General features: G+C 41.2%; 8 protein-coding genes across 8 annotated transcripts; all 8 read right to left on the bottom strand.

The window, feature by feature from the left end:
- Window positions 1-2226: 2226 nt before the first annotated feature.
- LOC135267603 (uncharacterized) lies at window positions 2227-3620 on the bottom strand. The gene is made up of 2 exons (XM_064359648.1): window positions 2567-3620; window positions 2227-2355 (listed from the first exon to the last, which is right to left on the bottom strand). Exons 1-2 carry the CDS (start codon window positions 3618-3620, stop codon window positions 2273-2275), a joined length of 1137 nt encoding a protein of 378 aa, XP_064215718.1. The 3' UTR covers window positions 2227-2272.
- Window positions 3621-6244: 2624 nt separating this feature from the next.
- On the bottom strand, window positions 6245-6805 carry LOC135267606 (histone H4). Its single transcript, XM_064359651.1, has one exon. The coding sequence runs from the start codon at window positions 6724-6726 to the stop codon at window positions 6415-6417; it is 312 nt and encodes a 103-aa protein (XP_064215721.1). The 5' UTR covers window positions 6727-6805; the 3' UTR covers window positions 6245-6414.
- A 14142-nt stretch (window positions 6806-20947) lies between these two features.
- Window positions 20948-21487, bottom strand: LOC135267604 (histone H2B). The gene has a single exon (XM_064359649.1). It carries the CDS (start codon window positions 21377-21379, stop codon window positions 21008-21010), a length of 372 nt encoding a protein of 123 aa, XP_064215719.1. The 5' UTR covers window positions 21380-21487; the 3' UTR covers window positions 20948-21007.
- A 10401-nt stretch (window positions 21488-31888) lies between these two features.
- On the bottom strand, window positions 31889-32449 carry LOC135267605 (histone H4). The gene has a single exon (XM_064359650.1). It carries the CDS (start codon window positions 32368-32370, stop codon window positions 32059-32061), a length of 312 nt encoding a protein of 103 aa, XP_064215720.1. The 5' UTR covers window positions 32371-32449; the 3' UTR covers window positions 31889-32058.
- An 8819-nt stretch (window positions 32450-41268) lies between these two features.
- Window positions 41269-41701, bottom strand: LOC135267615 (histone H2B). The gene has a single exon (XM_064359662.1). It carries the CDS (start codon window positions 41698-41700, stop codon window positions 41329-41331), a length of 372 nt encoding a protein of 123 aa, XP_064215732.1. The 5' UTR covers window position 41701; the 3' UTR covers window positions 41269-41328.
- Window positions 41702-47394: 5693 nt separating this feature from the next.
- LOC135267613 (histone H4-like) lies at window positions 47395-47957 on the bottom strand. Its single transcript, XM_064359659.1, has one exon. The coding sequence runs from the start codon at window positions 47874-47876 to the stop codon at window positions 47565-47567; it is 312 nt and encodes a 103-aa protein (XP_064215729.1). The 5' UTR covers window positions 47877-47957; the 3' UTR covers window positions 47395-47564.
- An 8787-nt stretch (window positions 47958-56744) lies between these two features.
- On the bottom strand, window positions 56745-61832 carry LOC135267614 (histone H2B). The gene is made up of 3 exons (XM_064359660.1): window positions 61657-61832; window position 57783; window positions 56745-57057 (listed from the first exon to the last, which is right to left on the bottom strand). The coding sequence occupies exons 1-3, from the start codon at window positions 61789-61791 to the stop codon at window positions 56822-56824; spliced, it is 372 nt and encodes a 123-aa protein (XP_064215730.1). The 5' UTR covers window positions 61792-61832; the 3' UTR covers window positions 56745-56821.
- A 1179-nt stretch (window positions 61833-63011) lies between these two features.
- Window positions 63012-63574, bottom strand: LOC135267612 (histone H4-like). The gene has a single exon (XM_064359658.1). It carries the CDS (start codon window positions 63491-63493, stop codon window positions 63182-63184), a length of 312 nt encoding a protein of 103 aa, XP_064215728.1. The 5' UTR covers window positions 63494-63574; the 3' UTR covers window positions 63012-63181.
- Window positions 63575-70374: the final 6800 nt, after the last annotated feature.

The following is a 70374-nucleotide window of genomic DNA, read 5'->3' on the forward strand; positions in this document are numbered from 1 at the left end:
TTGGTGACGGCTTTGGTACCTTCAGAGACTGCGTGCTTTGCCAATTCACCAGGCAACAAGAGACGAACCGCTGTTTGAATTTCCCGGCTCGTAATCGTCGAACGCTTGTTGTAATGCGCAAGACGAGAAGCTTCAGCGGCGATCCGTTCAAAGATATCATTAACGAAACTGTTCATGATGCTCATCGCCTTGCTCGAAATACCGGTATCGGGGTGTACTTGCTTCAATACCTTATAAATATAGATTGCATAGCTTTCCTTCCTCCTGCGCTTCTTTTTCTTGTCGCTCTTCGAAATATTCTTTTGAGCTTTTCCAGCCTTTTTCGCTGCTTTACCGCTTGTCTTTGGTGGCATATTTTTTAATATTTCTAATCTTAATAAAGAAAAAAAAAACACGACACAAACGAACTGTAATACGCACAACGAACACAAAATATACCTGTCAACTTGAAAGTTCAAGCTAAAATCATGGTGCACTAATTCAATTCAATTCAAATACGTTTATTCAAAATAAATTACATTTCAAAAGGGATTTTGATAAAATATATACAAGATATTTATAACTTAATCTACGAGTCCGGACTGTTTTAGGCTTTTGGCCTCTTCAGTCAAGGAAATGGATGAATGTTGTGTGGGAGTGTGTGTGTCGTCGGGTGGTGAGTGAAAGAGTGAGAAGTTTGGGGCTCGTAGGAAGCTGTGGATGTGGATGTCGTCGTGGGTGTCTTGTCGGTGTCGTCAGTGGCGTCTCATTGTGAGGGGCGTCTCTTCAACGAGAAGTTGAAGATTGTCGGGCAGGTCGGGGTACAGCGCTGAGAGAAGCGCCGTGGGTGGATGGGGCAGTTTTCTTCTGGGGATCCGGGGGACTCGGTTGCGAAGAGTGTTGTCGCGTGTGAGAAACTTATGTGAAGTGTTGAGTGTGTTTTGGGCAATTGTGTTGTTGTTGTTGAGTGTGCGTTTGATGTAGTTTTGTTGGAGTTTGTGAAGACGGTCTGTGATGGGGGTGGTGTTTGTGTCCTGGTGGAGGGAATTGCTGGCGTGGAAGCGGTCGAGGCGGTGAATTCGGCGAAGGATTTGTCGTTCGCATGTGGCAATGCGATGTGTCTTGGTGTGTGGGAGAGATGCGTAGATGGGGGCTCGGTACTCGATGACGGGTCGGATGAATGTGTTGTAGGTGTGGAGAAGAGTGCGGGAATGGCACCCTTGGAAGTTTCCCATGAGATGGCGGAGGAGGTTGGATCGGTTGCGGACTTTCTTGAGCGTGTTCTGGAGGTCGGTGTCGAGTGAGCATGTGTGTGTGTAGGTGATTCCTAGGTACCTTGTGGATGGCACAAGGTCGATGGGTGTGTTGTCGAGTGTGATGGTGATGTCGCGTGGGTCGAATTTCTTGTTTCGTGTGAGGTTGGGGTGTTTGAAGAGGATGGCGGTGGATTTTGTGGGGTTGATCTTCACTCTCCACTTGCGAGTCCATGTGGAGATCTGGTTGAGGAGGGGCTGCAGGGTCCTGGAGGCTGAGGCGGCGGTGGTCCGGGATGTCCAGAGGGCGGTGTCGTCGGCGAAGAAGCGGGTTTTGGTCTGGTGAAGATCTGAAACAGGAAAATCAGAACTGTAAAAAATGTAAAGAATGGGCGACAGAACGGAGCCTTGAGGGACCCCGGAGAGAAGGGGGACGGGATAAGAAAAGGAATTTTGGACTTTGACTTTGCAGGAGCGGTTTGAGAGAAAAGAGTCGATTAATTTGATGAAGTTGAGGTTGATGTTGTGGGAAAGAAATTTTTGGATGAGACCATCGTGCCAAACACGGTCAAATGCACGTTCGACGTCCAAGAAGACGGCTAGTGTGCACTGGCCGAGATTGGCACTCCGGGTTGAGTCGGTGAAGAGTTCGAAAGTGGGGTCGGAAGTGGAGCGATGGGGGCGAAAACCGAATTGTTCAGGGGGCAGTAGGTTGTTTTCTTCGAGAGTGTGTCGGAGACGAGAGGCAAGAATTGTTTCGAAGATTTTTCCCAGAATGTTGAGGAGAGAGATGGGACGATAAGAAAGTGGGTTGTTGGGGTCTTTGTTGGGCTTGGGAATCATGATGGTGGTGGCTTCTTTCCATGGGGTTGGAAAGTGACCGGAATTGAAGCAAGAATTGTAAATTGTGGTGATGGATGTGATGGCTGTGTCAGGGAGATGTTTGAGAAGAATGGGTTTGATCTGGTCTGGTCCTGGGGCTTTCGAGTTCCTCAGCCGGATAATGAGGGCTTTGATCTCGTCGTTGGTGGTTGGAGCGGTCAAGTCCGGGTTGTCGGGTGGAAAGTCTGGGTCGGGGTCTGGGTCGAGGTCAGCGTCGTAGTCAAGTCGGGGGAGGTTTTGCCTGAAACGGAGAGTGTTGTTAGTGACTGTGTTAAAAAAGTGTTGGTTGAAATGTGGGTCATTGGGGACTTGGTGGATGTTTTGGAGGGTAGCAGCAAAACAATTTGCTTTGTCTTGTGGGGTGTTAAAAATGGTGTTGTTGACTGACAAATGGTGGATGGGGTGAGATTTTCGGCCTGTGAGTGAATTGAATTTGTCCCAAAACTTTTTACCGTCTCGGTAATCGAGGGAGCTACAACTGTTTGACCAGTGGGCAAGACGAAATTGGTTGATGTCACGTCTTATTTGTGCATTGAGACGGTTAAAGACAGTTTTGAGGACTGGAGATCTGGTTTGCACGAATTCGCGATAAATTCGGCGTTTGACTCGGATGAGGGCAAGGATTTGAGGGGGCAATGGTTTGCGATTTGTTGGAATGTGTTTGATGGGTACAAAAAGTGTTTGAGCTTGTTTGATGAGTTGTGTTAGTTGTGTTACTTGTGTGTCAATGGTGTTGGGGTCAAGTGTGTCGTCAATGTGTGGGAGGTTGTTTGTGATGTAATTTTGAAAGTCGGTCCAGTTTGTGTTGTTGAAATCGAAAATGGGGATGTGCGTGGGTCGCGGTTGGGGGCCTTGAAGTGTGAAGTTTGAGACAAGAGGGAGATGATCGGAGGTGACTGTGGTGCCAATGAAAGAGTCTGTGTTTGTGATGTGTGTGAGATTATCGGTCACAATGATGTGGTCTACGATCGATGTGCCAACGTGATTGATGAGTGTGGGAAATTGATTTCGAAGACGACAAAGAGGAAGAGTGTTGAGAGAGCGTGTGAGGTGTCTGCCGTTTGTGTTTGAAATTGTGTCACCAAAATCGGTGTGTCGAGCGTTGAAGTCTCCGAGAATGACTGCGTGTCTGAATGTGGAAGTGTAATCGAGGAGTTGGGTACTGACGGTTTCGAGAGGAGGATTGTAATAACAAATAAACAGAATGTTTAAATTGTTAATGTGAATGGTGGCTGCAACGGCTTGAAGGTGGTCAAGATGGGGGGGTAAGATGTGTTGAGATGAAGCGAGTGAAGTTGAGACAAGAAGTGTGACGCCGTGTTTGGCTCGGGTTGTGGGGCTGGGTTTGTTGTAGGAGTGGAAGCCTGTGATGTTTACGGGTCGTTTGGATTGTGTCTCTGTGATTGCTGCGATGTGAATTTGGTCGATGTGTAGAAAATGTCTCAAGGAGGCAAATTTACGAGAAATCCCTCCCGTATTGACTGTGGCGAAATTCAGAGAAGCCATTTTTGAAACGGGGGCCAGAAGGATTCACCGAAATGGTGGATTTATCCAAAAGTGAAGTGAATTTTGTTTGATGAGTGTGAGATTTTTAGATCGCGTCGGAGACAAGCGCGAGCGGAATGTTCGAGAACAGATTGGATTTTCTGTTTCTCGAACGGAAAAAGGTCAAAAAGGGTTTTTGTGATGAAGCGTAGGAATTGACGGGCAGAAACGAAGGGTTCGCGCTCGTCGGAGTCGTCGTCAGAATTTTCGGGATCGAATTCCTTGTCAACGATTTTGATGGGAACGACGGGGGTTTCTGGGGTCATTTGGGAGGGTTTGATAAATTGGGGGCAATCTCGGGACCAGGCGGGGTGATTCCCCTGGCATTTGGGGCATTTGGGGTTTGAAACTGCGGAAGGGCACGGTTTTGACCGATGATTGTCGGGGCAAGTGGGGCAGATGGGCTTGTTGGGGCATTGGGAAAAAGAATGGCCAAATGTGAAGCACTTGGCGCACTGGAGAGGGGCTGGTTTTGGGGGGTGCGACGGCTCGCAGGGGTGAACGTGGCCGAAAAGTGAAAGGCCATTTGACAGGAGTGTGTCGATCGCCGTTTTGTCCGGTGTCACGATACGCATGAGAGGAGTTGGTTTGTTGGTTTTGGCGGAAATGATGCGCCAAACTTTTTGAATGTGGAAATTATTCAGGGCTGAAATGACGTCTTGGGGTTCGATGTCAGAGCTGACGTCTCTGACAACGATGGAAAAAGTGATAGGTTTGGGTTCGATTTGGGGTAGGAGGCGTGTGGGGTTTAAGAGTTTGAACTGGATTTTCGAGCCAGGGAAGCCAGCTTGAAGCGTTGAAATTTGGTTAGGGGTAAGTTGCCTGGAAAGAACAAGAAGAGCGGATTTGTTGTAATTGACTTTTAGAGAGTCAATTTGGTGGAGGCCGAGTGAGATGAGGTGAGAGTAAAAGCTTTTTTGAGTGGCGAGTGGGGCAGGGATGTTTTGGATTGAGTAGCGAAATGAGAGTTTTTTTGAAGTGGTAGTTGAAGACGATTTTTCCGAAGTGGTAGACGAAAAGGATGCTGATGTTTCGGAGTTTGATGGTGAGGGTGTGCGTGAACGTTGTTGGGTGTGTTTTGTGGATTTTAATGTAGTGGCGTGAGTTTGTGGGGGTGGCAAAATTTTTTTGTCCATAAGGGACGGAATGGGTTTGTTTTGGGGAAGCGTTTTTGGAGAGTTTGCAGAAGACGGAAGTGAAGTGGGTAGGTTGAGGGGTTTTTTTGGTGAGTGTTTCACCGGGCCCTTGGAGCGGAGCCGACGCTCGTTCTCCATTGTGGAAACTTTTGCAATTTATCACTTTGGATTTCACTGTCACTTCACTTAGCAAACAATCGAGTGGCTGAGCGATCAGAGTCAGCGCAGAGACTCGATGTGTTCACCTCGAGAACGCGAAAGGAACTGATGATGCACTACTTGTTAAAAATGTTTTATATACGAATTTACTCCGAATCAAGACCCCACCTTTTAGTATAATCATCCAGTCAGAAATACGACTTCTCTATAAGTAACCGTATAAATACGAAGCCAGAAACGCAACTTTAGTCATTCGCAGTCGCAGTAGTAGCATACAAGTTATACGCGCAGCATATTCTTATAGTTTATTTTGACTTTTCCATAAACTACGAAAACCACCATCATATCAACATGTCTGGACGTGGAAAAGGAGGAAAGGTAAAAGGAAAAGCCAAGTCTCGTTCGAGCAGGGCCGGTCTTCAGTTTCCTGTTGGAAGAATACATCGTTTACTTCGTAAAGGTAATTACGCCGAACGAGTCGGTGCCGGTGCTCCAGTTTATTTGGCGGCTGTGATGGAATATCTTGCCGCTGAAGTTCTTGAATTGGCTGGAAATGCTGCTCGTGACAACAAAAAAACTCGTATTATTCCACGTCATCTTCAATTGGCCATCAGAAATGACGAAGAATTAAACAAGCTCCTTTCCGGTGTGACAATCGCTCAAGGTGGTGTTTTACCCAACATCCAGGCGGTCCTTTTGCCGAAAAAAACCGAAAAGAAACCATAAACAGCTAACTGTTGTCTCTCTAGTTGCTGTGAGAAGCAGCAAGCTACAAAAAAATAATAATATCGGCCCTTCTCAGGGCCATCATTTTTTTAACAAATAAAAAAAAGAATCACAAACTTTTTTTAAAGAGTAAATAAACATACCTACTTAAAGTTACATAAAACTTGGCAAAAATTTATTGCACGATTTAAAAAAAAAAGAGCACTCAAGATGTTTTATTTTCTTAATAGTTTAAAAGCAGGTAAATTTTTATTGCCTCTCCTAGACGGCGAGCTACACGCCGCGCCGGTGGGGGGCTAGCTAATCCATGTATATCGGTTAGGCTTTGATGTTTTCTTTCTTTAGTGGTAATTATTATTTATCTCTGAAAAGTCAAAATTCATCCCTTTAAGGAAAAGCATACGATTGATTAAACAACAAAGTCATAAAAACCACACAACTTTATTTGTTACATTTCCTAGAAATATAAAAACAGTTTGGAAATCAAACATTTATTATACTGGTGGTTTAACTGAGAGCCTTGTGATACGTACTTTTTTCATTTGTTTAGAAATATTTTTGTGGTTCTGAAAAGAACCGTTTTTTTTCGTCGAAAATTAAAATGCGATGAATAGTAGAGAGTAGATTGATGTAACTAACGATGAGGAAGAAACATAAAAACCAAACAATGCTGGTATACCGGTATTGTCGTCGCCTCGTAGTCTCATAGATAAAACATAGGTTATAAAAAAAACTTAACCGCCAAAACCGTAAAGTGTACGCCCTTGACGCTTCAAAGCGTAAACGACATCCATGGCGGTGACGGTTTTACGTTTTGCGTGTTCGGTGTAGGTGACGGCATCACGAATGACGTTTTCGAGGAATACCTTCAGGACACCTCTGGTTTCTTCGTAAATGAGACCGGAGATACGTTTCACTCCTCCACGACGTGCCAATCTTCTGATCGCGGGCTTCGTGATGCCCTGGATGTTATCACGTAAAACTTTACGATGACGTTTTGCTCCACCTTTTCCCAATCCCTTTCCACCTTTGCCACGACCGGTCATTTTGAATGATTATTGATTCAAATTAAGCTTTGTTTCACAAAAGAAAACGACACAGATTTGACTGCTTCGTCGAAAACAACTACCTGCTCGCCAGATTAGTCAACTCATTTTATAGTTTAGTTTCGCTCCGCCTCTTAAGTTACTTTTTTGACCAATCAGATAACGCATAGTGTCACCCTAGTTAATAAAATACGGCGAAAAATTTTGTTGCAGGGTCATATGAACCGTCGCCGTTGTTAGTGACGTACGTAGGTGTTTATGTGTGTGTATGTGTAGTTGAGGGATAAAGAAGTAGTCAAAAAAATGGCCCGTACCAAACAAACTGCTCGTAAATCGACCGGTGGAAAAGCTCCACGAAAACAGCTTGCCACTAAGGCAGCAAGAAAAAGCGCACCCGCCACTGGAGGAGTGAAAAAACCTCATCGCTACAGGCCCGGTACAGTGGCACTGCGTGAAATTCGTCGTTATCAGAAAAGCACCGAACTGTTGATTCGTAAATTGCCCTTCCAACGCTTGGTCAGGGAAATAGCCCAGGATTTCAAGACCGATCTTCGTTTCCAAAGTTCTGCCGTTATGGCACTCCAAGAAGCGAGTGAAGCGTATCTTGTCGGACTTTTTGAAGATACAAATTTATGTGCCATCCATGCAAAACGCGTCACCATCATGCCTAAAGACATCCAACTGGCAAGACGTATTCGAGGAGAACGAGCTTAAAATGAAAAAATAAACAAAAAAAAAAACGGTTCTTTTCAGAACCACAAAATTGTTTACAAATGAAAATGTTTCGCAATATTGACAGTAATTAAAGTAATAGTACGCGGATCATAATGAATTTTAAACTCTGTCAAACAATAAAAACAATGATGCTTTTATTTATGATTGTTCGCTCTGGTTAAGGGTAGGTAAACAAATCGTTTTAATTGATCGGTACTTCAAGAACGGCGGCGGCATCAAAAGAATTTAATTTATTTAAGTAGGTACCATAAAAATGAGTAAAGTTAAATATCGAATAAAGTCATAAAAGTGGTTAGGTAGGTGAGGAGGGATAATGCGTTTTTAGCGCCGACACCCTACAGACATTATCGTTTGTTTGTTTGTATAAATTAATAATTATATTTCGATTTAGGTATATGCAGATAGGTGTGAAAACTTTTTTTTATTTGTATAGAAATTAATTTGTGGCCCTGAAAAGGGCCATTTATGTATGCCCTCGACGGCCTTAAACAGTCGATAATCCAGGACGTCACCACCATCATCATCATCATCATTATCATCATCATCGGTTCGTAGTCGACGACGACGAAGACGACGACAAATGAGATTATTGCCATAGCTCACTTCTTTCTTTTAGGAGAAGCAGGAGATTTCTTCGCTTTAGCAGATATAGCCTTGGCGCTTTTTGGTTTCGGTGCCTTAGGTTTCTTCGTTGGACCGGCCTTATTTGATTTCTTTGCTTTCGAAGGTGATTTCGGCTTTGATGAAGCTGTTGCCGCAACAGCTCTACCTGTAGAGGAAGCAGCGGTTGTTTTCTTCTCAGCGCCGACAGAAGCGGCCTTTTTTGCTTTCGCGACGGCTACGCTCTTCTTTTCGGCTGCGACTTTTTTCGCTTTTGGCGAAGATGGTTTCTTACCGGTTTTTGGTGCCGAAACGGCGGAACGTTTTCCAGTGTTTTTTTTAACTTTTGAAACTGCTGAGGATTTTTTCTTTCTTTCGCCAGTAGCAGCGGCTGCCGCGGCGGCAGCAGCTCTAGCAGCAGAAGCAGCAGCAGCAGCTCTGGCCTTTGCACCACCACCGGAGGCGGACGAGGAAGCAAGTTTAAACGATCCAGAAGCTCCCTTACCTTTCGTCTGAACCAAAGAACCAGAAGCGACGGCGCCTTTTAGATACTTCTTGATAAATGGTGCAACTTTCTCGGCATCTACCTTGTAATTGGCGGCGACGAATTTTTTTATAGCTTGAAGAGAAGAACCACCACGTTCCTTTAAACCCTTAATAGCGTTATTGACCATCTCGGAAGTGGGAGGATGAGAAGGTTTGGCTCTAGGATTTTTTGCTTTCTTCTCCTTTTTAGCATGATGATGAACTTGAGGTGAAGTCGTCGAAGCAGCAGCATTAGCCGATGCGGATTGATTTTCTACGTCTGCCATTTTTTTCTCGTATTCTCGTATTATTATTATGACAGCAGAATAGATATATACTTGATAGGTAGTATATAGTAGGTAAATATAAACCTAAACGAACCAACCAACACAATTCGAATACACGAGCGCTCAAACTAAAGATATTTTCGCGCCACGACTAAGTTTTTATTGCCTAGAAAATAAACCCGACCGCGGACTAAACAAACACCACGCTCGCCAACATTAAAATTATCGGGGCCTCACACTAGACAGACAACTCTTTGATCATCCCCCGAAGAGATCAGTCGTGCCGCGTATTGTGTCTCTTCGAGTGAGGTTAGCGTGAAAATGGCCGGCCGCAGTTCGCGGCAAAGGCCGTTACAGTCAACGAAAGCATTGACCACTGTCACGGGGGTGGTTAATGCCAGGAAGCGACCCGTGAGTCTACAGAAAAAGACGTCGTCTTCGACATCACAACCTCAGCCAGCTCCAGGCGCTAAAACGGTTTTCAAGGGCAGGAAAACCGTTGTTGCCAGGGAACTGGATATCAACAGGCCACCTCCATCAAAGGACAAGAAGGCCCCAAAACCCTCCAAAACGGAGGGCGATCACCATACAGCGGACTCGGTGAGTGAGCATTCCGCTAGCCTAACCGACTCTGACCTTATGCGAAAGGTCATTGAATATATTGAAGGAAATTCCCGCGCGAAAAAAGTCGTTGGCTCTTCCCGCGCTCCAACCGTCTTAACCGCCGTAACCGACTCCGTAACGGAGTCGAGTATTTCTGGCGGTAGTCAAAGACCTAAGCCCCATCGGTCGGGGGTAAAGGTCATCAAAGCCCAGGTCCATAAATCGGCGTCTCAGTCGTCACTGACCAAGGCAAATCAGCCATCGGTAGCTCATCCACGCTATCAAATACACCATCTCCCCAGAGATTTTCAAACCTTGAAAAAACTCCACTGCACCCTCCGCTCGGTCGCGGTCAAACTCATCACCCTAAACATTTTCAAGAAGGATGAGAGCGCTATTTTCACGAGCGTACATCCCCTGACCCCGGACCATCAGAAAATGATCTTGGATGCTCTGGGTTCCCCAGGCGCCAAAATCACTCCTATCAATAAGCCCGCAAAGCCCCAGCCCCCGAAGCGGAAAAATCATCTACCGTCGTTCTCCTGCGTCCTGCGTCACGTCGACGAGGACATAAATGACACCGACATTCTGGAAGCCTGCTCCGAGCAGGGATACCATGTCACAAAGGTGTGGCGAATAATTTCTCGCAAAACAGGTAAATCGACCGACCTGTATCGCCTCCTTACTAGGGAACAGGAAACCCTAGATAAACTTCTGAAGAAAGGCCTCATCCTTTTCTCTAAACTCCACAGATGCGAACCCTCACAAGTTCCACCTGTAACCCAGGCCGTGTGCGCCAGGTGTCAAACAGTCGGACACAGTCAGGATAAATGCCCGTCCTCATCTATCAAGTGTCCCAAGTGTGGTGAAACACACAAACTCCATGAGTGCACGAGCGAACTCACCCGTTGCGTGAACTGCGAAGGAGAGCACTTAACGTTCTCCAAAAAATGCCCTGCTAGAAAAGCCCCTCTAGCAACAAATTCTCAAGCGACTTACGTCCAGATTGTGAAGAATTCGAGACCCGAAACGGCTGAGCCGGTCACGGTCGATCAGTTTATCCGAGCACTGTCCTTTGTGGTATTAAATCTTTTCCCGGACAAGCGAGACCAAGGAAGTATGCTTGTCAGTCGTGCATCACGAATCTTTTTGAAAAGAGAAGTTAAATACAATTTTTCTGGGGACATGCTTCATGTCTCAATTGACAAGTTGAGTACCCACAAAAATGGCGGTTAATTCCATCAAAATCGCCACGGCCAACTCCGGGGGGGTCACCCGGAAGAAGGCCGCAATAGAAAATTTCCTTTTCCGGGATAATATTGAAATTCTGGGTATCACCGAAGTTAAGGCCAAATCCTTTCCAAAATTCAGAGGCTTCAATGCCATCCACAGGAGATACCCAGCTCAACAGGGTCAACGCGAAACTCGAGGAGTAGCCATTCTAATCAAAAAAGGTTTTGCCTTCAGCGAACACCAACTCCCCAACAACTTACAACACTTGGATTGCATCGCGGTCGACACTTACATTGACTCCAACATCATTACATTCTTTACCTACTACAATTCCCCAAGACAGTGTCTAAGCAACGAATTAATGCAGTACGCCGCATCTCTCCCCAAAGCCATCATCCTAGGCGATTTTAATGCTAGACATACTGATTTTGGCGACACTTTAACCAATCGAAACGGCCACATTCTCATCGATGCAATCAGTAATTTGCCCCTGTACAGAATTCCCAACTCTTCCCCGACCCACATCAATCATTGGGAAGGATACTCTATCGTAGATCACATCCTCGTCACAGATTCCTTGTCCAACCGTGCTAGCGACTCTGCTAACATCGGAACAACAATTACGTCAGACCACCTTCCACTAGTATTTGATCTATCTGTATCCAAGCCAAGAACCCCAACTCCAGAGTACATCATCATTCGAGATTCCAAAAACACAGATTGGGAAAAGTTCCGTATCATCCTGGAAAAGGAAATTGTACCTCTTGACCCAACCACCACCCCCGAGGAGATCGAGCGCCAGGTCTTCTACATATCAGAACTAATACAAGACGCATATCTTCAATGCACTCCCGAAAAACAAATTCCATTGCACAAAACCCCGCTCCCCCCTGAAATTGTCGACAAAATTCGGCTGAAACGACAAGTTTACAGAGAATACATTAACACCCGCGATCCGGACATTAAGACACAATGGAACCGACTTAATGCCACAATTCGACGCGACATTAATCGTCATCGAGAGAAACTTTGGAGAGAAACATGTTCAGGACTCAACTACCGCGACGGGAAACGCTTTTGGAACAAATTAAAAATCTTAACGGGACAAAAATCAAACCCACGACACTTTTTGAAAGTTAACAATCAATTCATCACAACTGACACGGACAAAGCAAACGCTTACGCAAAACACTTAGAGAAAATTTTCCAAATTCCTGAAGATCCGTTGTTCAATGACTCTCATAAAAAACGGGTCGAGACATTCCACTCGCAGTTCATTCACCGCACCCAAGCACGCACCTGCTACATAACACAAGCCGACCGCCACAAGGACACACAAACAGATGACGTCAGCACCGTACTCGAACCCATTCAATTAGAGGAAATCGCGACAAAAATACACTTACTAAAAAACAACAAAGCACCCGGAAATGATAACATTAAAAACATTACACTCAAACACCTTCCACACTCTGTCTTGCAGGCAATTGTTCAAATTTTCAACAATTGTCTTTCTACGTCTTACTTTCCTTGTCTCTGGAAATCTGGAATCGCAATTATGATCCAAAAACCCGGAAAACCCCCAGACGACCCAAACTCTTATAGGCCAGTCACACTTCTGAGTGGAATTGGAAAACTTTTTGAGAGAATAATCACCGAAAGACTTCGTAATTTCTGCGAAGGCAACTCGCTCTTCCCCCCCACGCAGTTTGGATTCCGTGCACAAAGGTCAACGTGCGACCCACTTACGGCGCTGCAAACAGATGTTGCGCGGCACTTGAACCTAGGTCAGTGTGTCTTGGGAGTCTTTCTCGACATCGAAAAAGCTTTCGATAAAGTTTGGCACGCTGGATTGATTTACAAATTAAAACAATTACACTTTAGCGACCAATTAACACAACTAATACACTCGTTTTTATCGCACAGAACACTAAAAGTTCGAGAAGGAAATGAACTATCTAACCCAATCAGTATAAACGCCGGGGTTCCCCAAGGTTCTGTTCTGTCCCCTCTTCTCTACCTAATCTACTGTCATGATATACCAATCAAATCTCAAATTGCTACAAAAACCATTCTCTTTGCTGATGACACGGCCCTGTGGACAGGACAGAAAACATCTTTCAAGGCCACTCAAGTCCTTCAAGAGTGCCTGGATGAATTCCAAAAGTGGGCTTCCAAATGGAGGATAAAACCTAACCCAACCAAGTCTTCGGCCATTCTCTTCCGAAACGGACACCAATGCCAGTCGTGGAAATTTCAAACCCGGAACATCCACCTTTCTCTTTGGAATATCCAAATTCCCCTAAGCAACGAGGTCCGATATCTAGGTATCTCATTCCATAAATATGGAAACTTTTCTTCTGACTTGAATGCTACCCTTCGAACGGTGAGGCAAAGAGCGGGAATTATTTCTAGGTTACGGGGAGGGTTGCAAGGCTGTTCTTCCGAAACCTTGCACCACACATATAAAACATTCATACGGCCGGTCATCGAATTCCGTGCTGTACTCTATGTGTCCCTCAACTCTCCTGAAATCGAAAGACTCATCTCTTGCGAAAGGAAGATCTTGCGTAAAATCTTCGACTTATATTTCAAATTCCCGTCCGAACGACTGTATGAACACATTGGCGCACACTCGATCAATGAGCGTTTAAAAAAGCTCCAGTCGTCTTACGTACTTCGTACGCTCCGGTCCCAAAATGAAATAGCAAAGCAAACGCTCCGTACATCTTGGACTGACCCCCACAATAAAAACCTCTCCACTTCTCAAACCTTTCCAAGCAAACCCAAAATGAAAAAAGTCCACCTTCCGAGCGCTTTGCTAGAAATAACAGCCCGTGAAAACGAGCTGTCGGCCAGTCTGGAAAACATCATCGAAGAAACACCACTTTCCATTAGAGTCAAATAATCCAAACATCTCTAATCTCTAATCCCCTTTTCAAACCAGACTGACCATTTAACTCAAACGGAGCCGGGAAACTATCGACTTACGACTTTACACTGCTCTTAACAAACAATGACATAACACCATACACAAAACAGATACTGCTTTCCTGTTGACTGTTCTAGGAAAAGGCCGTGAAGAGGCCCAACGCGGAATCCCTCTATGAAGGATTCGCGGCCTCTTCACCTCCCCAACTCCACAAACAAATTACACCATCACGCTGGAACAGAGGAGCCGGAAGTAACAACTGAACGGGGGCCCAAAGTCAACAAAGACCAGCAAGATAAGAACATAGAACCTAAAACCCACGCAAACACGTCGCTCTACTCTCATCTTTAAACAATCTATGTACAACTACGAATCTTCTTTACTTTCCGGTCCCGGTGGAGGTTTTTCTGCAGTTTCCCTCTACCCTACGCGAATGCGGGGACTTTGTCCGAAGTCGGCTGCAGACGCAAAAACTTTCTCTTTGCACAATTTCCTACAACTTCAAGTTCACTCTATTTGGCAATCAAGCAATTCCAACTTTATCTCAAGCTCAACTAGATTTTCGCTCTTCACACTCACCCCCCCTCACCCAGACTCAACAGATGACAACAACACTTAGATCAAGGCTGAAGAGGCATGACGCCTAGAACGGCCTTGGGGAACTGCAACGTCGCAACATGAAGCCGAACACCTGGCCTAACTGTGTGGACATTGTATTGTATTATATCACAGCATAATTGCACTTGTATGTTTCCCAATAAACGTTTTTCACTTCACTTCACTTCACTTCTCACACTAGACTTTGGCGTGATGACATCGTTCCTTTTTGACGATCGTCAATGTTTTCGAGCCGACGACAAAACCAATTTTGAAAAAAAGATTTTTCCTATATATTCTGAAATTTATATCAACGAAACGACTATTCTCAGGACCTAGTGACGTCCTTACAGACGCTCGCCGTACCGACGACTTATTCGCGGTTAAAGAGAACATCAAACTGCGACGTCGTCGACAGATACTTACTGGGTAAACGTGAAAAGTTGGTCTTTGGTCTGTCGAAAGTCTAATCTATCCTCTACCGAATGCCAATAAGAATTTTTTTAAATACTTTTGTTTTTGTGCGGAAAAATTCTTTCAAAACAGTCGATGCACGAAACGAAACCAACTACGAAACCGGAACTTTTTGGAAGATGACGGGCCCCAGGAGTCATTAGGGTACATTGAATGCAAACATTAAAAAAAAAATAGTTGTTTATGTTTTCTAAAAGTTTTTTCTATACTTTGGTCTTGATAAAAACAACGAAATCTCAAAAAACATTCGAAGATGCAAACGTTTGATGTAAACTGTTGTATGATAGAAAATGTCACAATAAAAACGTTTATTTTATTAATATTTGTTGTTTTAGTATACTTATAACTTTACCGATGTTTCATTATTGTACAATACTCTATTTTATAAATAAAATGCATTTCTAAATAGAAACAAATTTGATTCGTTTCGTTGCAATGCGTTGTCATCTATACGTTCTAACTATTAGCAACATTCACTGAAAACTATTTTTAAACTTATCAATTTTGTATTTCAATTTCAATTTCAATAGTTAGTTCTATCCACCTACGTAATACAAATTCTGTCACTTTACACAAACACAAAAATGTGTTATAGTGAAGAATATGTAGGTAGTTAGTTACCAACCTATACACGTTAAAATATACTTTGGTTTTATTTGTTTGCATCTTACTGTTTTGTTTTTCTTTACCTAAAGTAAAAACCAAAATTCAACTTGGAACCAAAATTATTATAGAAAAGAACAACAACAACAACAACAACAACAACAACAACAACAACAACAACAACAACAACAGATGACAATGTAGTTTACTTCTTTCGTTTATATGAGATGCTTTTTTTCAAGTGACACTTCACAAATTGTAAATTCTACTAAAACAGATATACCTAATGTCTGTTTGTCTCTTTCTCTCTCTCTCTTGCACTCAGTAATAAATTGGTACTTTTTAATAAATTAATAATACCTAGATAATAGGAAACTCTTTCCTTCGATGTCGACAATGGCGCGCGCGTATAAAATAAAAATAATTATAACTTGGAAGATAATTTAAAAATTATCACTAAAATATTTTTATTTATTTGCCTACGCAATTAGATAGAAATTTGGTAGAAATCTATTTTTACTAATTTGGATGATTTTTGATATATGAACCGAATATTTGATTGCATGTTTCAACAATAACTAAGATTAAATTCTCGAAACGTTTTACGTGGCGTATCATAATCTATTTTGCATTTAGATTAAAAAAAAGTATGTAATGTTTTGGTTAAGCACAAACGTGTTTCTAACTGTTTTTTTTTGTGATTTGAAGTAAAAAAAGTCATATACAAAATGAAAATTTTAAATATGATAGAAAGACAGATTGATAGATTAAGTAGTTTAAGTTTACTAGATATAGATAGTTTAAGTTTAATCTGGTTTTTTTTAATTCTTAAGCACACAACGTCAAAGAAGTTAATTAAAATGTTGCCAAATGTTTATAAATATTAGATCATTTGTCTGCTGATCTACTTAATTCATAAACCGAGTAAGTATTGTAGACTTTATTGAATCAATAAAAAATTTACAACTTTTGATGAAACAAATATGTTTTTTATAAAAAATATTTATAGTGTTAATTTGAAGATATTTAAAAAAATAATATTTGTTACAAATTTTTATTTTATTAACAAAAATTGAAATAGTCATTACAGAACGCCACCGAGTTACTTTAAAATTGAAGAGGATAATTAATAAATAAGTTTATTAAAAAATCGAGAAATATTTGTTTGAATAAGATAGATTTATACAAATTCATTATTGTTTTAAAAATTAGTAAACATGGTTTTCTTTATCTGTAGATATTATAGCTAATAAAGATGCGTAAATTTTCTAGATCAGGCAACTAACATTTTAAGCATTGTCATAAAATTGTCATTTTTTGACTATTTTTCATTTGGAAGTATATTAAGTATTTAATATAAATACTTTTTTTTTGTTTTAATCAGTTATTATTAATTCTATTACATTTATTTTTTTGTTTTGTTTTTACTTTCCAATATTAAAGCTTCTGTACTAATAATATTAGCTTTGTTTGCGTAGGATATTTAGGACTAATCCTAAATTAGTCCAAGACTCATTTAAAGCGCATGTGCGGTTCTGAACCAGCTATGGATTATCGTTTACCACAAACAATAATATACCGTTGTCAAGTATGCAGTAAATGTTTAAAAATCGGAAAACCGCAAAAAATTATCACACATTTATAAAAGAGAAACATTGGTACAAAAAAGTGTAAAATGTAAAAAACTACTCATTTTCACATTCACAAAAGTTATTTTACAAATAATTTCGATTTAGTAATATATTAAATAAATCTCAATAATAAAATAGACAGTAAAGCACCAAAACACGAGAGTAACAAAGACAAAACCGCTTTCGTCAACTGCGCAAGTCTAGAACTAAAAATCTTTGATCGAATGAACATGAAGATCGTTTGGACTGGTTCTGAACTGATCCGGTATCTAGGTTATATTCTCGACCGTGAACGACGGCCTGTAACTAAAAGTTCAGGTTTTTTTCTCATATGTACTGTGCATGCAATTAATGCCAGAACAAGCTCATCGATCGCTATCGTGAACAAAGCTTTTGATTCCCTATCTGTATACCTATGACTAAACGTAATTATCATAGTAAGATATTATTTTATTTATCTGTTTAAGGTTTGAGTATAATTGTACAAGTACAAGTATAGAGTTAAGAAGATAAAGTCAGGTTAGGTCAGGTCAGATCAGGTCGGGTCGGGTCGGGTCAAGTCGGGTCGGGTCGGGTCGGGTCGGGTCGGGTCGGGTCGGGTCGGGTCGGGTCGGGTCGAGTCGAGTCGAGTCGAGTCGGGTCGGGTCGGGTATTAGAGAGGGGTATTGAAAATGAAGAAATATAAGCAAAAACTTATAAGTGTGCAGAGGAAACTCCTTCGGCCCACATCTTGACTACGCACTCGCGAAGGGTAAGATAGCCACGGGAATGCTGAGATCTCTCGTATGTCGGCGGAGCGCGTTGTCAATTGACAACAAGCTCTTGTTGTACAAATCAGTGATCCGACCTACCATGACTTATGCTTCTGTGGCTTGGGCGTTCGCGCCCTGTAAGACTCGGATGCATAAGTTACAAACTTTCCAAAACAAATTTCTCCGTCAAGCATTCAACGCCCCGTGGTTTGTTCGCAACAACCAATTGCACCGAGAGGCGAAGATGCCGACGATGGAGGAATTCTTCCGTGAGACCGCCGAGCGAGCCTTTTCGAAGGCGGAAGCCCACCCGAACCCCCTGGTGCGAGAGGCCGTTGACTACGACGAAAACGGTCCGTCCAGATGCAAGAGGCCAAGGATGGCTCTCTTGTGATCGAAAAATGCCTTCTCACTCAGATCTTCCGAATCTGGTAAGCATCAAATGTCATTGCCACATTTATCTGTCGCAGCTCTTTTCAGATTCCATCAAATGGATCACTTCGGGGGAATCCCCGGAGCGCCCTCTTCTTTTCTTCTGGCGCCATGCAAACCGGCATGGCTACCCAGCGTGCGTTCAGGTATGAAGGACCAATGGTTCCGATCCCTAAGGTGACGCGAGGGGTTTTAGTGGGTATTGTCGGCTTGCACATTTACCGACCGAGTCCCACATAACCAGACCTAGTCTGGTATGCGTAAAAGCATTTCCCCTCAGATAATAGCAGAGGTCGCTTCTGGCTTCTATCGCCTTTCAAATTAAAGACAGTAGGAAGGTACTTGATAGAACAGGCAACAAGCATAAAGTGATAGAGCAATCTATCACGGCATGGCAAGCCAGATGGGACAACAGTTCCAAAAGAAAATGGACGCATCGCATCGTCTTATCTCGAACATAAGTCGGTAGATGGAAAGGAGAAAACCTGTGAGACAGGTAAATTACTACCTAATACAGTTTTTAATAGGACATAAGGCTTTTCTGTCATATCTACACCGTATGCATCGAGCAGATGATGACCGCTGTGTATACTGCAACGAGGAAGATACAGCCGAACATGTGTTTTTCGAAAACATGTGTTTTATCAACGCGATGCCATTCGATAGAAGTGGGAATTACAAATAAGTAATAAACTTATACATGATAATCTAGTTGAAAAAATGCTCGAGAACAATGAGCATTGGAGAACAGTACAGAAATTTACAGAGGAGATTTATAAAACTAAGAAAATGGGGGAAGAAGGAAGAAATCAATGTTCGAAAAGCTCTGATTCTTCGTAAACGAAAAGACGTAGAAAAATGCCCGCTGAGGGACCTAGATCATCTGCCGTAGGAGGCGGCCAGAAGATGTCTTGGGAACCAGCGTGCACGATCTAAGAACGGAGGCGCTAATTCCTGGAGAAAAAGAATAAGCTTTCACTCCTGACGGTATGGTCAGGTCAGGTCAGGTCAAGTGGCTGAGATGGGTGGCTTAGATTCTATACATTAGATATACCTTTTTCATTGCCTAGTATGGTTGAAAGTGTATTTTGGACATTTAAAAAAACCATACAAATCTTAAGAATGCATCAAGTTCAAGAAAATCTAAGAATGCTTCTCCTGTAGAAATGTCATAAAAAGATATTGGAAGATTAGAAATAATAGTTGTCTGAGATAGTTCAAGCATTAATAATTTTAAAATAGCAAACACATTATATCTTTGATCAAGTTTTGGGTATGGGAAAAAATTGACAAAAACACATTTTCTGAGCACAGAAGCTCGCCGGAAAAACGAAAACTGAACAATGTAAGGAGCTGTTTTAGCGCAATTCTTTAGATTTTATACGACAATTTAAAAAAAGTAAATTTTAGTCTATTTTCCAATTTAAGAAAAAAATACACTGGAAAAAATATAACGAAAATTTTCAAGATATCACAGCTCTAAAAAACTTGGTTTAAAAAGTTACCAGAATTGACCCACATGGATGGGATTCCAAACCCCGATTAACCAAGTGTATGTAATAAAAAGGTAGTTATAGTAAAAAGTAATCAAAAAATTGTTTTGCTAAATTATTGTTTTCTATGTGAGGCCATAAATTAATCATTCCACTCTTGTATATAGTTTTATAAATCGAATTTATAACAAACATTTAGGGTAGATATCTACTATAAAAGATTTGTTTATTATAATAAATTGTTAGTTAATTTCTTTGAGGAAAGTACTATTGATCTATTTATTTTTTATAATTATTAATAATAACTATTAGTGTACCTATTAATAGCGCAAAGTTGTACCTTTGTCGATTGAAGCATTTTCTCAAAATCGACAATATAAATTTGCGCTCGCAACACACATACACAAAACTTTTTCTGAATCTCCAAGTATTAACAATATACCATAATATTCAGAACAAAACCATGTAACAATTTATTAAAATTGGCAATTATTTATTTTCTGTTTACTCGTTGTTACTAGTAACTATAGCTAGTTACAAAAATCACTGGACATTTGATTTCAAAAAAAAAAAAATAATAATAATAATAAAAAATAAACAAAATGGGAGAACAAGCGTTTTTTTCAGTTATGTCGCTTTAAAGCGACAAAGTGACAGTTTTGGAGAAACGTCAACCTTACGTTGCTAATATAGACATTATAATATGTAATAATTATAAATGACAGCACAACAACTTATACTTATTTTAAGAAATCCGCGTCTTAATTATGCACCCAAATATAATACTAAATATTAAACTAAAAAGGATGTACAAACGAGAGAATGTTATAAATATTTTTTAAATTTCTAATTTAAGAGTTCGTCGCTGCTCCTTTCAGATTCCATCAAATGGATAACTTCGGGGGAAAACCCGGAGCGCCGTCTTCTTTTTTTTCTAAGGCAACACGGCATGGCATGGCTGCCCAGGGTGCGTTCAGGAATGAAGAACCAATGGTTCCGATTCCTCAGGTGAAATTGAATTCGTATCAGAATATGTAGTATTGTTTGTAATGTAATAACTAAAAAAAATGAAATTAAGACATATAGAAGAAACACTAAAGAGAGTTAAGAATTTGATTAATCCGAGATGTTACTTTCCTGCTATTTCTTGATTTCTTTTGCGTCGCACTTTTACCGATGTAATTTGTTTTTGCTGTTTCATTTTAAATTTAATTTAAAAAGAGCTTCGATTGATAAAAAAAAATCTAGATTTGAGTGGTCGGTCATTAGATTTATTTTTTACTTAATGAAACAAATTTTATTTACTTTTAAATGTTAATTGTGGTTCTGAAAAGAACCGATTTCATTTTTTTCTTCTTTTTAAACGATGAAAGAAAAAACTTCTCTATTTTGAACTTGTGTATTTGGTGACGGCTTTGGTACCTTCAGAGACTGCGTGCTTTGCCAATTCACCAGGCAACAAGAGACGAACCGCTGTTTGAATTTCCCGGCTCGTAATCGTCGAACGCTTGTTGTAATGCGCAAGACGAGAAGCTTCAGCGGCGATCCGTTCAAAGATATCATTAACGAAACTGTTCATGATGCTCATCGCCTTGCTCGAAATACCGGTATCGGGGTGTACTTGCTTCAATACCTTATAAATATAGATTGCATAGCTTTCCTTCCTCCTGCGCTTCTTTTTCTTGTCGCTCTTCGAAATATTCTTTTGAGCTTTTCCAGCCTTTTTCGCTGCTTTACCGCTTGTCTTTGGTGGCATATTTTTTAATATTTCTAATCTTAATAAAGAAAAAAAAAACACGACACAAACGAACTGTAATACGCACAACGAACACAAAATATACCTGTCAACTTGAAAGTTCAAGCTAAAATCATGGTGCACTAATTCAATTCAATTCAAAATACGTTTATTCAAAATAATTACATTTCAAAAGGGATTTTGATAAATATATACAAGATATTTACAACTTAATCTACGAGTCCGGACTGTTTTAGGCTTTTGGCCTCTTCAGTCAAGGAAATGGATGAATGTTGTGTGGGAGTGTGTGTGTCGTCGGGTGGTGAGTGAAAGAGTGAGAAGTTTGGGGCTCGTAGGAAGCTGTGGATGTGGATGTCGTCGTGGGTGTCTTGTCGGTGTCGTCAGTGGCGTCTCATTGTGAGGGGCGTCTCTTCAACGAGAAGTTGAAGATTGTCGGGCAGGTCGGGGTACAGCGCTGAGAGAAGCGCCGTGGGTGGATGGGGCAGTTTTCTTCTGGGGATCCGGGGGACTCGGTTGCGAAGAGTGTTGTCGCGTGTGAGAAACTTATGTGAAGTGTTGAGTGTGTTTTGGGCAATTGTGTTGTTGTTGTTGAGTGTGCGTTTGATGTAGTTTTGTTGGAGTTTGTGAAGACGGTCTGTGATGGGGGTGGTGTTTGTGTCCTGGTGGAGGGAATTGCTGGCGTGGAAGCGGTCGAGGCGGTGAATTCGGCGAAGGATTTGTCGTTCGCATGTGGCAATGCGATGTGTCTTGGTGTGTGGGAGAGATGCGTAGATGGGGGCTCGGTACTCGATGACGGGTCGGATGAATGTGTTGTAGGTGTGGAGAAGAGTGCGGGAATGGCACCCTTGGAAGTTTCCCATGAGATGGCGGAGGAGGTTGGATCGGTTGCGGACTTTCTTGAGCGTGTTCTGGAGGTCGGTGTCGAGTGAGCATGTGTGTGTGTAGGTGATTCCTAGGTACCTTGTGGATGGCACAAGGTCGATGGGTGTGTTGTCGAGTGTGATGGTGATGTCGCGTGGGTCGAATTTCTTGTTTCGTGTGAGGTTGGGGTGTTTGAAGAGGATGGCGGTGGATTTTGTGGGGTTGATCTTCACTCTCCACTTGCGAGTCCATGTGGAGATCTGGTTGAGGAGGGGCTGCAGGGTCCTGGAGGCTGAGGCGGCGGTGGTCCGGGATGTCCAGAGGGCGGTGTCGTCGGCGAAGAAGCGGGTTTTGGTCTGGTGAAGATCTGAAACAGGAAAATCAGAACTGTAAAAAATGTAAAGAATGGGCGACAGAACGGAGCCTTGAGGGACCCCGGAGAGAAGGGGGACGGGATAAGAAAAGGAATTTTGGACTTTGACTTTGCAGGAGCGGTTTGAGAGAAAAGAGTCGATTAATTTGATGAAGTTGAGGTTGATGTTGTGGGAAAGAAATTTTTGGATGAGACCATCGTGCCAAACACGGTCAAATGCACGTTCGACGTCCAAGAAGACGGCTAGTGTGCACTGGCCGAGATTGGCACTCCGGGTTGAGTCGGTGAAGAGTTCGAAAGTGGGGTCGGAAGTGGAGCGATGGGGGCGAAAACCGAATTGTTCAGGGGGCAGTAGGTTGTTTTCTTCGAGAGTGTGTCGGAGACGAGAGGCAAGAATTGTTTCGAAGATTTTTCCCAGAATGTTGAGGAGAGAGATGGGACGATAAGAAAGTGGGTTGTTGGGGTCTTTGTTGGGCTTGGGAATCATGATGGTGGTGGCTTCTTTCCATGGGGTTGGAAAGTGACCGGAATTGAAGCAAGAATTGTAAATTGTGGTGATGGATGTGATGGCTGTGTCAGGGAGATGTTTGAGAAGAATGGGTTTGATCTGGTCTGGTCCTGGGGCTTTCGAGTTCTTCAGCCGGATAATGAGGGCTTTGATCTCGTCGTCGGTGGTTGGAGCGGTCAAGTCCGGGTTGTCGGGTGGAAAGTCTGGGTCGGGGTCTGGGTCGAGGTCAGCGTCGTAGTCAAGTCGGGGGAGGTTTTGCCTGAAACGGAGAGTGTTGTTAGTGACTGTGTTAAAAAAGTGTTGGTTGAAATGTGGGTCATTGGGGACTTGGTGGATGTTTTGGAGGGTAGCAGCAAAACAATTTGCTTTGTCTTGTGGGGTGTTAAAAATGGTGTTGTTGACTGACAAATGGTGGATGGGGTGAGATTTTCGGCCTGTGAGTGAATTGAATTTGTCCCAAAACTTTTTACCGTCTCGGTAATCGAGGGAGCTACAACTGTTTGACCAGTGGGCAAGACGAAATTGGTTGATGTCACGTCTTATTTGTGCATTGAGACGGTTAAAGACAGTTTTGAGGACTGGAGATCTGGTTTGCACGAATTCGCGATAAATTCGGCGTTTGACTCGGATGAGGGCAAGGATTTGAGGGGGCAATGGTTTGCGATTTGTTGGAATGTGTTTGATGGGTACAAAAAGTGTTTGAGCTTGTTTGATGAGTTGTGTTAGTTGTGTTACTTGTGTGTCAATGGTGTTGGGGTCAAGTGTGTCGTCAATGTGTGGGAGGTTGTTTGTGATGTAATTTTGAAAGTCGGTCCAGTTTGTGTTGTTGAAATCGAAAATGGGGATGTGCGTGGGTCGCGGTTGGGGGCCTTGAAGTGTGAAGTTTGAGACAAGAGGGAGATGATCGGAGGTGACTGTGGTGCCAATGAAAGAGTCTGTGTTTGTGATGTGTGTGAGATTATCGGTCACAATGATGTGGTCTACGATCGATGTGCCAACGTGATTGATGAGTGTGGGAAATTGATTTCGAAGACGACAAAGAGGAAGAGTGTTGAGAGAGCGTGTGAGGTGTCTGCCGTTTGTGTTTGAAATTGTGTCACCAAAATCGGTGTGTCGAGCGTTGAAGTCTCCGAGAATGACTGCGTGTCTGAATGTGGAAGTGTAATCGAGGAGTTGGGTACTGACGGTTTCGAGAGGAGGATTGTAATAACAAATAAACAGAATGTTTAAATTGTTAATGTGAATGGTGGCTGCAACGGCTTGAAGGTGGTCAAGATGAGGGGGTAAGATGTGTTGAGATGAAGCGAGTGAAGTTGAGACAAGAAGTGTGACGCCGTGTTTGGCTCGGGTTGTGGGGCTGGGTTTGTTGTAGGAGTGGAAGCCTGTGATGTTTACGGGTCGTTTGGATTGTGTCTCTGTGATTGCTGCGATGTGAATTTGGTCGATGTGTAGAAAATGTCTCAAGGAGGCAAATTTACGAGAAATCCCTCCCGTATTGACTGTGGCGAAATTCAGAGAAGCCATTTTTGAAACGGGGGCCAGAAGGATTCACCGAAATGGTGGATTTATCCAAAAGTGAAGTGAATTTTGTTTGATGAGTGTGAGATTTTTAGATCGCGTCGGAGACAAGCGCGAGCGGAATGTTCGAGAACAGATTGGATTTTCTGTTTCTCGAACGGAAAAAGGTCAAAAAGGGTTTTTGTGATGAAGCGTAGGAATTGACGGGCAGAAACGAAGGGTTCGCGCTCGTCGGAGTCGTCGTCAGAATTTTCGGGATCGAATTCCTTGTCAACGATTTTGATGGGAACGACGGGGGTTTCTGGGGTCATTTGGGAGGGTTTGATAAATTGGGGGCAATCTCGGGACCAAGCGGGGTGATTCCCCTGGCATTTGGGGCATTTGGGGTTTGAAACTGCGGAAGGGCACGGTTTTGACCGATGATTGTCGGGGCAAGTGGGGCAGATGGGCTTGTTGGGGCATTGGGAAAAAGAATGGCCAAATGTGAAGCACTTGGCGCACTGGAGAGGGGCTGGTTTTGGGGGGTGCGACGGCTCGCAGGGGTGAACGTGGCCGAAAAGTGAAAGGCCATTTGACAGGAGTGTGTCGATCGCCGTTTTGTCCGGTGTCACGATACGCATGAGAGGAGTTGGTTTGTTGGTTTTGGCGGAAATGATGCGCCAAACTTTTTGAATGTGGAAATTATTCAGGGCTGAAATGACGTCTTGGGGTTCGATGTCAGAGCTGACGTCTCTGACAACGATGGAAAAAGTGATGGGTTTGGGTTCGATTTGGGGTAGGAGGCGTGTGGGGTTTAAGAGTTTGAACTGGATTTTCGAGCCAGGGAAGCCAGCTTGAAGCGTTGAAATTTGGTTAGGGGTAAGTTGCCTGGAAAGAACAAGAAGAGCGGATTTGTTGTAATTGACTTTTAGAGAGTCAATTTGGTGGAGGCCGAGTGAAATGAGGTGAGAGTAAAAGCTTTTTTGAGTGGCGAGTGGGGCAGGGATGTTTTGGATTGAGTAGCGAAATGAGAGTTTTTTTGAAGTGGTAGTTGAAGACGATTTTTCCGAAGTGGTAGACGAAAAGGATGCTGATGTTTCGGAGTTTGATGGTGAGGGTGTGCGTGAACGTTGTTGGGTGTGTTTTGTGGATTTTAATGTAGTGGCGTGAGTTTGTGGGGGTGGCAAAATTTTTTTGTCCATAAGGGACGGAATGGGTTTGTTTTGGGGAAGCGTTTTTGGAGAGTTTGCAGAAGACGGAAGTGAAGTGGGTAGGTTGAGGGGTTTTTTTGGTGAGTGTTTCACCGGGCCCTTGGAGCGGAGCCGACGCTCGTTCTCCATTGTGGAAACTTTTGCAATTTATCACTTTGGATTTCACTGTCACTTCACTTAGCAAACAATCGAGTGGCTGAGCGATCAGAGTCAGCGCAGAGACTCGATGTGTTCACCTCGAGAACGCGAAAGGAACTCTGGTGCACTATTCAATTCAATTCAATTCAAATACGTTTATTCAAAATAAATTACATTTCAAAAGGGATTTTGATAAAATATATACAAGATATTTACAACTTAATCTACGAGTCCGGACTGTTTTAGGCTTTTGGCCTCTTCAGTCAAGGAAATGGATGAATGTTGTGTGGGAGTGTGTGTGTCGTCGGGTGGTGAGTGAAAGAGTGAGAAGTTTGGGGCTCGTAGGAAGCTGTGGATGTGGATGTCGTCGTGGGTGTCTTGTCGGTGTCGTCAGTGGCGTCTCATTGTGAGGGGCGTCTCTTCAACGAGAAGTTGAAGATTGTCGGGCAGGTCGGGGTACAGCGCTGAGAGAAGCGCCGTGGGTGGATGGGGCAGTTTTCTTCTGGGGATCCGGGGGACTCGGTTGCGAAGAGTGTTGTCGCGTGTGAGAAACTTATGTGAAGTGTTGAGTGTGTTTTGGGCAATTGTGTTGTTGTTGTTGAGTGTGCGTTTGATGTAGTTTTGTTGGAGTTTGTGAAGACGGTCTGTGATGGGGGTGGTGTTTGTGTCCTGGTGGAGGGAATTGCTGGCGTGGAAGCGGTCGAGGCGGTGAATTCGGCGAAGGATTTGTCGTTCGCATGTGGCAATGCGATGTGTCTTGGTGTGTGGGAGAGATGCGTAGATGGGGGCTCGGTACTCGATGACGGGTCGGATGAATGTGTTGTAGGTGTGGAGAAGAGTGCGGGAATGGCACCCTTGGAAGTTTCCCATGAGATGGCGGAGGAGGTTGGATCGGTTGCGGACTTTCTTGAGCGTGTTCTGGAGGTCGGTGTCGAGTGAGCATGTGTGTGTGTAGGTGATTCCTAGGTACCTTGTGGATGGCACAAGGTCGATGGGTGTGTTGTCGAGTGTGATGGTGATGTCGCGTGGGTCGAATTTCTTGTTTCGTGTGAGGTTGGGGTGTTTGAAGAGGATGGCGGTGGATTTTGTGGGGTTGATCTTCACTCTCCACTTGCGAGTCCATGTGGAGATCTGGTTGAGGAGGGGCTGCAGGGTCCTGGAGGCTGAGGCGGCGGTGGTCCGGGATGTCCAGAGGGCGGTGTCGTCGGCGAAGAAGCGGGTTTTGGTCTGGTGAAGATCTGAAACAGGAAAATCAGAACTGTAAAAAATGTAAAGAATGGGCGACAGAACGGAGCCTTGAGGGACCCCGGAGAGAAGGGGGACGGGATAAGAAAAGGAATTTTGGACTTTGACTTTGCAGGAGCGGTTTGAGAGAAAAGAGTCGATTAATTTGATGAAGTTGAGGTTGATGTTGTGGGAAAGAAATTTTTGGATGAGACCATCGTGCCAAACACGGTCAAATGCACGTTCGACGTCCAAGAAGACGGCTAGTGTGCACTGGCCGAGATTGGCACTCCGGGTTGAGTCGGTGAAGAGTTCGAAAGTGGGGTCGGAAGTGGAGCGATGGGGGCGAAAACCGAATTGTTCAGGGGGCAGTAGGTTGTTTTCTTCGAGAGTGTGTCGGAGACGAGAGGCAAGAATTGTTTCGAAGATTTTTCCCAGAATGTTGAGGAGAGAGATGGGACGATAAGAAAGTGGGTTGTTGGGGTCTTTGTTGGGCTTGGGAATCATGATGGTGGTGGCTTCTTTCCATGGGGTTGGAAAGTGACCGGAATTGAAGCAAGAATTGTAAATTGTGGTGATGGATGTGATGGCTGTGTCAGGGAGATGTTTGAGAAGAATGGGTTTGATCTGGTCTGGTCCTGGGGCTTTCGAGTTCTTCAGCCGGATAATGAGGGCTTTGATCTCGTCGTTGGTGGTTGGAGCGGTCAAGTCCGGGTTGTCGGGTGGAAAGTCTGGGTCGGGGTCTGGGTCGAGGTCAGCGTCGTAGTCAAGTCGGGGGAGGTTTTGCCTGAAACGGAGAGTGTTGTTAGTGACTGTGTTAAAAAAGTGTTGGTTGAAATGTGGGTCATTGGGGACTTGGTGGATGTTTTGGAGGGTAGCAGCAAAACAATTTGCTTTGTCTTGTGGGGTGTTAAAAATGGTGTTGTTGACTGACAAATGGTGGATGGGGTGAGATTTTCGGCCTGTGAGTGAATTGAATTTGTCCCAAAACTTTTTACCGTCTCGGTAATCGAGGGAGCTACAACTGTTTGACCAGTGGGCAAGACGAAATTGGTTGATGTCACGTCTTATTTGTGCATTGAGACGGTTAAAGACAGTTTTGAGGACTGGAGATCTGGTTTGCACGAATTCGCGATAAATTCGGCGTTTGACTCGGATGAGGGCAAGGATTTGAGGGGGCAATGGTTTGCGATTTGTTGGAATGTGTTTGATGGGTACAAAAAGTGTTTGAGCTTGTTTGATGAGTTGTGTTAGTTGTGTTACTTGTGTGTCAATGGTGTTGGGGTCAAGTGTGTCGTCAATGTGTGGGAGGTTGTTTGTGATGTAATTTTGAAAGTCGGTCCAGTTTGTGTTGTTGAAATCGAAAATGGGGATGTGCGTGGGTCGCGGTTGGGGGCCTTGAAGTGTGAAGTTTGAGACAAGAGGGAGATGATCGGAGGTGACTGTGGTGCCAATGAAAGAGTCTGTGTTTGTGATGTGTGTGAGATTATCGGTCACAATGATGTGGTCTACGATCGATGTGCCAACGTGATTGATGAGTGTGGGAAATTGATTTCGAAGACGACAAAGAGGAAGAGTGTTGAGAGAGCGTGTGAGGTGTCTGCCGTTTGTGTTTGAAATTGTGTCACCAAAATCGGTGTGTCGAGCGTTGAAGTCTCCGAGAATGACTGCGTGTCTGAATGTGGAAGTGTAATCGAGGAGTTGGGTACTGACGGTTTCGAGAGGAGGATTGTAATAACAAATAAACAGAATGTTTAAATTGTTAATGTGAATGGTGGCTGCAACGGCTTGAAGGTGGTCAAGATGGGGGGGTAAGATGTGTTGAGATGAAGCGAGTGAAGTTGAGACAAGAAGTGTGACGCCGTGTTTGGCTCGGGTTGTGGGGCTGGGTTTGTTGTAGGAGTGGAAGCCTGTGATGTTTACGGGTCGTTTGGATTGTGTCTCTGTGATTGCTGCGATGTGAATTTGGTCGATGTGTAGAAAATGTCTCAAGGAGGCAAATTTACGAGAAATCCCTCCCGTATTGACTGTGGCGAAATTCAGAGAAGCCATTTTTGAAACGGGGGCCAGAAGGATTCACCGAAATGGTGGATTTATCCAAAAGTGAAGTGAATTTTGTTTGATGAGTGTGAGATTTTTAGATCGCGTCGGAGACAAGCGCGAGCGGAATGTTCGAGAACAGATTGGATTTTCTGTTTCTCGAACGGAAAAAGGTCAAAAAGGGTTTTTGTGATGAAGCGTAGGAATTGACGGGCAGAAACGAAGGGTTCGCGCTCGTCGGAGTCGTCGTCAGAATTTTCGGGATCGAATTCCTTGTCAACGATTTTGATGGGAACGACGGGGGTTTCTGGGGTCATTTGGGAGGGTTTGATAAATTGGGGGCAATCTCGGGACCAGGCGGGGTGATTCCCCTGGCATTTGGGGCATTTGGGGTTTGAAACTGCGGAAGGGCACGGTTTTGACCGATGATTGTCGGGGCAAGTGGGGCAGATGGGCTTGTTGGGGCATTGGGAAAAAGAATGGCCAAATGTGAAGCACTTGGCGCACTGGAGAGGGGCTGGTTTTGGGGGGTGCGACGGCTCGCAGGGGTGAACGTGGCCGAAAAGTGAAAGGCCATTTGACAGGAGTGTGTCGATCGCCGTTTTGTCCGGTGTCACGATACGCATGAGAGGAGTTGGTTTGTTGGTTTTGGCGGAAATGATGCGCCAAACTTTTTGAATGTGGAAATTATTCAGGGCTGAAATGACGTCTTGGGGTTCGATGTCAGAGCTGACGTCTCTGACAACGATGGAAAAAGTGATAGGTTTGGGTTCGATTTGGGGTAGGAGGCGTGTGGGGTTTAAGAGTTTGAACTGGATTTTCGAGCCAGGGAAGCCAGCTTGAAGCGTTGAAATTTGGTTAGGGGTAAGTTGCCTGGAAAGAACAAGAAGAGCGGATTTGTTGTAATTGACTTTTAGAGAGTCAATTTGGTGGAGGCCGAGTGAGATGAGGTGAGAGTAAAAGCTTTTTTGAGTGGCGAGTGGGGCAGGGATGTTTTGGATTGAGTAGCGAAATGAGAGTTTTTTTGAAGTGGTAGTTGAAGACGATTTTTCCGAAGTGGTAGACGAAAAGGATGCTGATGTTTCGGAGTTTGATGGTGAGGGTGTGCGTGACCGTTGTTGGGTGTGTTTTGTGGATTTTAATGTAGTGGCGTGAGTTTGTGGGGGTGGCAAAATTTTTTTGTCCATAAGGGACGGAATGGGTTTGTTTTGGGGAAGCGTTTTTGGAGAGTTTGCAGAAGACGGAAGTGAAGTGGGTAGGTTGAGGGGTTTTTTTGGTGAGTGTTTCACCGGGCCCTTGGAGCGGAGCCGACGCTCGTTCTCCATTGTGGAAACTTTTGCAATTTATCACTTTGGATTTCACTGTCACTTCACTTAGCAAACAATCGAGTGGCTGAGCGATCAGAGTCAGCGCAGAGACTCGATGTGTTCACCTCGAGAACGCGAAAGGAACTGATGGTGGTGCACTACTTGTTAAAAATGTTTTATATACGAATTTACTCCGAATCAAGACCCCACCTTTTAGTATAATCATCCAGTCAGAAATACGACTTCTCTATAAGTAACCGTATAAATACGAAGCCAGAAACGCAACTTTAGTCATTCGCAGTCGCAGTAGTAGCATACAAGTTATACGCGCAGCATATTCTTATAGTTTATTTTGACTTTTCCATAAACTACGAAAACCACCATCATATCAACATGTCTGGACGTGGAAAAGGAGGAAAGGTAAAAGGAAAAGCCAAGTCTCGTTCGAGCAGGGCCGGTCTTCAGTTTCCTGTTGGAAGAATACATCGTTTACTTCGTAAAGGTAATTACGCCGAACGAGTCGGTGCCGGTGCTCCAGTTTATTTGGCGGCTGTGATGGAATATCTTGCCGCTGAAGTTCTTGAATTGGCTGGAAATGCTGCTCGTGACAACAAAAAAACTCGTATTATTCCACGTCATCTTCAATTGGCCATCAGAAATGACGAAGAATTAAACAAGCTCCTTTCCGGTGTGACAATCGCTCAAGGTGGTGTTTTACCCAACATCCAGGCGGTCCTTTTGCCGAAAAAAAAAAAAAAAAAAAAAAAAACCGAAAAGAAACCATAAACAGCTAACTGTTGTCTCTCTAGTTGCTGTGAGAAGCAGCAAGCTACAAAAAAATAATAATATCGGCCCTTCTCAGGGCCATCATTTTTTTAACAAATAAAAAAAAGAATCACAAACTTTTTTTAAAGAGTAAATAAACATACCTACTTAAAGTTACATAAAACTTGGCAAAAATTTATTGCACGATTTAAAAAAAAAAGAGCACTCAAGATGTTTTATTTTCTTAATAGTTTAAAAGCAGGTAAATTTTTATTGCCTCTCCTAGACGGCGAGCTACACGCCGCGCCGGTGGGGGGCTAGCTAATCCATGTATATCGGTTAGGCTTTGATGTTTTCTTTCTTTAGTGGTAATTATTATTTATCTCTGAAAAGTCAAAATTCATCCCTTTAAGGAAAAGCATACGATTGATTAAACAACAAAGTCATAAAAACCACACAACTTTATTTGTTACATTTCCTAGAAATATAAAAACAGTTTGGAAATCAAACATTTATTATACTGGTGGTTTAACTGAGAGCCTTGTGATACGTACTTTTTTCATTTGTTTAGAAATATTTTTGTGGTTCTGAAAAGAACCGTTTTTTTTCGTCGAAAATTAAAATGCGATGAATAGTAGAGAGTAGATTGATGTAACTAACGATGAGGAAGAAACATAAAAACCAAACAATGCTGGTATACCGGTATTGTCGTCGCCTCGTAGTCTCATAGATAAAACATAGGTTATAAAAAAAACTTAACCGCCAAAACCGTAAAGTGTACGCCCTTGACGCTTCAAAGCGTAAACGACATCCATGGCGGTGACGGTTTTACGTTTTGCGTGTTCGGTGTAGGTGACGGCATCACGAATGACGTTTTCGAGGAATACCTTCAGGACACCTCTGGTTTCTTCGTAAATGAGACCGGAGATACGTTTCACTCCTCCACGACGTGCCAATCTTCTGATCGCGGGCTTCGTGATGCCCTGGATGTTATCACGTAAAACTTTACGATGACGTTTTGCTCCACCTTTTCCCAATCCCTTTCCACCTTTGCCACGACCGGTCATTTTGAATGATTATTGATTCAAATTAAGCTTTGTTTCACAAAAGAAAACGACACAGATTTGACTGCTTCGTCGAAAACAACTACCTGCTCGCCAGATTAGTCAACTCATTTTATAGTTTAGTTTCGCTCCGCCTCTTAAGTTACTTTTTTGACCAATCAGATAACGCATAGTGTCACCCTAGTTAATAAAATACGGCGAAAAATTTTGTTGCAGGGTCATATGAACCGTCGCCGTTGTTAGTGACGTACGTAGGTGTTTATGTGTGTGTATGTGTAGTTGAGGGATAAAGAAGTAGTCAAAAAAATGGCCCGTACCAAACAAACTGCTCGTAAATCGACCGGTGGAAAAGCTCCACGAAAACAGCTTGCCACTAAGGCAGCAAGAAAAAGCGCACCCGCCACTGGAGGAGTGAAAAAACCTCATCGCTACAGGCCCGGTACAGTGGCACTGCGTGAAATTCGTCGTTATCAGAAAAGCACCGAACTGTTGATTCGTAAATTGCCCTTCCAACGCTTGGTCAGGGAAATAGCCCAGGATTTCAAGACCGATCTTCGTTTCCAAAGTTCTGCCGTTATGGCACTCCAAGAAGCGAGTGAAGCGTATCTTGTCGGACTTTTTGAAGATACAAATTTATGTGCCATCCATGCAAAACGCGTCACCATCATGCCTAAAGACATCCAACTGGCAAGACGTATTCGAGGAGAACGAGCTTAAAATGAAAAAATAAACAAAAAAAAAAACGGTTCTTTTCAGAACCACAAAATTGTTTACAAATGAAAATGTTTCGCAATATTGACAGTAATTAAAGTAATAGTACGCGGATCATAATGAATTTTAAACTCTGTCAAACAATAAAAACAATGATGCTTTTATTTATGATTGTTCGCTCTGGTTAAGGGTAGGTAAACAAATCGTTTTAATTGATCGGTACTTCAAGAACGGCGGCGGCATCAAAAGAATTTAATTTATTTAAGTAGGTACCATAAAAATGAGTAAAGTTAAATATCGAATAAAGTCATAAAAGTGGTTAGGTAGGTGAGGAGGGATAATGCGTTTTTAGCGCCGACACCCTACAGACATTATCGTTTGTTTGTTTGTATAAATTAATAATTATATTTCGATTTAGGTATATGCAGATAGGTGTGAAAACTTTTTTTTATTTGTATAGAAATTAATTTGTGGCCCTGAAAAGGGCCATTTATGTATGCCCTCGACGGCCTTAAACAGTCGATAATCCAGGACGTCACCACCATCATCATCATCATCATTATCATCATCATCGGTTCGTAGTCGACGACGACGAAGACGACGACAAATGAGATTATTGCCATAGCTCACTTCTTTCTTTTAGGAGAAGCAGGAGATTTCTTCGCTTTAGCAGATATAGCCTTGGCGCTTTTTGGTTTCGGTGCCTTAGGTTTCTTCGTTGGACCGGCCTTATTTGATTTCTTTGCTTTCGAAGGTGATTTCGGCTTTGATGAAGCTGTTGCCGCAACAGCTCTACCTGTAGAGGAAGCAGCGGTTGTTTTCTTCTCAGCGCCGACAGAAGCGGCCTTTTTTGCTTTCGCGACGGCTACGCTCTTCTTTTCGGCTGCGACTTTTTTCGCTTTTGGCGAAGATGGTTTCTTACCGGTTTTTGGTGCCGAAACGGCGGAACGTTTTCCAGTGTTTTTTTTAACTTTTGAAACTGCTGAGGATTTTTTCTTTCTTTCGCCAGTAGCAGCGGCTGCCGCGGCGGCAGCAGCTCTAGCAGCAGAAGCAGCAGCAGCAGCTCTGGCCTTTGCACCACCACCGGAGGCGGACGAGGAAGCAAGTTTAAACGATCCAGAAGCTCCCTTACCTTTCGTCTGAACCAAAGAACCAGAAGCGACGGCGCCTTTTAGATACTTCTTGATAAATGGTGCAACTTTCTCGGCATCTACCTTGTAATTGGCGGCGACGAATTTTTTTATAGCTTGAAGAGAAGAACCACCACGTTCCTTTAAACCCTTAATAGCGTTATTGACCATCTCGGAAGTGGGAGGATGAGAAGGTTTGGCTCTAGGATTTTTTGCTTTCTTCTCCTTTTTAGCATGATGATGAACTTGAGGTGAAGTCGTCGAAGCAGCAGCATTAGCCGATGCGGATTGATTTTCTACGTCTGCCATTTTTTTCTCGTATTCTCGTATTATTATTATGACAGCAGAATAGATATATACTTGATAGGTAGTATATAGTAGGTAAATATAAACCTAAACGAACCAACCAACACAATTCGAATACACGAGCGCTCAAACTAAAGATATTTTCGCGCCACGACTAAGTTTTTATTGCCTAGAAAATAAACCCGACCGCGGACTAAACAAACACCACGCTCGCCAACATTAAAATTATCGGGGCCTCACACTAGACTTTGGCGTGATGACATCGTTCCTTTTTGACGATCGTCAATGTTTTCGAGCCGACGACAAAACCAATTTTGAAAAAAAGATTTTTCCTATATATTCTGAAATTTATATCAACGAAACGACTATTCTCAGGACCTAGTGACGTCCTTACAGACGCTCGCCGTACCGACGACTTATTCGCGGTTAAAGAGAACATCAAACTGCGACGTCGTCGACAGATACTTACTGGGTAAACGTGAAAAGTTGGTCTTTGGTCTGTCGAAAGTCTAATCTATCCTCTACCGAATGCCAATAAGAATTTTTTTAAATACTTTTGTTTTTGTGCGGAAAAATTCTTTCAAAACAGTCGATGCACGAAACGAAACCAACTACGAAACCGGAACTTTTTGGAAGATGACGGGCCCCAGGAGTCATTAGGGTACATTGAATGCAAACATTAAAAAAAAAATAGTTGTTTATGTTTTCTAAAAGTTTTTTCTATACTTTGGTCTTGATAAAAACAACGAAATCTCAAAAAACATTCGAAGATGCAAACGTTTGATGTAAACTGTTGTATGATAGAAAATGTCACAATAAAAACGTTTATTTTATTAATATTTGTTGTTTTAGTATACTTATAACTTTACCGATGTTTCATTATTGTACAATACTCTATTTTATAAATAAAATGCATTTCTAAATAGAAACAAATTTGATTCGTTTCGTTGCAATGCGTTGTCATCTATACGTTCTAACTATTAGCAACATTCACTGAAAACTATTTTTAAACTTATCAATTTTGTATTTCAATTTCAATTTCAATAGTTAGTTCTATCCACCTACGTAATACAAATTCTGTCACTTTACACAAACACAAAAATGTGTTATAGTGAAGAATATGTAGGTAGTTAGTTACCAACCTATACACGTTAAAATATACTTTGGTTTTATTTGTTTGCATCTTACTGTTTTGTTTTTCTTTACCTAAAGTAAAAACCAAAATTCAACTTGGAACCAAAATTATTATAGAAAAGAACAACAACAACAACAACAACAACAACAACAACAACAACAACAACAACAACAACAGATGACAATGTAGTTTACTTCTTTCGTTTATATGAGATGCTTTTTTTCAAGTGACACTTCACAAATTGTAAATTCTACTAAAACAGATATACCTAATGTCTGTTTGTCTCTTTCTCTCTCTCTCTTGCACTCAGTAATAAATTGGTACTTTTTAATAAATTAATAATACCTAGATAATAGGAAACTCTTTCCTTCGATGTCGACAATGGCGCGCGCGTATAAAATAAAAATAATTATAACTTGGAAGATAATTTAAAAATTATCACTAAAATATTTTTATTTATTTGCCTACGCAATTAGATAGAAATTTGGTAGAAATCTATTTTTACTAATTTGGATGATTTTTGATATATGAACCGAATATTTGATTGCATGTTTCAACAATAACTAAGATTAAATTCTCGAAACGTTTTACGTGGCGTATCATAATCTATTTTGCATTTAGATTAAAAAAAAGTATGTAATGTTTTGGTTAAGCACAAACGTGTTTCTAACTGTTTTTTTTTGTGATTTGAAGTAAAAAAAGTCATATACAAAATGAAAATTTTAAATATGATAGAAAGACAGATTGATAGATTAAGTAGTTTAAGTTTACTAGATATAGATAGTTTAAGTTTAATCTGGTTTTTTTTAATTCTTAAGCACACAACGTCAAAGAAGTTAATTAAAATGTTGCCAAATGTTTATAAATATTAGATCATTTGTCTGCTGATCTACTTAATTCATAAACCGAGTAAGTATTGTAGACTTTATTGAATCAATAAAAAATTTACAACTTTTGATGAAACAAATATGTTTTTTATAAAAAATATTTATAGTGTTAATTTGAAGATATTTAAAAAAATAATATTTGTTACAAATTTTTATTTTATTAACAAAAATTGAAATAGTCATTACAGAACGCCACCGAGTTACTTTAAAATTGAAGAGGATAATTAATAAATAAGTTTATTAAAAAATCGAGAAATATTTGTTTGAATAAGATAGATTTATACAAATTCATTATTGTTTTAAAAATTAGTAAACATGGTTTTCTTTATCTGTAGATATTATAGCTAATAAAGATGCGTAAATTTTCTAGATCAGGCAACTAACATTTTAAGCATTGTCATAAAATTGTCATTTTTTGACTATTTTTCATTTGGAAGTATATTAAGTATTTAATATAAATACTTTTTTTTTGTTTTAATCAGTTATTATTAATTCTATTACATTTATTTTTTTGTTTTGTTTTTACTTTCCAATATTAAAGCTTCTGTACTAATAATATTAGCTTTGTTTGCGTAGGATATTTAGGACTAATCCTAAATTAGTCCAAGACTCATTTAAAGCGCATGTGCGGTTCTGAACCAGCTATGGATTATCGTTTACCACAAACAATAATATACCGTTGTCAAGTATACAGTAAATGTTTAAAAATCGGAAAACCGCAAAAAATTATCACACATTTATAAAAGAGAAACATTGGTACAAAAAAGTGTAAAATGTAAAAAACTACTCATTTTCACATTCACAAAAGTTATTTTACAAATAATTTCGATTTAGTAATATATTAAATAAATCTCAATAATAAAATAGACAGTAAAGCACCAAAACACGAGAGTAACAAAGACAAAACCGCTTTCGTCAACTGCGCAAGTCTAGAACTAAAAATCTTTGATCGAATGAACATGAAGATCGTTTGGACTGGTTCTGAACTGATCCGGTATCTAGGTTATATTCTCGACCGTGAACGACGGCCTGTAACTAAAAGTTCAGGTTTTTTTCTCATATGTACTGTGCATGCAATTAATGCCAGAACAAGCTCATCGATCGCTATCGTGAACAAAGCTTTTGATTCCCTATCTGTATACCTATGACTAAACGTAATTATCATAGTAAGATATTATTTTATTTATCTGTTTAAGGTTTGAGTATAATTGTACAAGTACAAGTATAGAGTTAAGAAGATAAAGTCAGGTTAGGTCAGGTCAGATCAGGTCGGGTCGGGTCGGGTCAAGTCGGGTCGGGTCGGGTCGGGTCGGGTCGGGTCGGGTCGGGTCGGGTCGGGTCGGGTCGAGTCGAGTCGAGTCGAGTCGGGTCGGGTCGGGTATTAGAGAGGGGTATTGAAAATGAAGAAATATAAGCAAAAACTTATAAGTGTGCAGAGGAAACTCCTTCGGCCCACATCTTGACTACGCACTCGCGAAGGGTAAGATAGCCACGGGAATGCTGAGATCTCTCGTATGTCGGCGGAGCGCGTTGTCAATTGACAACAAGCTCTTGTTGTACAAATCAGTGATCCGACCTACCATGACTTATGCTTCTGTGGCTTGGGCGTTCGCGCCCTGTAAGACTCGGATGCATAAGTTACAAACTTTCCAAAACAAATTTCTCCGTCAAGCATTCAACGCCCCGTGGTTTGTTCGCAACAACCAATTGCACCGAGAGGCGAAGATGCCGACGATGGAGGAATTCTTCCGTGAGACCGCCGAGCGAGCCTTTTCGAAGGCGGAAGCCCACCCGAACCCCCTGGTGCGAGAGGCCGTTGACTACGACGAAAACGGTCCGTCCAGATGCAAGAGGCCAAGGATGGCTCTCTTGTGATCGAAAAATGCCTTCTCACTCAGATCTTCCGAATCTGGTAAGCATCAAATGTCATTGCCACATTTATCTGTCGCAGCTCTTTTCAGATTCCATCAAATGGATCACTTCGGGGGAATCCCCGGAGCGCCCTCTTCTTTTCTTCTGGCGCCATGCAAACCGGCATGGCTACCCAGCGTGCGTTCAGGTATGAAGGACCAATGGTTCCGATCCCTAAGGTGACGCGAGGGGTTTTAGTGGGTATTGTCGGCTTGCACATTTACCGACCGAGTCCCACATAACCAGACCTAGTCTGGTATGCGTAAAAGCATTTCCCCTCAGATAATAGCAGAGGTCGCTTCTGGCTTCTATCGCCTTTCAAATTAAAGACAGTAGGAAGGTACTTGATAGAACAGGCAACAAGCATAAAGTGATAGAGCAATCTATCACGGCATGGCAAGCCAGATGGGACAACAGTTCCAAAAGAAAATGGACGCATCGCATCGTCTTATCTCGAACATAAGTCGGTAGATGGAAAGGAGAAAACCTGTGAGACAGGTAAATTACTACCTAATACAGTTTTTAATAGGACATAAGGCTTTTCTGTCATATCTACACCGTATGCATCGAGCAGATGATGACCGCTGTGTATACTGCAACGAGGAAGATACAGCCGAACATGTGTTTTTCGAAAACATGTGTTTTATCAACGCGATGCCATTCGATAGAAGTGGGAATTACAAATAAGTAATAAACTTATACATGATAATCTAGTTGAAAAAATGCTCGAGAACAATGAGCATTGGAGAACAGTACAGAAATTTACAGAGGAGATTTATAAAACTAAGAAAATGGGGGAAGAAGGAAGAAATCAATGTTCGAAAAGCTCTGATTCTTCGTAAACGAAAAGACGTAGAAAAATGCCCGCTGAGGGACCTAGATCATCTGCCGTAGGAGGCGGCCAGAAGATGTCTTGGGAACCAGCGTGCACGATCTAAGAACGGAGGCGCTAATTCCTGGAGAAAAAGAATAAGCTTTCACTCCTGACGGTATGGTCAGGTCAGGTCAGGTCAAGTGGCTGAGATGGGTGGCTTAGATTCTATACATTAGATATACCTTTTTCATTGCCTAGTATGGTTGAAAGTGTATTTTGGACATTTAAAAAAACCATACAAATCTTAAGAATGCATCAAGTTCAAGAAAATCTAAGAATGCTTCTCCTGTAGAAATGTCATAAAAAGATATTGGAAGATTAGAAATAATAGTTGTCTGAGATAGTTCAAGCATTAATAATTTTAAAATAGCAAACACATTATATCTTTGATCAAGTTTTGGGTATGGGAAAAAATTGACAAAAACACATTTTCTGAGCACAGAAGCTCGCCGGAAAAACGAAAACTGAACAATGTAAGGAGCTGTTTTAGCGCAATTCTTTAGATTTTATACGACAATTTAAAAAAAGTAAATTTTAGTCTATTTTCCAATTTAAGAAAAAAATACACTGGAAAAAATATAACGAAAATTTTCAAGATATCACAGCTCTAAAAAACTTGGTTTAAAAAGTTACCAGAATTGACCCACATGGATGGGATTCCAAACCCCGATTAACCAAGTGTATGTAATAAAAAGGTAGTTATAGTAAAAAGTAATCAAAAAATTGTTTTGCTAAATTATTGTTTTCTATGTGAGGCCATAAATTAATCATTCCACTCTTGTATATAGTTTTATAAATCGAATTTATAACAAACATTTAGGGTAGATATCTACTATAAAAGATTTGTTTATTATAATAAATTGTTAGTTAATTTCTTTGAGGAAAGTACTATTGATCTATTTATTTTTTATAATTATTAATAATAACTATTAGTGTACCTATTAATAGCGCAAAGTTGTACCTTTGTCGATTGAAGCATTTTCTCAAAATCGACAATATAAATTTGCGCTCGCAACACACATACACAAAACTTTTTCTGAATCTCCAAGTATTAACAATATACCATAATATTCAGAACAAAACCATGTAACAATTTATTAAAATTGGCAATTATTTATTTTCTGTTTACTCGTTGTTACTAGTAACTATAGCTAGTTACAAAAATCACTGGACATTTGATTTCAAAAAAAAAAAAAATAATAATAATAATAAAAAATAAACAAAATGGGAGAACAAGCGTTTTTTTCAGTTATGTCGCTTTAAAGCGACAAAGTGACAGTTTTGGAGAAACGTCAACCTTACGTTGCTAATATAGACATTATAATATGTAATAATTATAAATGACAGCACAACAACTTATACTTATTTTAAGAAATCCGCGTCTTAATTATGCACCCAAATATAATACTAAATATTAAACTAAAAAGGATGTACAAACGAGAGAATGTTATAAATATTTTTTAAATTTCTAATTTAAGAGTTCGTCGCTGCTCCTTTCAGATTCCATCAAATGGATAACTTCGGGGGAAAACCCGGAGCGCCGTCTTCTTTTTTTTCTAAGGCAACACGGCATGGCATGGCTGCCCAGGGTGCGTTCAGGAATGAAGAACCAATGGTTCCGATTCCTCAGGTGAAATTGAATTCGTATCAGAATATGTAGTATTGTTTGTAATGTAATAACTAAAAAAAATGAAATTAAGACATATAGAAGAAACACTAAAGAGAGTTAAGAATTTGATTAATCCGAGATGTTACTTTCCTGCTATTTCTTGATTTCTTTTGCGTCGCACTTTTACCGATGTAATTTGTTTTTGCTGTTTCATTTTAAATTTAATTTAAAAAGAGCTTCGATTGATAAAAAAAAATCTAGATTTGAGTGGTCGGTCATTAGATTTATTTTTTTACTTAATGAAACAAATTTTATTTACTTTTAAATGTTAATTGTGGTTCTGAAAAGAACCGATTTCATTTTTTTCTTCTTTTTAAACGATGAAAGAAAAAACTTCTCTATTTTGAACTTGTGTATTTGGTGACGGCTTTGGTACCTTCAGAGACTGCGTGCTTTGCCAATTCACCAGGCAACAAGAGACGAACCGCTGTTTGAATTTCCCGGCTCGTAATCGTCGAACGCTTGTTGTAATGCGCAAGACGAGAAGCTTCAGCGGCGATCCGTTCAAAGATATCATTAACGAAACTGTTCATGATGCTCATCGCCTTGCTCGAAATACCGGTATCGGGGTGTACTTGCTTCAATACCTTATAAATATAGATTGCATAGCTTTCCTTCCTCCTGCGCTTCTTTTTCTTGTCGCTCTTCGAAATATTCTTTTGAGCTTTTCCAGCCTTTTTCGCTGCTTTACCGCTTGTCTTTGGTGGCATATTTTTTAATATTTCTAATCTTAATAAAGAAAAAAAAAACACGACACAAACGAACTGTAATACGCACAACGAACACAAAATATACCTGTCAACTTGAAAGTTCAAGCTAAAATCATGGTGCACTAGAGAAGAGAAGTTTGGGGCTCGTAGGAAGCTGTGGATGTGGATGTCGTCGTGGGTGTCTTGTCGGTGTCGTCAGTGGCGTCTCATTGTGAGGGGCGTCTCTTCAACGAGAAGTTGAAGATTGTCGGGCAGGTCGGGGTACAGCGCTGAGAGAAGCGCCGTGGGTGGATGGGGCAGTTTTCTTCTGGGGATCCGGGGGACTCGGTTGCGAAGAGTGTTGTCGCGTGTGAGAAACTTATGTGAAGTGTTGAGTGTGTTTTGGGCAATTGTGTTGTTGTTGTTGAGTGTGCGTTTGATGTAGTTTTGTTGGAGTTTGTGAAGACGGTCTGTGATGGGGGTGGTGTTTGTGTCCTGGTGGAGGGAATTGCTGGCGTGGAAGCGGTCGAGGCGGTGAATTCGGCGAAGGATTTGTCGTTCGCATGTGGCAATGCGATGTGTCTTGGTGTGTGGGAGAGATGCGTAGATGGGGGCTCGGTACTCGATGACGGGTCGGATGAATGTGTTGTAGGTGTGGAGAAGAGTGCGGGAATGGCACCCTTGGAAGTTTCCCATGAGATGGCGGAGGAGGTTGGATCGGTTGCGGACTTTCTTGAGCGTGTTCTGGAGGTCGGTGTCGAGTGAGCATGTGTGTGTGTAGGTGATTCCTAGGTACCTTGTGGATGGCACAAGGTCGATGGGTGTGTTGTCGAGTGTGATGGTGATGTCGCGTGGGTCGAATTTCTTGTTTCGTGTGAGGTTGGGGTGTTTGAAGAGGATGGCGGTGGATTTTGTGGGGTTGATCTTCACTCTCCACTTGCGAGTCCATGTGGAGATCTGGTTGAGGAGGGGCTGCAGGGTCCTGGAGGCTGAGGCGGCGGTGGTCCGGGATGTCCAGAGGGCGGTGTCGTCGGCGAAGAAGCGGGTTTTGGTCTGGTGAAGATCTGAAACAGGAAAATCAGAACTGTAAAAAATGTAAAGAATGGGCGACAGAACGGAGCCTTGAGGGACCCCGGAGAGAAGGGGGACGGGATAAGAAAAGGAATTTTGGACTTTGACTTTGCAGGAGCGGTTTGAGAGAAAAGAGTCGATTAATTTGATGAAGTTGAGGTTGATGTTGTGGGAAAGAAATTTTTGGATGAGACCATCGTGCCAAACACGGTCAAATGCACGTTCGACGTCCAAGAAGACGGCTAGTGTGCACTGGCCGAGATTGGCACTCCGGGTTGAGTCGGTGAAGAGTTCGAAAGTGGGGTCGGAAGTGGAGCGATGGGGGCGAAAACCGAATTGTTCAGGGGGCAGTAGGTTGTTTTCTTCGAGAGTGTGTCGGAGACGAGAGGCAAGAATTGTTTCGAAGATTTTTCCCAGAATGTTGAGGAGAGAGATGGGACGATAAGAAAGTGGGTTGTTGGGGTCTTTGTTGGGCTTGGGAATCATGATGGTGGTGGCTTCTTTCCATGGGGTTGGAAAGTGACCGGAATTGAAGCAAGAATTGTAAATTGTGGTGATGGATGTGATGGCTGTGTCAGGGAGATGTTTGAGAAGAATGGGTTTGATCTGGTCTGGTCCTGGGGCTTTCGAGTTCCTCAGCCGGATAATGAGGGCTTTGATCTCGTCGTTGGTGGTTGGAGCGGTCAAGTCCGGGTTGTCGGGTGGAAAGTCTGGGTCGGGGTCTGGGTCGAGGTCAGCGTCGTAGTCAAGTCGGGGGAGGTTTTGCCTGAAACGGAGCGTGTTGTTAGTGACTGTGTTAAAAAAGTGTTGGTTGAAATGTGGGTCATTGGGGACTTGGTGGATGTTTTGGAGGGTAGCAGCAAAACAATTTGCTTTGTCTTGTGGGGTGTTAAAAATGGTGTTGTTGACTGACAAATGGTGGATGGGGTGAGATTTTCGGCCTGTGAGTGAATTGAATTTGTCCCAAAACTTTTTACCGTCTCGGTAATCGAGGGAGCTACAACTGTTTGACCAGTGGGCAAGACGAAATTGGTTGATGTCACGTCTTATTTGTGCATTGAGACGGTTAAAGACAGTTTTGAGGACTGGAGATCTGGTTTGCACGAATTCGCGATAAATTCGGCGTTTGACTCGGATGAGGGCAAGGATTTGAGGGGGCAATGGTTTGCGATTTGTTGGAATGTGTTTGATGGGTACAAAAAGTGTTTGAGCTTGTTTGATGAGTTGTGTTAGTTGTGTTACTTGTGTGTCAATGGTGTTGGGGTCAAGTGTGTCGTCAATGTGTGGGAGGTTGTTTGTGATGTAATTTTGAAAGTCGGTCCAGTTTGTGTTGTTGAAATCGAAAATGGGGATGTGCGTGGGTCGCGGTTGGGGGCCTTGAAGTGTGAAGTTTGAGACAAGAGGGAGATGATCGGAGGTGACTGTGGTGCCAATGAAAGAGTCTGTGTTTGTGATGTGTGTGAGATTATCGGTCACAATGATGTGGTCTACGATCGATGTGCCAACGTGATTGATGAGTGTGGGAAATTGATTTCGAAGACGACAAAGAGGAAGAGTGTTGAGAGAGCGTGTGAGGTGTCTGCCGTTTGTGTTTGAAATTGTGTCACCAAAATCGGTGTGTCGAGCGTTGAAGTCTCCGAGAATGACTGCGTGTCTGAATGTGGAAGTGTAATCGAGGAGTTGGGTACTGACGGTTTCGAGAGGAGGATTGTAATAACAAATAAACAGAATGTTTAAATTGTTAATGTGAATGGTGGCTGCAACGGCTTGAAGGTGGTCAAGATGGGGGGGTAAGATGTGTTGAGATGAAGCGAGTGAAGTTGAGACAAGAAGTGTGACGCCGTGTTTGGCTCGGGTTGTGGGGCTGGGTTTGTTGTAGGAGTGGAAGCCTGTGATGTTTACGGGTCGTTTGGATTGTGTCTCTGTGATTGCTGCGATGTGAATTTGGTCGATGTGTAGAAAATGTCTCAAGGAGGCAAATTTACGAGAAATCCCTCCCGTATTGACTGTGGCGAAATTCAGAGAAGCCATTTTTGAAACGGGGGCCAGAAGGATTCACCGAAATGGTGGATTTATCCAAAAGTGAAGTGAATTTTGTTTGATGAGTGTGAGATTTTTAGATCGCGTCGGAGACAAGCGCGAGCGGAATGTTCGAGAACAGATTGGATTTTCTGTTTCTCGAACGGAAAAAGGTCAAAAAGGGTTTTTGTGATGAAGCGTAGGAATTGACGGGCAGAAACGAAGGGTTCGCGCTCGTCGGAGTCGTCGTCAGAATTTTCGGGATCGAATTCCTTGTCAACGATTTTGATGGGAACGACGGGGGTTTCTGGGGTCATTTGGGAGGGTTTGATAAATTGGGGGCAATCTCGGGACCAGGCGGGGTGATTCCCCTGGCATTTGGGGCATTTGGGGTTTGAAACTGCGGAAGGGCACGGTTTTGACCGATGATTGTCGGGGCAAGTGGGGCAGATGGGCTTGTTGGGGCATTGGGAAAAAGAATGGCCAAATGTGAAGCACTTGGCGCACTGGAGAGGGGCTGGTTTTGGGGGGTGCGACGGCTCGCAGGGGTGAACGTGGCCGAAAAGTGAAAGGCCATTTGACAGGAGTGTGTCGATCGCCGTTTTGTCCGGTGTCACGATACGCATGAGAGGAGTTGGTTTGTTGGTTTTGGCGGAAATGATGCGCCAAACTTTTTGAATGTGGAAATTATTCAGGGCTGAAATGACGTCTTGGGGTTCGATGTCAGAGCTGACGTCTCTGACAACGATGGAAAAAGTGATAGGTTTGGGTTCGATTTGGGGTAGGAGGCGTGTGGGGTTTAAGAGTTTGAACTGGATTTTCGAGCCAGGGAAGCCAGCTTGAAGCGTTGAAATTTGGTTAGGGGTAAGTTGCCTGGAAAGAACAAGAAGAGCGGATTTGTTGTAATTGACTTTTAGAGAGTCAATTTGGTGGAGGCCGAGTGAGATGAGGTGAGAGTAAAAGCTTTTTTGAGTGGCGAGTGGGGCAGGGATGTTTTGGATTGAGTAGCGAAATGAGAGTTTTTTTGAAGTGGTAGTTGAAGACGATTTTTCCGAAGTGGTAGACGAAAAGGATGCTGATGTTTCGGAGTTTGATGGTGAGGGTGTGCGTGAACGTTGTTGGGTGTGTTTTGTGGATTTTAATGTAGTGGCGTGAGTTTGTGGGGGTGGCAAAATTTTTTTGTCCATAAGGGACGGAATGGGTTTGTTTTGGGGAAGCGTTTTTGGAGAGTTTGCAGAAGACGGAAGTGAAGTGGGTAGGTTGAGGGGTTTTTTTGGTGAGTGTTTCACCGGGCCCTTGGAGCGGAGCCGACGCTCGTTCTCCATTGTGGAAACTTTTGCAATTTATCACTTTGGATTTCACTGTCACTTCACTTAGCAAACAATCGAGTGGCTGAGCGATCAGAGTCAGCGCAGAGACTCGATGTGTTCACCTCGAGAACGCGAAAGGAACTGAGGTGCACTACTTGTTAAAAATGTTTTATATACGAATTTACTCCGAATCAAGACCCCACCTTTTAGTATAATCATCCAGTCAGAAATACGACTTAACCGTATAAATACGAAGCCAGAAACGCAACTTTAGTCATTCGCAGTCGCAGTAGTAGCATACAAGTTATACGCGCAGCATATTCTTATAGTTTATTTTGACTTTTCCATAAACTACGAAAACCACCATCATATCAACATGTCTGGACGTGGAAAAGGAGGAAAGGTAAAAGGAAAAGCCAAGTCTCGTTCGAGCAGGGCCGGTCTTCAGTTTCCTGTTGGAAGAATACATCGTTTACTTCGTAAAGGTAATTACGCCGAACGAGTCGGTGCCGGTGCTCCAGTTTATTTGGCGGCTGTGATGGAATATCTTGCCGCTGAAGTTCTTGAATTGGCTGGAAATGCTGCTCGTGACAACAAAAAAACTCGTATTATTCCACGTCATCTTCAATTGGCCATCAGAAATGACGAAGAATTAAACAAGCTCCTTTCCGGTGTGACAATCGCTCAAGGTGGTGTTTTACCCAACATCCAGGCGGTCCTTTTGCCGAAAAAAACCGAAAAGAAACCATAAACAGCTAACTGTTGTCTCTCTAGTTGCTGTGAGAAGCAGCAAGCTACAAAAAAATAATAATATCGGCCCTTCTCAGGGCCATCATTTTTTTAACAAATAAAAAAAAGAATCACAAACTTTTTTTAAAGAGTAAATAAACATACCTACTTAAAGTTACATAAAACTTGGCAAAAATTTATTGCACGATTTAAAAAAAAAAGAGCACTCAAGATGTTTTATTTTCTTAATAGTTTAAAAGCAGGTAAATTTTTATTGCCTCTCCTAGACGGCGAGCTACACGCCGCGCCGGTGGGGGGCTAGCTAATCCATGTATATCGGTTAGGCTTTGATGTTTTCTTTCTTTAGTGGTAATTATTATTTATCTCTGAAAAGTCAAAATTCATCCCTTTAAGGAAAAGCATACGATTGATTAAACAACAAAGTCATAAAAACCACACAACTTTATTTGTTACATTTCCTAGAAATATAAAAACAGTTTGGAAATCAAACATTTATTATACTGGTGGTTTAACTGAGAGCCTTGTGATACGTACTTTTTTCATTTGTTTAGAAATATTTTTGTGGTTCTGAAAAGAACCGTTTTTTTTCGTCGAAAATTAAAATGCGATGAATAGTAGAGAGTAGATTGATGTAACTAACGATGAGGAAGAAACATAAAAACCAAACAATGCTGGTATACCGGTATTGTCGTCGCCTCGTAGTCTCATAGATAAAACATAGGTTATAAAAAAAACTTAACCGCCAAAACCGTAAAGTGTACGCCCTTGACGCTTCAAAGCGTAAACGACATCCATGGCGGTGACGGTTTTACGTTTTGCGTGTTCGGTGTAGGTGACGGCATCACGAATGACGTTTTCGAGGAATACCTTCAGGACACCTCTGGTTTCTTCGTAAATGAGACCGGAGATACGTTTCACTCCTCCACGACGTGACAATCTTCTGATCGCGGGCTTCGTGATGCCCTGGATGTTATCACGTAAAACTTTACGATGACGTTTTGCTCCACCTTTTCCCAATCCCTTTCCACCTTTGCCACGACCGGTCATTTTGAATGATTATTGATTCAAATTAAGCTTTGTTTCACAAAAGAAAACGACACAGATTTGACTGCTTCGTCGAAAACAACTACCTGCTCGCCAGATTAGTCAACTCATTTTATAGTTTAGTTTCGCTCCGCCTCTTAAGTTACTTTTTTGACCAATCAGATAACGCATAGTGTCACCCTAGTTAATAAAATACGGCGAAAAATTTTGTTGCAGGGTCATATGAACCGTCGCCGTTGTTAGTGACGTACGTAGGTGTTTATGTGTGTGTATGTGTAGTTGAGGGATAAAGAAGTAGTCAAAAAAATGGCCCGTACCAAACAAACTGCTCGTAAATCGACCGGTGGAAAAGCTCCACGAAAACAGCTTGCCACTAAGGCAGCAAGAAAAAGCGCACCCGCCACTGGAGGAGTGAAAAAACCTCATCGCTACAGGCCCGGTACAGTGGCACTGCGTGAAATTCGTCGTTATCAGAAAAGCACCGAACTGTTGATTCGTAAATTGCCCTTCCAACGCTTGGTCAGGGAAATAGCCCAGGATTTCAAGACCGATCTTCGTTTCCAAAGTTCTGCCGTTATGGCACTCCAAGAAGCGAGTGAAGCGTATCTTGTCGGACTTTTTGAAGATACAAATTTATGTGCCATCCATGCAAAACGCGTCACCATCATGCCTAAAGACATCCAACTGGCAAGACGTATTCGAGGAGAACGAGCTTAAAATGAAAAAATAAACAAAAAAAAAAACGGTTCTTTTCAGAACCACAAAATTGTTTACAAATGAAAATGTTTCGCAATATTGACAGTAATTAAAGTAATAGTACGCGGATCATAATGAATTTTAAACTCTGTCAAACAATAAAAACAATGATGCTTTTATTTATGATTGTTCGCTCTGGTTAAGGGTAGGTAAACAAATCGTTTTAATTGATCGGTACTTCAAGAACGGCGGCGGCATCAAAAGAATTTAATTTATTTAAGTAGGTACCATAAAAATGAGTAAAGTTAAATATCGAATAAAGTCATAAAAGTGGTTAGGTAGGTGAGGAGGGATAATGCGTTTTTAGCGCCGACACCCTACAGACATTATCGTTTGTTTGTTTGTATAAATTAATAATTATATTTCGATTTAGGTATATGCAGATAGGTGTGAAAACTTTTTTTTATTTGTATAGAAATTAATTTGTGGCCCTGAAAAGGGCCATTTATGTATGCCCTCGACGGCCTTAAACAGTCGATAATCCAGGACGTCACCACCATCATCATCATCATCATTATCATCATCATCGGTTCGTAGTCGACGACGACGAAGACGACGACAAATGAGATTATTGCCATAGCTCACTTCTTTCTTTTAGGAGAAGCAGGAGATTTCTTCGCTTTAGCAGATATAGCCTTGGCGCTTTTTGGTTTCGGTGCCTTAGGTTTCTTCGTTGGACCGGCCTTATTTGATTTCTTTGCTTTCGAAGGTGATTTCGGCTTTGATGAAGCTGTTGCCGCAACAGCTCTACCTGTAGAGGAAGCAGCGGTTGTTTTCTTCTCAGCGCCGACAGAAGCGGCCTTTTTTGCTTTCGCGACGGCTACGCTCTTCTTTTCGGCTGCGACTTTTTTCGCTTTTGGCGAAGATGGTTTCTTACCGGTTTTTGGTGCCGAAACGGCGGAACGTTTTCCAGTGTTTTTTTTAACTTTTGAAACTGCTGAGGATTTTTTCTTTCTTTCGCCAGTAGCAGCGGCTGCCGCGGCGGCAGCAGCTCTAGCAGCAGAAGCAGCAGCAGCAGCTCTGGCCTTTGCACCACCACCGGAGGCGGACGAGGAAGCAAGTTTAAACGATCCAGAAGCTCCCTTACCTTTCGTCTGAACCAAAGAACCAGAAGCGACGGCGCCTTTTAGATACTTCTTGATAAATGGTGCAACTTTCTCGGCATCTACCTTGTAATTGGCGGCGACGAATTTTTTTATAGCTTGAAGAGAAGAACCACCACGTTCCTTTAAACCCTTAATAGCGTTATTGACCATCTCGGAAGTGGGAGGATGAGAAGGTTTGGCTCTAGGATTTTTTGCTTTCTTCTCCTTTTTAGCATGATGATGAACTTGAGGTGAAGTCGTCGAAGCAGCAGCATTAGCCGATGCGGATTGATTTTCTACGTCTGCCATTTTTTTCTCGTATTCTCGTATTATTATTATGACAGCAGAATAGATATATACTTGATAGGTAGTATATAGTAGGTAAATATAAACCTAAACGAACCAACCAACACAATTCGAATACACGAGCGCTCAAACTAAAGATATTTTCGCGCCACGACTAAGTTTTTATTGCCTAGAAAATAAACCCGACCGCGGACTAAACAAACACCACGCTCGCCAACATTAAAATTATCGGGGCCTCACACTAGACTTTGGCGTGATGACATCGTTCCTTTTTGACGATCGTCAATGTTTTCGAGCCGACGACAAAACCAATTTTGAAAAAAAGATTTTTCCTATATATTCTGAAATTTATATCAACGAAACGACTATTCTCAGGACCTAGTGACGTCCTTACAGACGCTCGCCGTACCGACGACTTATTCGCGGTTAAAGAGAACATCAAACTGCGACGTCGTCGACAGATACTTACTGGGTAAACGTGAAAAGTTGGTCTTTGGTCTGTCGAAAGTCTAATCTATCCTCTACCGAATGCCAATAAGAATTTTTTTAAATACTTTTGTTTTTGTGCGGAAAAATTCTTTCAAAACAGTCGATGCACGAAACGAAACCAACTACGAAACCGGAACTTTTTGGAAGATGACGGGCCCCAGGAGTCATTAGGGTACATTGAATGCAAACATTAAAAAAAAAATAGTTGTTTATGTTTTCTAAAAGTTTTTTCTATACTTTGGTCTTGATAAAAACAACGAAATCTCAAAAAACATTCGAAGATGCAAACGTTTGATGTAAACTGTTGTATGATAGAAAATGTCACAATAAAAACGTTTATTTTATTAATATTTGTTGTTTTAGTATACTTATAACTTTACCGATGTTTCATTATTGTACAATACTCTATTTTATAAATAAAATGCATTTCTAAATAGAAACAAATTTGATTCGTTTCGTTGCAATGCGTTGTCATCTATACGTTCTAACTATTAGCAACATTCACTGAAAACTATTTTTAAACTTATCAATTTTGTATTTCAATTTCAATTTCAATAGTTAGTTCTATCCACCTACGTAATACAAATTCTGTCACTTTACACAAACACAAAAATGTGTTATAGTGAAGAATATGTAGGTAGTTAGTTACCAACCTATACACGTTAAAATATACTTTGGTTTTATTTGTTTGCATCTTACTGTTTTGTTTTTCTTTACCTAAAGTAAAAACCAAAATTCAACTTGGAACCAAAATTATTATAGAAAAGAACAACAACAACAACAACAACAACAACAACAACAACAACAACAACAACAACAACAGATGACAATGTAGTTTACTTCTTTCGTTTATATGAGATGCTTTTTTTCAAGTGACACTTCACAAATTGTAAATTCTACTAAAACAGATATACCTAATGTCTGTTTGTCTCTTTCTCTCTCTCTCTTGCACTCAGTAATAAATTGGTACTTTTTAATAAATTAATAATACCTAGATAATAGGAAACTCTTTCCTTCGATGTCGACAATGGCGCGCGCGTATAAAATAAAAATAATTATAACTTGGAAGATAATTTAAAAATTATCACTAAAATATTTTTATTTATTTGCCTACGCAATTAGATAGAAATTTGGTAGAAATCTATTTTTACTAATTTGGATGATTTTTGATATATGAACCGAATATTTGATTGCATGTTTCAACAATAACTAAGATTAAATTCTCGAAACGTTTTACGTGGCGTATCATAATCTATTTTGCATTTAGATTAAAAAAAAGTATGTAATGTTTTGGTTAAGCACAAACGTGTTTCTAACTGTTTTTTTTTGTGATTTGAAGTAAAAAAAGTCATATACAAAATGAAAATTTTAAATATGATAGAAAGACAGATTGATAGATTAAGTAGTTTAAGTTTACTAGATATAGATAGTTTAAGTTTAATCTGGTTTTTTTTAATTCTTAAGCACACAACGTCAAAGAAGTTAATTAAAATGTTGCCAAATGTTTATAAATATTAGATCATTTGTCTGCTGATCTACTTAATTCATAAACCGAGTAAGTATTGTAGACTTTATTGAATCAATAAAAAATTTACAACTTTTGATGAAACAAATATGTTTTTTATAAAAAATATTTATAGTGTTAATTTGAAGATATTTAAAAAAATAATATTTGTTACAAATTTTTATTTTATTAACAAAAATTGAAATAGTCATTACAGAACGCCACCGAGTTACTTTAAAATTGAAGAGGATAATTAATAAATAAGTTTATTAAAAAATCGAGAAATATTTGTTTGAATAAGATAGATTTATACAAATTCATTATTGTTTTAAAAATTAGTAAACATGGTTTTCTTTATCTGTAGATATTATAGCTAATAAAGATGCGTAAATTTTCTAGATCAGGCAACTAACATTTTAAGCATTGTCATAAAATTGTCATTTTTTGACTATTTTTCATTTGGAAGTATATTAAGTATTTAATATAAATACTTTTTTTTTGTTTTAATCAGTTATTATTAATTCTATTACATTTATTTTTTTGTTTTGTTTTTACTTTCCAATATTAAAGCTTCTGTACTAATAATATTAGCTTTGTTTGCGTAGGATATTTAGGACTAATCCTAAATTAGTCCAAGACTCATTTAAAGCGCATGTGCGGTTCTGAACCAGCTATGGATTATCGTTTACCACAAACAATAATATACCGTTGTCAAGTATGCAGTAAATGTTTAAAAATCGGAAAACCGCAAAAAATTATCACACATTTATAAAAGAGAAACATTGGTACAAAAAAGTGTAAAATGTAAAAAACTACTCATTTTCACATTCACAAAAGTTATTTTACAAATAATTTCGATTTAGTAATATATTAAATAAATCTCAATAATAAAATAGACAGTAAAGCACCAAAACACGAGAGTAACAAAGACAAAACCGCTTTCGTCAACTGCGCAAGTCTAGAACTAAAAATCTTTGATCGAATGAACATGAAGATCGTTTGGACTGGTTCTGAACTGATCCGGTATCTAGGTTATATTCTCGACCGTGAACGACGGCCTGTAACTAAAAGTTCAGGTTTTTTTCTCATATGTACTGTGCATGCAATTAATGCCAGAACAAGCTCATCGATCGCTATCGTGAACAAAGCTTTTGATTCCCTATCTGTATACCTATGACTAAACGTAATTATCATAGTAAGATATTATTTTATTTATCTGTTTAAGGTTTGAGTATAATTGTACAAGTACAAGTATAGAGTTAAGAAGATAAAGTCAGGTTAGGTCAGGTCAGATCAGGTCGGGTCGGGTCGGGTCAAGTCGGGTCGGGTCGGGTCGGGTCGGGTCGGGTCGGGTCGGGTCGGGTCGAGTCGAGTCGAGTCGAGTCGGGTCGGGTCGGGTATTAGAGAGGGGTATTGAAAATGAAGAAATATAAGCAAAAACTTATAAGTGTGCAGAGGAAACTCCTTCGGCCCACATCTTGACTACGCACTCGCGAAGGGTAAGATAGCCACGGGAATGCTGAGATCTCTCGTATGTCGGCGGAGCGCGTTGTCAATTGACAACAAGCTCTTGTTGTACAAATCAGTGATCCGACCTACCATGACTTATGCTTCTGTGGCTTGGGCGTTCGCGCCCTGTAAGACTCGGATGCATAAGTTACAAACTTTCCAAAACAAATTTCTCCGTCAAGCATTCAACGCCCCGTGGTTTGTTCGCAACAACCAATTGCACCGAGAGGCGAAGATGCCGACGATGGAGGAATTCTTCCGTGAGACCGCCGAGCGAGCCTTTTCGAAGGCGGAAGCCCACCCGAACCCCCTGGTGCGAGAGGCCGTTGACTACGACGAAAACGGTCCGTCCAGATGCAAGAGGCCAAGGATGGCTCTCTTGTGATCGAAAAATGCCTTCTCACTCAGATCTTCCGAATCTGGTAAGCATCAAATGTCATTGCCACATTTATCTGTCGCAGCTCTTTTCAGATTCCATCAAATGGATCACTTCGGGGGAATCCCCGGAGCGCCCTCTTCTTTTCTTCTGGCGCCATGCAAACCGGCATGGCTACCCAGCGTGCGTTCAGGTATGAAGGACCAATGGTTCCGATCCCTAAGGTGACGCGAGGGGTTTTAGTGGGTATTGTCGGCTTGCACATTTACCGACCGAGTCCCACATAACCAGACCTAGTCTGGTATGCGTAAAAGCATTTCCCCTCAGATAATAGCAGAGGTCGCTTCTGGCTTCTATCGCCTTTCAAATTAAAGACAGTAGGAAGGTACTTGATAGAACAGGCAACAAGCATAAAGTGATAGAGCAATCTATCACGGCATGGCAAGCCAGATGGGACAACAGTTCCAAAAGAAAATGGACGCATCGCATCGTCTTATCTCGAACATAAGTCGGTAGATGGAAAGGAGAAAACCTGTGAGACAGGTAAATTACTACCTAATACAGTTTTTAATAGGACATAAGGCTTTTCTGTCATATCTACACCGTATGCATCGAGCAGATGATGACCGCTGTGTATACTGCAACGAGGAAGATACAGCCGAACATGTGTTTTTCGAAAACATGTGTTTTATCAACGCGATGCCATTCGATAGAAGTGGGAATTACAAATAAGTAATAAACTTATACATGATAATCTAGTTGAAAAAATGCTCGAGAACAATGAGCATTGGAGAACAGTACAGAAATTTACAGAGGAGATTTATAAAACTAAGAAAATGGGGGAAGAAGGAAGAAATCAATGTTCGAAAAGCTCTGATTCTTCGTAAACGAAAAGACGTAGAAAAATGCCCGCTGAGGGACCTAGATCATCTGCCGTAGGAGGCGGCCAGAAGATGTCTTGGGAACCAGCGTGCACGATCTAAGAACGGAGGCGCTAATTCCTGGAGAAAAAGAATAAGCTTTCACTCCTGACGGTATGGTCAGGTCAGGTCAGGTCAAGTGGCTGAGATGGGTGGCTTAGATTCTATACATTAGATATACCTTTTTCATTGCCTAGTATGGTTGAAAGTGTATTTTGGACATTTAAAAAAACCATACAAATCTTAAGAATGCATCAAGTTCAAGAAAATCTAAGAATGCTTCTCCTGTAGAAATGTCATAAAAAGATATTGGAAGATTAGAAATAATAGTTGTCTGAGATAGTTCAAGCATTAATAATTTTAAAATAGCAAACACATTATATCTTTGATCAAGTTTTGGGTATGGGAAAAAATTGACAAAAACACATTTTCTGAGCACAGAAGCTCGCCGGAAAAACGAAAACTGAACAATGTAAGGAGCTGTTTTAGCGCAATTCTTTAGATTTTATACGACAATTTAAAAAAAGTAAATTTTAGTCTATTTTCCAATTTAAGAAAAAAATACACTGGAAAAAATATAACGAAAATTTTCAAGATATCACAGCTCTAAAAAACTTGGTTTAAAAAGTTACCAGAATTGACCCACATGGATGGGATTCCAAACCCCGATTAACCAAGTGTATGTAATAAAAAGGTAGTTATAGTAAAAAGTAATCAAAAAATTGTTTTGCTAAATTATTGTTTTCTATGTGAGGCCATAAATTAATCATTCCACTCTTGTATATAGTTTTATAAATCGAATTTATAACAAACATTTAGGGTAGATATCTACTATAAAAGATTTGTTAATTTTATTAATTTGTAGTTAATTTCTTTGAGGAAAGTACTATTGATCTATTTATTTTTTATAATTATTAATAATAACTATTAGTGTACCTATTAATAGCGCAAAGTTGTACCTTTGTCGATTGAAGCATTTTCTCAAAATCGACAATATAAATTTGCGCTCGCAACACACATACACAAAACTTTTTCTGAATCTCCAAGTATTAACAATATACCATAATATTCAGAACAAAACCATGTAACAATTTATTAAAATTGGCAATTATTTATTTTCTGTTTACTCGTTGTTACTAGTAACTATAGCTAGTTACAAAAATCACTGGACATTTGATTTCAAAAAAAAAAAAATAATAATAATAATAAAAAATAAACAAAATGGGAGAACAAGCGTTTTTTTCAGTTATGTCGCTTTAAAGCGACAAAGTGACAGTTTTGGAGAAACGTCAACCTTACGTTGCTAATATAGACATTATAATATGTAATAATTATAAATGACAGCACAACAACTTATACTTATTTTAAGAAATCCGCGTCTTAATTATGCACCCAAATATAATACTAAATATTAAACTAAAAAGGATGTACAAACGAGAGAATGTTATAAATATTTTTTAAATTTCTAATTTAAGAGTTCGTCGCTGCTCCTTTCAGATTCCATCAAATGGATAACTTCGGGGGAAAACCCGGAGCGCCGTCTTCTTTTTTTTCTAAGGCAACACGGCATGGCATGGCTGCCCAGGGTGCGTTCAGGAATGAAGAACCAATGGTTCCGATTCCTCAGGTGAAATTGAATTCGTATCAGAATATGTAGTATTGTTTGTAATGTAATAACTAAAAAAAATGAAATTAAGACATATAGAAGAAACACTAAAGAGAGTTAAGAATTTGATTAATCCGAGATGTTACTTTCCTGCTATTTCTTGATTTCTTTTGCGTCGCACTTTTACCGATGTAATTTGTTTTTGCTGTTTCATTTTAAATTTAATTTAAAAAGAGCTTCGATTGATAAAAAAAAATCTAGATTTGAGTGGTCGGTCATTAGATTTATTTTTTACTTAATGAAACAAATTTTATTTACTTTTAAATGTTAATTGTGGTTCTGAAAAGAACCGATTTCATTTTTTTCTTCTTTTTAAACGATGAAAGAAAAAACTTCTCTATTTTGAACTTGTGTATTTGGTGACGGCTTTGGTACCTTCAGAGACTGCGTGCTTTGCCAATTCACCAGGCAACAAGAGACGAACCGCTGTTTGAATTTCCCGGCTCGTAATCGTCGAACGCTTGTTGTAATGCGCAAGACGAGAAGCTTCAGCGGCGATCCGTTCAAAGATATCATTAACGAAACTGTTCATGATGCTCATCGCCTTGCTCGAAATACCGGTATCGGGGTGTACTTCAATTCAATTCAATTCAAAATACGTTTATTCAAAATAAATTACATTTCAAAAGGGATTTTGATAAAATATATACAAGATATTTACAACTTAATCTACGAGTCCGGACTGTTTTAGGCTTTTGGCCTCTTCAGTCAAGGAAATGGATGAATGTTGTGTGGGAGTGTGTGTGTCGTCGGGTGGTGAGTGAAAGAGTGAGAAGTTTGGGGCTCGTAGGAAGCTGTGGATGTGGATGTCGTCGTGGGTGTCTTGTCGGTGTCGTCAGTGGCGTCTCATTGTGAGGGGCGTCTCTTCAACGAGAAGTTGAAGATTGTCGGGCAGGTCGGGGTACAGCGCTGAGAGAAGCGCCGTGGGTGGATGGGGCAGTTTTCTTCTGGGGATCCGGGGGACTCGGTTGCGAAGAGTGTTGTCGCGTGTGAGAAACTTATGTGAAGTGTTGAGTGTGTTTTGGGCAATTGTGTTGTTGTTGTTGAGTGTGCGTTTGATGTAGTTTTGTTGGAGTTTGTGAAGACGGTCTGTGATGGGGGTGGTGTTTGTGTCCTGGTGGAGGGAATTGCTGGCGTGGAAGCGGTCGAGGCGGTGAATTCGGCGAAGGATTTGTCGTTCGCATGTGGCAATGCGATGTGTCTTGGTGTGTGGGAGAGATGCGTAGATGGGGGCTCGGTACTCGATGACGGGTCGGATGAATGTGTTGTAGGTGTGGAGAAGAGTGCGGGAATGGCACCCTTGGAAGTTTCCCATGAGATGGCGGAGGAGGTTGGATCGGTTGCGGACTTTCTTGAGCGTGTTCTGGAGGTCGGTGTCGAGTGAGCATGTGTGTGTGTAGGTGATTCCTAGGTACCTTGTGGATGGCACAAGGTCGATGGGTGTGTTGTCGAGTGTGATGGTGATGTCGCGTGGGTCGAATTTCTTGTTTCGTGTGAGGTTGGGGTGTTTGAAGAGGATGGCGGTGGATTTTGTGGGGTTGATCTTCACTCTCCACTTGCGAGTCCATGTGGAGATCTGGTTGAGGAGGGGCTGCAGGGTCCTGGAGGCTGAGGCGGCGGTGGTCCGGGATGTCCAGAGGGCGGTGTCGTCGGCGAAGAAGCGGGTTTTGGTCTGGTGAAGATCTGAAACAGGAAAATCAGAACTGTAAAAAATGTAAAGAATGGGCGACAGAACGGAGCCTTGAGGGACCCCGGAGAGAAGGGGGACGGGATAAGAAAAGGAATTTTGGACTTTGACTTTGCAGGAGCGGTTTGAGAGAAAAGAGTCGATTAATTTGATGAAGTTGAGGTTGATGTTGTGGGAAAGAAATTTTTGGATGAGACCATCGTGCCAAACACGGTCAAATGCACGTTCGACGTCCAAGAAGACGGCTAGTGTGCACTGGCCGAGATTGGCACTCCGGGTTGAGTCGGTGAAGAGTTCGAAAGTGGGGTCGGAAGTGGAGCGATGGGGGCGAAAACCGAATTGTTCAGGGGGCAGTAGGTTGTTTTCTTCGAGAGTGTGTCGGAGACGAGAGGCAAGAATTGTTTCGAAGATTTTTCCCAGAATGTTGAGGAGAGAGATGGGACGATAAGAAAGTGGGTTGTTGGGGTCTTTGTTGGGCTTGGGAATCATGATGGTGGTGGCTTCTTTCCATGGGGTTGGAAAGTGACCGGAATTGAAGCAAGAATTGTAAATTGTGGTGATGGATGTGATGGCTGTGTCAGGGAGATGTTTGAGAAGAATGGGTTTGATCTGGTCTGGTCCTGGGGCTTTCGAGTTCTTCAGCCGGATAATGAGGGCTTTGATCTCGTCGTCGGTGGTTGGAGCGGTCAAGTCCGGGTTGTCGGGTGGAAAGTCTGGGTCGGGGTCTGGGTCGAGGTCAGCGTCGTAGTCAAGTCGGGGGAGGTTTTGCCTGAAACGGAGAGTGTTGTTAGTGACTGTGTTAAAAAAGTGTTGGTTGAAATGTGGGTCATTGGGGACTTGGTGGATGTTTTGGAGGGTAGCAGCAAAACAATTTGCTTTGTCTTGTGGGGTGTTAAAAATGGTGTTGTTGACTGACAAATGGTGGATGGGGTGAGATTTTCGGCCTGTGAGTGAATTGAATTTGTCCCAAAACTTTTTACCGTCTCGGTAATCGAGGGAGCTACAACTGTTTGACCAGTGGGCAAGACGAAATTGGTTGATGTCACGTCTTATTTGTGCATTGAGACGGTTAAAGACAGTTTTGAGGACTGGAGATCTGGTTTGCACGAATTCGCGATAAATTCGGCGTTTGACTCGGATGAGGGCAAGGATTTGAGGGGGCAATGGTTTGCGATTTGTTGGAATGTGTTTGATGGGTACAAAAAGTGTTTGAGCTTGTTTGATGAGTTGTGTTAGTTGTGTTACTTGTGTGTCAATGGTGTTGGGGTCAAGTGTGTCGTCAATGTGTGGGAGGTTGTTTGTGATGTAATTTTGAAAGTCGGTCCAGTTTGTGTTGTTGAAATCGAAAATGGGGATGTGCGTGGGTCGCGGTTGGGGGCCTTGAAGTGTGAAGTTTGAGACAAGAGGGAGATGATCGGAGGTGACTGTGGTGCCAATGAAAGAGTCTGTGTTTGTGATGTGTGTGAGATTATCGGTCACAATGATGTGGTCTACGATCGATGTGCCAACGTGATTGATGAGTGTGGGAAATTGATTTCGAAGACGACAAAGAGGAAGAGTGTTGAGAGAGCGTGTGAGGTGTCTGCCGTTTGTGTTTGAAATTGTGTCACCAAAATCGGTGTGTCGAGCGTTGAAGTCTCCGAGAATGACTGCGTGTCTGAATGTGGAAGTGTAATCGAGGAGTTGGGTACTGACGGTTTCGAGAGGAGGATTGTAATAACAAATAAACAGAATGTTTAAATTGTTAATGTGAATGGTGGCTGCAACGGCTTGAAGGTGGTCAAGATGAGGGGGTAAGATGTGTTGAGATGAAGCGAGTGAAGTTGAGACAAGAAGTGTGACGCCGTGTTTGGCTCGGGTTGTGGGGCTGGGTTTGTTGTAGGAGTGGAAGCCTGTGATGTTTACGGGTCGTTTGGATTGTGTCTCTGTGATTGCTGCGATGTGAATTTGGTCGATGTGTAGAAAATGTCTCAAGGAGGCAAATTTACGAGAAATCCCTCCCGTATTGACTGTGGCGAAATTCAGAGAAGCCATTTTTGAAACGGGGGCCAGAAGGATTCACCGAAATGGTGGATTTATCCAAAAGTGAAGTGAATTTTGTTTGATGAGTGTGAGATTTTTAGATCGCGTCGGAGACAAGCGCGAGCGGAATGTTCGAGAACAGATTGGATTTTCTGTTTCTCGAACGGAAAAAGGTCAAAAAGGGTTTTTGTGATGAAGCGTAGGAATTGACGGGCAGAAACGAAGGGTTCGCGCTCGTCGGAGTCGTCGTCAGAATTTTCGGGATCGAATTCCTTGTCAACGATTTTGATGGGAACGACGGGGGTTTCTGGGGTCATTTGGGAGGGTTTGATAAATTGGGGGCAATCTCGGGACCAAGCGGGGTGATTCCCCTGGCATTTGGGGCATTTGGGGTTTGAAACTGCGGAAGGGCACGGTTTTGACCGATGATTGTCGGGGCAAGTGGGGCAGATGGGCTTGTTGGGGCATTGGGAAAAAGAATGGCCAAATGTGAAGCACTTGGCGCACTGGAGAGGGGCTGGTTTTGGGGGGTGCGACGGCTCGCAGGGGTGAACGTGGCCGAAAAGTGAAAGGCCATTTGACAGGAGTGTGTCGATCGCCGTTTTGTCCGGTGTCACGATACGCATGAGAGGAGTTGGTTTGTTGGTTTTGGCGGAAATGATGCGCCAAACTTTTTGAATGTGGAAATTATTCAGGGCTGAAATGACGTCTTGGGGTTCGATGTCAGAGCTGACGTCTCTGACAACGATGGAAAAAGTGATGGGTTTGGGTTCGATTTGGGGTAGGAGGCGTGTGGGGTTTAAGAGTTTGAACTGGATTTTCGAGCCAGGGAAGCCAGCTTGAAGCGTTGAAATTTGGTTAGGGGTAAGTTGCCTGGAAAGAACAAGAAGAGCGGATTTGTTGTAATTGACTTTTAGAGAGTCAATTTGGTGGAGGCCGAGTGAAATGAGGTGAGAGTAAAAGCTTTTTTGAGTGGCGAGTGGGGCAGGGATGTTTTGGATTGAGTAGCGAAATGAGAGTTTTTTTGAAGTGGTAGTTGAAGACGATTTTTCCGAAGTGGTAGACGAAAAGGATGCTGATGTTTCGGAGTTTGATGGTGAGGGTGTGCGTGAACGTTGTTGGGTGTGTTTTGTGGATTTTAATGTAGTGGCGTGAGTTTGTGGGGGTGGCAAAATTTTTTTGTCCATAAGGGACGGAATGGGTTTGTTTTGGGGAAGCGTTTTTGGAGAGTTTGCAGAAGACGGAAGTGAAGTGGGTAGGTTGAGGGGTTTTTTTGGTGAGTGTTTCACCGGGCCCTTGGAGCGGAGCCGACGCTCGTTCTCCATTGTGGAAACTTTTGCAATTTATCACTTTGGATTTCACTGTCACTTCACTTAGCAAACAATCGAGTGGCTGAGCGATCAGAGTCAGCGCAGAGACTCGATGTGTTCACCTCGAGAGCGCGAAAGGAACTGGGGGTGTACTTGCTTCAATACCTTATAAATATAGATTGCATAGCTTTCCTTCCTCCTGCGCTTCTTTTTCTTGTCGCTCTTCGAAATATTCTTTTGAGCTTTTCCAGCCTTTTTCGCTGCTTTACCGCTTGTCTTTGGTGGCATATTTTTTAATATTTCTAATCTTAATAAAGAAAAAAAAAAAAAAACACTACTTGTTAAAAATGTTTTATATACGAATTTACTCCGAATCAAGACCCCACCTTTTAGTATAATCATCCAGTCAGAAATACGACTTCTCTATAAGTAACCGTATAAATACGAAGCCAGAAACGCAACTTTAGTCATTCGCAGTCGCAGTAGTAGCATACAAGTTATACGCGCAGCATATTCTTATAGTTTATTTTGACTTTTCCATAAACTACGAAAACCACCATCATATCAACATGTCTGGACGTGGAAAAGGAGGAAAGGTAAAAGGAAAAGCCAAGTCTCGTTCGAGCAGGGCCGGTCTTCAGTTTCCTGTTGGAAGAATACATCGTTTACTTCGTAAAGGTAATTACGCCGAACGAGTCGGTGCCGGTGCTCCAGTTTATTTGGCGGCTGTGATGGAATATCTTGCCGCTGAAGTTCTTGAATTGGCTGGAAATGCTGCTCGTGACAACAAAAAAACTCGTATTATTCCACGTCATCTTCAATTGGCCATCAGAAATGACGAAGAATTAAACAAGCTCCTTTCCGGTGTGACAATCGCTCAAGGTGGTGTTTTACCCAACATCCAGGCGGTCCTTTTGCCGAAAAAAACCGAAAAGAAACCATAAACAGCTAACTGTTGTCTCTCTAGTTGCTGTGAGAAGCAGCAAGCTACAAAAAAATAATAATATCGGCCCTTCTCAGGGCCATCATTTTTTTAACAAATAAAAAAAAGAATCACAAACTTTTTTTAAAGAGTAAATAAACATACCTACTTAAAGTTACATAAAACTTGGCAAAAATTTATTGCACGATTTAAAAAAAAAAGAGCACTCAAGATGTTTTATTTTCTTAATAGTTTAAAAGCAGGTAAATTTTTATTGCCTCTCCTAGACGGCGAGCTACACGCCGCGCCGGTGGGGGGCTAGCTAATCCATGTATATCGGTTAGGCTTTGATGTTTTCTTTCTTTAGTGGTAATTATTATTTATCTCTGAAAAGTCAAAATTCATCCCTTTAAGGAAAAGCATACGATTGATTAAACAACAAAGTCATAAAAACCACACAACTTTATTTGTTACATTTCCTAGAAATATAAAAACAGTTTGGAAATCAAACATTTATTATACTGGTGGTTTAACTGAGAGCCTTGTGATACGTACTTTTTTCATTTGTTTAGAAATATTTTTGTGGTTCTGAAAAGAACCGTTTTTTTTCGTCGAAAATTAAAATGCGATGAATAGTAGAGAGTAGATTGATGTAACTAACGATGAGGAAGAAACATAAAAACCAAACAATGCTGGTATACCGGTATTGTCGTCGCCTCGTAGTCTCATAGATAAAACATAGGTTATAAAAAAAACTTAACCGCCAAAACCGTAAAGTGTACGCCCTTGACGCTTCAAAGCGTAAACGACATCCATGGCGGTGACGGTTTTACGTTTTGCGTGTTCGGTGTAGGTGACGGCATCACGAATGACGTTTTCGAGGAATACCTTCAGGACACCTCTGGTTTCTTCGTAAATGAGACCGGAGATACGTTTCACTCCTCCACGACGTGACAATCTTCTGATCGCGGGCTTCGTGATGCCCTGGATGTTATCACGTAAAACTTTACGATGACGTTTTGCTCCACCTTTTCCCAATCCCTTTCCACCTTTGCCACGACCGGTCATTTTGAATGATTATTGATTCAAATTAAGCTTTGTTTCACAAAAGAAAACGACACAGATTTGACTGCTTCGTCGAAAACAACTACCTGCTCGCCAGATTAGTCAACTCATTTTATAGTTTAGTTTCGCTCCGCCTCTTAAGTTACTTTTTTGACCAATCAGATAACGCATAGTGTCACCCTAGTTAATAAAATACGGCGAAAAATTTTGTTGCAGGGTCATATGAACCGTCGCCGTTGTTAGTGACGTACGTAGGTGTTTATGTGTGTGTATGTGTAGTTGAGGGATAAAGAAGTAGTCAAAAAAATGGCCCGTACCAAACAAACTGCTCGTAAATCGACCGGTGGAAAAGCTCCACGAAAACAGCTTGCCACTAAGGCAGCAAGAAAAAGCGCACCCGCCACTGGAGGAGTGAAAAAACCTCATCGCTACAGGCCCGGTACAGTGGCACTGCGTGAAATTCGTCGTTATCAGAAAAGCACCGAACTGTTGATTCGTAAATTGCCCTTCCAACGCTTGGTCAGGGAAATAGCCCAGGATTTCAAGACCGATCTTCGTTTCCAAAGTTCTGCCGTTATGGCACTCCAAGAAGCGAGTGAAGCGTATCTTGTCGGACTTTTTGAAGATACAAATTTATGTGCCATCCATGCAAAACGCGTCACCATCATGCCTAAAGACATCCAACTGGCAAGACGTATTCGAGGAGAACGAGCTTAAAATGAAAAAATAAACAAAAAAAAAAACGGTTCTTTTCAGAACCACAAAATTGTTTACAAATGAAAATGTTTCGCAATATTGACAGTAATTAAAGTAATAGTACGCGGATCATAATGAATTTTAAACTCTGTCAAACAATAAAAACAATGATGCTTTTATTTATGATTGTTCGCTCTGGTTAAGGGTAGGTAAACAAATCGTTTTAATTGATCGGTACTTCAAGAACGGCGGCGGCATCAAAAGAATTTAATTTATTTAAGTAGGTACCATAAAAATGAGTAAAGTTAAATATCGAATAAAGTCATAAAAGTGGTTAGGTAGGTGAGGAGGGATAATGCGTTTTTAGCGCCGACACCCTACAGACATTATCGTTTGTTTGTTTGTATAAATTAATAATTATATTTCGATTTAGGTATATGCAGATAGGTGTGAAAACTTTTTTTTATTTGTATAGAAATTAATTTGTGGCCCTGAAAAGGGCCATTTATGTATGCCCTCGACGGCCTTAAACAGTCGATAATCCAGGACGTCACCACCATCATCATCATCATCATTATCATCATCATCGGTTCGTAGTCGACGACGACGAAGACGACGACAAATGAGATTATTGCCATAGCTCACTTCTTTCTTTTAGGAGAAGCAGGAGATTTCTTCGCTTTAGCAGATATAGCCTTGGCGCTTTTTGGTTTCGGTGCCTTAGGTTTCTTCGTTGGACCGGCCTTATTTGATTTCTTTGCTTTCGAAGGTGATTTCGGCTTTGATGAAGCTGTTGCCGCAACAGCTCTACCTGTAGAGGAAGCAGCGGTTGTTTTCTTCTCAGCGCCGACAGAAGCGGCCTTTTTTGCTTTCGCGACGGCTACGCTCTTCTTTTCGGCTGCGACTTTTTTCGCTTTTGGCGAAGATGGTTTCTTACCGGTTTTTGGTGCCGAAACGGCGGAACGTTTTCCAGTGTTTTTTTTAACTTTTGAAACTGCTGAGGATTTTTTCTTTCTTTCGCCAGTAGCAGCGGCTGCCGCGGCGGCAGCAGCTCTAGCAGCAGAAGCAGCAGCAGCAGCTCTGGCCTTTGCACCACCACCGGAGGCGGACGAGGAAGCAAGTTTAAACGATCCAGAAGCTCCCTTACCTTTCGTCTGAACCAAAGAACCAGAAGCGACGGCGCCTTTTAGATACTTCTTGATAAATGGTGCAACTTTCTCGGCATCTACCTTGTAATTGGCGGCGACGAATTTTTTTATAGCTTGAAGAGAAGAACCACCACGTTCCTTTAAACCCTTAATAGCGTTATTGACCATCTCGGAAGTGGGAGGATGAGAAGGTTTGGCTCTAGGATTTTTTACTTTCTTCTCCTTTTTAGCATGATGATGAACTTGAGGTGAAGTCGTCGAAGCAGCAGCATTAGCCGATGCGGATTGATTTTCTACGTCTGCCATTTTTTTCTCGTATTCTCGTATTATTATTATGACAGCAGAATAGATATATACTTGATAGGTAGTATATAGTAGGTAAATATAAACCTAAACGAACCAACCAACACAATTCGAATACACGAGCGCTCAAACTAAAGATATTTTCGCGCCACGACTAAGTTTTTATTGCCTAGAAAATAAACCCGACCGCGGACTAAACAAACACCACGCTCGCCAACATTAAAATTATCGGGGCCTCACACTAGACTTTGGCGTGATGACATCGTTCCTTTTTGACGATCGTCAATGTTTTCGAGCCGACGACAAAACCAATTTTGAAAAAAAGATTTTTCCTATATATTCTGAAATTTATATCAACGAAACGATTATTCTCAGGACCTAGTGACGTCCTTACAGACGCTCGCCGTACCGACGACTTATTCGCGGTTAAAGAGAACATCAAACTGCGACGTCGTCGACAGATACTTACTGGGTAAACGTGAAAAGTTGGTCTTTGGTCTGTCGAAAGTCTAATCTATCCTCTACCGAATGCCAATAAGAATTTTTTTAAATACTTTTGTTTTTGTGCGGAAAAATTCTTTCAAAACAGTCGATGCACGAAACGAAACCAACTACGAAACCGGAACTTTTTGGAAGATGACGGGCCCCAGGAGTCATTAGGGTACATTGAATGCAAACATTAAAAAAAAAATAGTTGTTTATGTTTTCTAAAAGTTTTTTCTATACTTTGGTCTTGATAAAAACAACGAAATCTCAAAAAACATTCGAAGATGCAAACGTTTGATGTAAACTGTTGTATGATAGAAAATGTCACAATAAAAACGTTTATTTTATTAATATTTGTTGTTTTAGTATACTTATAACTTTACCGATGTTTCATTATTGTACAATACTCTATTTTATAAATAAAATGCATTTCTAAATAGAAACAAATTTGATTCGTTTCGTTGCAATGCGTTGTCATCTATACGTTCTAACTATTAGCAACATTCACTGAAAACTATTTTTAAACTTATCAATTTTGTATTTCAATTTCAATTTCAATAGTTAGTTCTATCCACCTACGTAATACAAATTCTGTCACTTTACACAAACACAAAAATGTGTTATAGTGAAGAATATGTAGGTAGTTAGTTACCAACCTATACACGTTAAAATATACTTTGGTTTTATTTGTTTGCATCTTACTGTTTTGTTTTTCTTTACCTAAAGTAAAAACCAAAATTCAACTTGGAACCAAAATTATTATAGAAAAGAACAACAACAACAACAACAACAACAACAACAACAACAACAACAACAACAACAACAGATGACAATGTAGTTTACTTCTTTCGTTTATATGAGATGCTTTTTTTCAAGTGACACTTCACAAATTGTAAATTCTACTAAAACAGATATACCTAATGTCTGTTTGTCTCTTTCTCTCTCTCTCTTGCACTCAGTAATAAATTGGTACTTTTTAATAAATTAATAATACCTAGATAATAGGAAACTCTTTCCTTCGATGTCGACAATGGCGCGCGCGTATAAAATAAAAATAATTATAACTTGGAAGATAATTTAAAAATTATCACTAAAATATTTTTATTTATTTGCCTACGCAATTAGATAGAAATTTGGTAGAAATCTATTTTTACTAATTTGGATGATTTTTGATATATGAACCGAATATTTGATTGCATGTTTCAACAATAACTAAGATTAAATTCTCGAAACGTTTTACGTGGCGTATCATAATCTATTTTGCATTTAGATTAAAAAAAAGTATGTAATGTTTTGGTTAAGCACAAACGTGTTTCTAACTGTTTTTTTTTGTGATTTGAAGTAAAAAAAGTCATATACAAAATGAAAATTTTAAATATGATAGAAAGACAGATTGATAGATTAAGTAGTTTAAGTTTACTAGATATAGATAGTTTAAGTTTAATCTGGTTTTTTTTAATTCTTAAGCACACAACGTCAAAGAAGTTAATTAAAATGTTGCCAAATGTTTATAAATATTAGATCATTTGTCTGCTGATCTACTTAATTCATAAACCGAGTAAGTATTGTAGACTTTATTGAATCAATAAAAAATTTACAACTTTTGATGAAACAAATATGTTTTTTATAAAAAATATTTATAGTGTTAATTTGAAGATATTTAAAAAAATAATATTTGTTACAAATTTTTATTTTATTAACAAAAATTGAAATAGTCATTACAGAACGCCACCGAGTTACTTTAAAATTGAAGAGGATAATTAATAAATAAGTTTATTAAAAAATCGAGAAATATTTGTTTGAATAAGATAGATTTATACAAATTCATTATTGTTTTAAAAATTAGTAAACATGGTTTTCTTTATCTGTAGATATTATAGCTAATAAAGATGCGTAAATTTTCTAGATCAGGCAACTAACATTTTAAGCATTGTCATAAAATTGTCATTTTTTGACTATTTTTCATTTGGAAGTATATTAAGTATTTAATATAAATACTTTTTTTTTGTTTTAATCAGTTATTATTAATTCTATTACATTTATTTTTTTGTTTTGTTTTTACTTTCCAATATTAAAGCTTCTGTACTAATAATATTAGCTTTGTTTGCGTAGGATATTTAGGACTAATCCTAAATTAGTCCAAGACTCATTTAAAGCGCATGTGCGGTTCTGAACCAGCTATGGATTATCGTTTACCACAAACAATAATATACCGTTGTCAAGTATGCAGTAAATGTTTAAAAATCGGAAAACCGCAAAAAATTATCACACATTTATAAAAGAGAAACATTGGTACAAAAAAGTGTAAAATGTAAAAAACTACTCATTTTCACATTCACAAAAGTTATTTTACAAATAATTTCGATTTAGTAATATATTAAATAAATCTCAATAATAAAATAGACAGTAAAGCACCAAAACACGAGAGTAACAAAGACAAAACCGCTTTCGTCAACTGCGCAAGTCTAGAACTAAAAATCTTTGATCGAATGAACATGAAGATCGTTTGGACTGGTTCTGAACTGATCCGGTATCTAGGTTATATTCTCGACCGTGAACGACGGCCTGTAACTAAAAGTTCAGGTTTTTTTCTCATATGTACTGTGCATGCAATTAATGCCAGAACAAGCTCATCGATCGCTATCGTGAACAAAGCTTTTGATTCCCTATCTGTATACCTATGACTAAACGTAATTATCATAGTAAGATATTATTTTATTTATCTGTTTAAGGTTTGAGTATAATTGTACAAGTACAAGTATAGAGTTAAGAAGATAAAGTCAGGTTAGGTCAGGTCAGATCAGGTCGGGTCGGGTCGGGTCAAGTCGGGTCGGGTCGGGTCGGGTCGGGTCGGGTCGGGTCGGGTCGGGTCGAGTCGAGTCGAGTCGAGTCGGGTCGGGTCGGGTATTAGAGAGGGGTATTGAAAATGAAGAAATATAAGCAAAAACTTATAAGTGTGCAGAGGAAACTCCTTCGGCCCACATCTTGACTACGCACTCGCGAAGGGTAAGATAGCCACGGGAATGCTGAGATCTCTCGTATGTCGGCGGAGCGCGTTGTCAATTGACAACAAGCTCTTGTTGTACAAATCAGTGATCCGACCTACCATGACTTATGCTTCTGTGGCTTGGGCGTTCGCGCCCTGTAAGACTCGGATGCATAAGTTACAAACTTTCCAAAACAAATTTCTCCGTCAAGCATTCAACGCCCCGTGGTTTGTTCGCAACAACCAATTGCACCGAGAGGCGAAGATGCCGACGATGGAGGAATTCTTCCGTGAGACCGCCGAGCGAGCCTTTTCGAAGGCGGAAGCCCACCCGAACCCCCTGGTGCGAGAGGCCGTTGACTACGACGAAAACGGTCCGTCCAGATGCAAGAGGCCAAGGATGGCTCTCTTGTGATCGAAAAATGCCTTCTCACTCAGATCTTCCGAATCTGGTAAGCATCAAATGTCATTGCCACATTTATCTGTCGCAGCTCTTTTCAGATTCCATCAAATGGATCACTTCGGGGGAATCCCCGGAGCGCCCTCTTCTTTTCTTCTGGCGCCATGCAAACCGGCATGGCTACCCAGCGTGCGTTCAGGTATGAAGGACCAATGGTTCCGATCCCTAAGGTGACGCGAGGGGTTTTAGTGGGTATTGTCGGCTTGCACATTTACCGACCGAGTCCCACATAACCAGACCTAGTCTGGTATGCGTAAAAGCATTTCCCCTCAGATAATAGCAGAGGTCGCTTCTGGCTTCTATCGCCTTTCAAATTAAAGACAGTAGGAAGGTACTTGATAGAACAGGCAACAAGCATAAAGTGATAGAGCAATCTATCACGGCATGGCAAGCCAGATGGGACAACAGTTCCAAAAGAAAATGGACGCATCGCATCGTCTTATCTCGAACATAAGTCGGTAGATGGAAAGGAGAAAACCTGTGAGACAGGTAAATTACTACCTAATACAGTTTTTAATAGGACATAAGGCTTTTCTGTCATATCTACACCGTATGCATCGAGCAGATGATGACCGCTGTGTATACTGCAACGAGGAAGATACAGCCGAACATGTGTTTTTCGAAAACATGTGTTTTATCAACGCGATGCCATTCGATAGAAGTGGGAATTACAAATAAGTAATAAACTTATACATGATAATCTAGTTGAAAAAATGCTCGAGAACAATGAGCATTGGAGAACAGTACAGAAATTTACAGAGGAGATTTATAAAACTAAGAAAATGGGGGAAGAAGGAAGAAATCA

Source organism: Tribolium castaneum, unplaced genomic scaffold (assembly GCF_031307605.1).
Source record: "Tribolium castaneum strain GA2 unplaced genomic scaffold, icTriCast1.1 ptg000060l, whole genome shotgun sequence".
Taxonomy (NCBI): Eukaryota; Metazoa; Arthropoda; class Insecta; order Coleoptera; family Tenebrionidae; genus Tribolium; species Tribolium castaneum.

Excerpts from the sequence above, each read along its gene's own strand:
- LOC135267603 (XM_064359648.1), bottom strand. The coding sequence starts at position 3,620 with ATGGCTTCTCTGAATTTCGCCACAGTCAATACGGGAGGGATTTCTCGT. Across the intron at positions 2,356-2,566 it reads CTCCCTCGATTACCGAGACG|GCAAAACCTCCCCCGACTTG; the intron begins GTAAAAAGTTTT and ends TCTCCGTTTCAG.
- LOC135267606 (XM_064359651.1), bottom strand. The coding sequence starts at position 6,726 with ATGACCGGTCGTGGCAAAGGTGGAAAGGGATTGGGAAAAGGTGGAGCA.
- LOC135267604 (XM_064359649.1), bottom strand. The coding sequence starts at position 21,379 with ATGCCACCAAAGACAAGCGGTAAAGCAGCGAAAAAGGCTGGAAAAGCT.
- LOC135267605 (XM_064359650.1), bottom strand. The coding sequence starts at position 32,370 with ATGACCGGTCGTGGCAAAGGTGGAAAGGGATTGGGAAAAGGTGGAGCA.
- LOC135267615 (XM_064359662.1), bottom strand. The coding sequence starts at position 41,700 with ATGCCACCAAAGACAAGCGGTAAAGCAGCGAAAAAGGCTGGAAAAGCT.
- LOC135267613 (XM_064359659.1), bottom strand. The coding sequence starts at position 47,876 with ATGACCGGTCGTGGCAAAGGTGGAAAGGGATTGGGAAAAGGTGGAGCA.
- LOC135267614 (XM_064359660.1), bottom strand. The coding sequence starts at position 61,791 with ATGCCACCAAAGACAAGCGGTAAAGCAGCGAAAAAGGCTGGAAAAGCT.
- LOC135267612 (XM_064359658.1), bottom strand. The coding sequence starts at position 63,493 with ATGACCGGTCGTGGCAAAGGTGGAAAGGGATTGGGAAAAGGTGGAGCA.